Source organism: Esox lucius, chromosome 13 (genome assembly GCF_011004845.1).
Source record: "Esox lucius isolate fEsoLuc1 chromosome 13, fEsoLuc1.pri, whole genome shotgun sequence".
Taxonomy (NCBI): Eukaryota; Metazoa; Chordata; class Actinopteri; order Esociformes; family Esocidae; genus Esox; species Esox lucius.
In genome coordinates, this window is record NC_047581.1 from 21,285,572 (window position 1) to 21,346,519 (window position 60,948).

At 43.9% G+C, this 60,948-nt stretch overlaps 3 protein-coding genes across 4 annotated transcripts; all 3 read left to right on the top strand.

Moving 5' to 3' along the window:
* The first annotated feature begins 7,920 nt into the window (after positions 1–7,920).
* rgmb (repulsive guidance molecule BMP co-receptor b) lies at positions 7,921–20,146 on the top strand. The gene is made up of 4 exons (XM_010865761.5): positions 7,921–8,040; positions 9,373–9,665; positions 14,817–15,340; positions 17,050–20,146. Exons 2-4 carry the CDS (start codon positions 9,548–9,550, stop codon positions 17,800–17,802), a joined length of 1,395 nt encoding a protein of 464 aa, XP_010864063.3. The 5' UTR covers positions 7,921–8,040; positions 9,373–9,547; the 3' UTR covers positions 17,803–20,146.
* Positions 20,147–26,056: 5,910 nt separating this feature from the next.
* Positions 26,057–38,299, top strand: erap2 (endoplasmic reticulum aminopeptidase 2). Its single transcript, XM_010865758.3, has 20 exons — positions 26,057–26,135; positions 26,971–27,519; positions 27,633–27,802; positions 27,922–28,060; positions 28,145–28,279; positions 28,819–28,939; positions 29,490–29,644; positions 32,656–32,769; positions 32,899–33,030; positions 33,179–33,310; positions 33,401–33,469; positions 33,636–33,805; positions 33,905–33,984; positions 35,053–35,236; positions 35,340–35,496; positions 35,629–35,813; positions 36,366–36,527; positions 36,608–36,748; positions 36,921–37,002; positions 37,961–38,299. The coding sequence occupies exons 2-20, from the start codon at positions 27,187–27,189 to the stop codon at positions 38,105–38,107; spliced, it is 2,808 nt and encodes a 935-aa protein (XP_010864060.3). The 5' UTR covers positions 26,057–26,135; positions 26,971–27,186; the 3' UTR covers positions 38,108–38,299.
* An 859-nt stretch (positions 38,300–39,158) lies between these two features.
* On the top strand, positions 39,159–57,234 carry lnpep (leucyl/cystinyl aminopeptidase). 2 transcript variants are annotated; one of them, XM_010865760.4, is made up of 22 exons: positions 39,159–39,264; positions 44,520–44,614; positions 45,174–45,376; positions 45,480–45,591; positions 45,767–46,024; positions 46,267–46,457; positions 48,861–48,999; positions 49,566–49,700; positions 49,843–49,963; positions 50,130–50,281; positions 50,408–50,521; positions 50,596–50,733; positions 50,874–51,005; positions 51,403–51,563; positions 51,653–51,741; positions 51,924–52,107; positions 52,378–52,534; positions 52,656–52,840; positions 53,533–53,694; positions 53,876–54,016; positions 54,134–54,215; positions 54,592–57,234. In XM_010865760.4, exons 2-22 carry the CDS (start codon positions 44,543–44,545, stop codon positions 54,721–54,723), a joined length of 3,060 nt encoding a protein of 1,019 aa, XP_010864062.2. In that variant the 5' UTR covers positions 39,159–39,264; positions 44,520–44,542; the 3' UTR covers positions 54,724–57,234. The 2 variants fall into 2 exon arrangements, with proteins under 2 accessions (XP_010864062.2, XP_010864061.2); XM_010865759.5 differs by lacking the exon at positions 39,159–39,264 and adding an exon at positions 39,437–39,799.
* Positions 57,235–60,948: the final 3,714 nt, after the last annotated feature.

The following is a 60,948-nucleotide window of genomic DNA, read 5'->3' on the forward strand; positions in this document are numbered from 1 at the left end:
ATTCACCTTGGAGCCCTGATAACCTACAATGGAATGGATCCTACTGCATTCAGCCTTTTAATCAGCACCTCATTCTGCCTGTCTGTCTTATTCTGTCTGTCTGTCTCTCTGTACGCTTGGAAACGCTTGGAAACGCTTGGAAACATTTTAAGTCTAACTATAGCATCTGACTGTGTGTGTGTCTGTGTGTGTACCTGTCTGGGCATCTGTGTTTGTGTGTCTGTGTGTGTGTGTGTGTGTACATGTTTGTATGTGTGTGTGTGTCTCCATGGTTCAGTACAGAACACACATACACACACACCCACAGACAATAATGTGCATTTCACATTGTTTCATCAACAGCAGTTCTGAGGATGTATTTTAAACTACACTAATGAGACAAATCTGCTACTCAGCAAAAAAAAAGAGAGAGACACCATGAAAGGGAGAATCATGGAGAGACATTTGGAGGGAGTGAGATTTTGTGCCAAACATGTTTCTTCTGCAGGATTTGCATTCCAGACGTTAACCATGTATCTGTGATGCTGTGAAGGAGTGGTACAGAGGGTGTAGTATAATCCTCTGGGCTAGTCTCTATAACAAAGCTGTTTGGGTCTCAGTAGGACTTCAACACCAACAATGCCTCTCTGCCTGTCTCACTTGTCAGGAGATAAAAGGCATCTAGTACACCTGCGGTTTGCTAAAGCTCACTGCCCTAGTGTGGAACACACAAACACACACACACACTCACAGTCACACACACATTCACAAACTCACACACACACACACACAGACAGACAGACAGACAGACACACACACACACACACACGCACACACTCTATGGCAGGTGAAAAGCGACTTTAATAAGCAATAGCTTATTAAAGTCGCTTTTCACCTGCCATACACACTCACTCACACAGACAGACACGCACACACACACACACACACTCACAAAGACAGACATAACCACTGGAGCTATGCTGTGTGCGTGCATATGTACACTATTCATCATCTTATCAAAAATGTTCATGAATGTCCCTGGCAATCTCTGGAATCTTCTAACTGCTTCTTTTCTTTTCTTCTCTACTTTTCTCAGTATGTCCATGTGTCACCTAGTCTATCTATTTACTAGTTATGTCTGAGAAAGATCCAGTCTATCTACAGTACTAGTCTATCTATCTGCTAATAGAACCAGAACTATCTACAAGTTATTCCTGAGGTAGAACCAGTATACCTATCTACTGGTTATGTGTTAGGTAGAACCAGTCTATCAATCTATTAGTTATGTCTGAGGTAGATACAGTCTATCTATCTATAAATTATTTCCGAGGTAGACCCAGTCTATTTACTAGTTAGGTCTGAGAAAACCCCTGTGTGTCTATTTGTTTTCTATTAGTTATGCTTTGTTAAACACATTCATCATAGCATCACAGATATCAATAATGAGCCATAATGAGATGTAATTACCCTGATTGTGAAACATGTATCATCCACATTAGATATGTAATTATCTAGAGCCAATGTGGATAACAATGTTTAGTGTTAGTGATTTTGGAAATAGAAACTGTCTAAGAGTCTATCTTAGTGATCGCAAACTTTAGTGCTGTTGGATCAAGAATGACACTGTGGACACACACAGACACTAACACACACACACACACACACACACACACACACACATACACACACACACACACACACACACTGGGGGTAATGAAACGCTTCACAGCTCTTTTGGCTTTTGCTCTTCAAATGAAAGCTGCACGACGCTGGGTATAAAACACAACTATTAGATCTATAATGACTCTCCTGCCTTCTCCCTATGGAGCTACACACACACACACACACACACACACGGACCCCCCTGTTCAGCCTATGCATTATGCATTGCAGCCATCTGCCACTCAGCACTCCATACCACAGGGGAGCGAGAAGAGAGGGGCTCCTTTCATCTGGTTTTAACAGCTGGAAAAAGTAGGGAAGGGTTGGCATGATCCTGTTTAGAACTATCTTTCTACCCGTACCCACCTCCGAACCCTCTCTACCTGTCCCGTCCCTCTGTCTCTGTCCACCCCACACGTTCTCCTTCCTAAGCCCTCTCTCATAACAGCAACCCCCCCCTCCTGTTCACTCTCACTCCCCTGTCAACACCATATTCCCATACTCTCTTCTCTCCCCCTTTCCTCCCCCTCTTCCTCTGTATATCTGTCAAGAGTCTGGCTGAAGGAATGCGAGGCCTTCACCTGTGTTTGTGCCTCATTAACAAACACACACAGAAATATGGCTCGACGACAGATTCATACACACACACGTACCTCCACTCCAGCCCCCCCCCACCTCTCGTACCTACCTCCCTCTCTGTCACTCTCTCACTCTGCAGTCATTTTCTCTTTCAGTCAAATTCAAGGAGGCTTTATTAGCATGGAAAACATTCATTTACACTGCCAGAGCAAGAGGGAAATAATAAAAAATGTTCAAAATGATAACAGCATTTATACAGTATGTGGTATTATTATATTATGCCTAGTGTTGTAGCAATGTGCCAATATTTTAAGTGTTATTAATTTTGGTTATATTTGCATGTTACATCCTGACAACAGATACATCGAAACGCTATTGATTTTTTAATTTTTATTTATTGTGTTATTGTGTCTACAATTTTATTTTCTGAAAACCTATATGTTTGGTGGGATATTTAATATTTTTAAAACTTTCAAAAACGTACCATTAATGTTCTTGCAATATCCTATGAAACGTGTCTAGAACATTAATATTTGACTGTATTCTCTGATGAAAATCTATATTCTGAGAACCTGTTAACCACGCTCTGGGTAAGATTTGTTGACACTAAATGAACGTTTATCTAACTCTAACACCCAAAATGCTATTATGGTTATGGGGAACATTACAGGAACTTGCAAACAGACAGACAGCAGTCTGAAATAGGTAATGAGAACACAACGAGAGAAAATACTTGAGAGACAGAGAGAGAGAGAGGGGAACACAGTGTTTACACTCCCCACTAAATGAAGTGGAAACAGAGCTGCACTTCCCAACCTCCTGCCAAATATATGACCACATTAGAGAAAGGTAATTCCCTTAGATCATACAGACCCACAAAGAATTTGAAGATATCAGATCAAACATTAACAAATTCCTGTATCTGTTGAGAGAAATACCACAATGAGGAACACATTGATTAGTGACCTATTGAAATAAGAAGGCAACCAGTGGAACACAAACCCTATTGCCACAAGATGTTGAAAAGACATCTTTCTATTTGAAGATACAATAAAATTACAATGTTTTAAATGATTTTGCTCTGTGAGAACATTGTGAACCTAACAGTATTCATCGATTCATTTATTTTCCCTTGTCATGCTTATTCATAACCATTTGCAAACATTTCATACACTTAGCTCAGGTAAATAGGTTATGTTAAAACACACAAAATGCCCTGTGATTTAATGATCACACCTTTCTACTTTTTCCAAGCCCTAAAGCTATTCTTCTGTTGGCATGATTACGGACATATGTTTGTTGGAACGTGATGGATTTTTTTTCCAAAAACACAGAAAACTGCAATGCAATGTTCCCATAAAACGCATTTAGACATTAATATTGTATGTTCTGTGAACAAGGCAACCATGTTGTGCGCCTGTTTTGCGGGACGTTGGAATATTCTCTCTGGACATTGGGCACATCCTGATACCTTGTCTCAGTCAGAGACCTATATGTAATCTTAAGGGAATCTCCTCTGCATTTTTATGAAGTTTTCTTGTCTGTCTGTCTGTCTATCTGTCTGAAAGTACCTGTTTGTCTGGCTGGCAGTCTCACTGTCCTATCTCTCCGTCCACTTCTCTTTTTGTCAGTCTGTCTCTGTTTGTCAGTCTGTCTGTCTCTCTGTCTTTCTGTCAGTCTGTCTGTGTTCTACTCTCCAGAGGGATCATGAATCAGCCAGGAGAGGGAAGCCAGAGACCAGCCCGTACAAAGCCTGGAGCATCACAATATCCCTGATCAGGGAGTGAGGGGGAGGAGAGAGGGGAGGTGATTGTGTGTGTGTGTGTGTAGGGGACACATACTGGCAGGTACTTGTAGAACTGGCACCAAGTCGAAGCAGAACTTAAATCAGCTGTGGAGGGATATAATCTCTGTAAAAATCCATCCCATCCACCTCTGGCACCTGTGTAAAAAGGAGCCTCCAAATTTCTCAGTGTGTGCGCATGTGTGTGTGTGTATGTATGTGTGTCTATATGTTCTGTATATTGGTGTGTGTGCGATTGCAATTTTCAGCCTTCAACCAACATCTTCAAGGGACAACCAAGAGCTGACCTCAACACATCTTTACATTGTAATATGAATACTGTGCTCACCTCTCTCACTCACTAAACATGCCCTCCTCCATCTATAATTCAATATACTTGAGCAACAGCATCAAAAACATGCAAATCACTGAGTAACAATTCACCCCGTCAAGAGGTGGAAACCTTCCACATTAACATTTCATTTCTGATGTCTTGGCAGTATGGTCTTTGCAACCTACAGCGTCAACATGTCCAGAACATTCCAGAACCTGAACAAATTCCTGCGATGTGCATATCCACCCTCCTGTACAGCTCAGAAGCATGCAGTGTACAGAAGGCACATCGAAATCCCAAAACAAGGCTCAGATCCTGGCATGGGAAGTCCGCAATCTACAGCCAAACAGAAACTATTAGCATCAAGGGGCTCCCTGCCCTCTAGTCCCTGGTAGATTCTTTATCACTGGACAGACCCTTTAAACACAAATGGGCAACACTTTATTTGGGAAGCCCCAAAAGTCTATCCTTTCATTCATGAAGGACAGTTGATTGCGGACTAAGTTATTGTGCCAGGTGTGAGGTTCTGCTCTGTTCATTTTTTTTGTTTTTGAATGTAGCCGTGTTATGTTTTGTTTTTGCTTGTGTTCTTTGCCATAGCCTGTCCTTATTGTTTGCACCTGTGTCTTGTTTGTCCTTGTTAGCTCCCTGTTTAGTTTGCCCTCTTCTGTTAGCCCCTGGTCAGTCGTTGTGTTTGCTGCTTGGTTTCCCTGCCACCAGGCTGTGTTTTTGTCCGCCTGCCTGTTTCTTGTAGTTTTCTTGTCTTTTCCTTGCCTCCGTTCTGTTATTAGAAGCCTATTCTTTACTCTTCGTGTCTGCGCTTGGGTCCGGCAAAATGTAAATTCTGACACCAGGTTTTGTACAAGTGTAGCAGAGTTACACATTTAAGGGAGTTGTTTGTCAGCTGTGACCAAATGTTTTCATTTTGTTTGACATCATTTTTTCAACTGGGTTTTACTTTTTAATTGAGAGTTGTGTTTACTCTTTTGCAAAAATGTGCTTAGCATTGACATTGTGTGTGAAAGCAGTGAGAAATGACCAACTGTTTTCCAAACAAAGATCACTGCAGTGCTCATGATCAAACTTGGCCCCAGTTTCATTGCTAAGTGTCTTAGCAATCTTAACCCTAACTTTAAGAAGTTACAACAGATAGTCAACGGATAGTCATACTATCTACAAACTATTAACTAAATATCCATGGAGCAGCTATTGGAAATCATGGACTCAGATTATTGGAAATAATGGAAATCTATTGGAAATGGAAATCATGACTTATCTAATCCTGATAGGTGTGTGTAGGATGTCCCTGGAACACAGAAGGGGTCGTGGTCCCCTGGATATGAACCAAGTCCTGTTGCTGTTGATCTTTGTGGTTTCAGGCTGGGAATCTATAAAAGCCCTTTGTGATGACTGCTGCTATGTAAAGGGCTTTATAAAACACATTTGATTTAATTTATTGCATTTACTTAGGATATCTAATAGTGTTGTCAATGGAGAGGGCAGCTAGTTGTCAGGTCCTTCATGGCCTGCTGGAGAAGGGACAGAATTCAGCTGGGGGTGTTCTGGCACGGCAGCCTGCCATGCCAGTGAATCCAGCGCCCTCTCTCCCTCACTTCATCACAGACACCAGTTTTGGTTGACACCCGTTCACACCTGTTCACACCTGTTCTTCCTGCACTTGTGTCCTGCCATGTTTTCAATGTTACAGGTGTACAAAAATAAAGGACACAAGCAAGACCCTCCAGATGCTGTCCAGCCTTTAAACCTGGAGACTGAAAGTAAACGTGCATGTGTGTATTTTTAAGTGTGTCTGATCCTGGTTTTACATGTTGGGAACAGAAGTCCCTGTCAAAGACAACAAAAACTGCCAAATAGGACCCAACAAGGAATTTCATAGCTGGTTCCCACTAGGTAGGAGTTATAGGGTTTGGTTTAGCGTTAGAGGATAGTGTAAATGTGGAATATTTTGCGGGTCTTTACAAGGATAGAAATCAAACATGTGTATGTGAGTATGTGCAGCAAGACAGAGCCACATCTGGCCTTACAAACACACACAGTCACAAAGTCCAAAAATTAACTGCTTGATCTTCTTCTGCCTTGTTACATTCCTAAGCTGTTTTACTTGTGTGTGTTTGAGCATGAGTATGTATATAGGTGGGTGTGTGTGTGTATGTGGTATGGATGAGGAGAGAGGAGTTATTGTTTACAAGTGTTTGTATGTTTCTTCGTATTTCAGCTGCTCTTTCAGCTGTAAATGGATAAAGTGGCTTCTGAGACTGGAAGTGTGGGTGATTAGAACAATGTGGGATGGACAGGGGGAGAGAGGGAGAAAATGACAAAGTGTTGTGGAACTGAATCTGTGTTTGGACCAGAGATTAGAAAATCTAGATGTATGACTGGGCAAGGCACTACTATGCACTGTAATTACATTGAACAAAATTATAAACGCAACCCTTTTGTTTTTGGCCCCATTTATCATGAGCTGAACTGAGAGTGGGAAGGTGGGTGTGATCATGAGGTATAGTGTGTGTCAGGGATATCCAGTTAAACAGACCATTATAGCGTTGAGTTTCTAACCTATCCAACACAGACAGATTTATCAATGATGCTCATCAGAAACACACACCTGCTATAATCTTCATTTGACCACCCCTGCCTGTGTGTGTGTGTGTGTGTGTGTGTATGGGTGTGTGTGTGTGTGTGTGTGTGTGTGATGCAGATATGTGTAGGGTTTGGTTGGGTTCTTTGCTGTATAGCACAATAGAGACCGCTATCGGTTCCCAGGGGAGTCCCAAGGCCAGGACCGCTGAGACTGTGTTTTATTCTGTCCCACTCAGCCAGGTGAGTGAAATTCTAACTGTCTGAACATCTTATCATCCATGCACCAGAAGACAAAGGAAGCCATCCATGAGGCTGTGTTTACCCAGGAAGGGCCTGACTAATGGTCGATTCACTGTGCCTCTGTGACCCTGCTCTGGGAAGACATATGGGTCACACTGGAGCAGCACCAGCTTCATACACAGGTGTTCCCCTGCTTTTGAAAACCGACGAAACACACATCTACTCACACACACACACACACACACACACACACACACACACACACACACGTATGCAGGTGTTCCCTGGTTGAGAGAGGTGTGAGCCATATAGTGACAGATGGCTGTTTGAAGGAATGGAGGGAGGGAGGTGTGGAGAGAAGTGGGAGTGAGGAAAGGAATTGAAGGTGTGGAGGTGAAGACAGGGTGGATGTTTGGATACAGGCTGTCTTTGTGCTTTGGTGTGTGTGCATGCGTGTGTGTGTGTGCATGCGTGTGTGTGTGAGTGTTTGTGTTTCAGCCTCCATAGCTCTCCATTTTCAGCAGTGGAAGTAAATTATTAAATTAATTATTATGAAAACATGAATTTTTCTTGATGAAAGCTGCTCAGTTGTGTTTGCACGTGTCTGTGTGAGTGTGTGTGTGTGTGTGATTTGATTTGACAGCTCCATCTGCAACATTCCAAGCAAGCTGTAGAAAAGCTTACAGTACATTCCTAACTCTGTTACATCTTCACCTCTTTTCTAAACGACCCCTCTGAAATAGGCCGATCAAGTCTATTAACCACAGTCGTTATGCTGTGTAGATCCAGCTCCATGTGCGTCGATCCCAGATGAAGACGTGTCACAGCAGCAGAGCAGAGCAGCGCTAACAGGAAACAGCAGGTATAATCTAATATCAGTGTCTTGTTAAACAAAATAATTTTCTATGACCACAACTGACAAGTTTAGAATTGTGTGCGTGTGTCAGTGTTTGGTGTCACTGGTGTGTGAAATACTTGGGTGTGTCATTGTGCATGTATGATGTGTGTATGTATTGTATGTGTGTGTGTGTGCGTGTGTGGAGGGTGTATGCACGCACATGAGTCATAGCTGTAGTTTTTACACAAACGTCCTATAATGCACAGTCCACACTGTACAGAACGCACAGAGCAGTTCTGTTCCATACTGTAGTGAGTAAACACACACACGCACGCACACACACCCACACCCTGACACACACACGCACGTACACACATACACAGCGTGAGCGGACTGATCAGCAGTGATGTTAATGTGAACAGATATTCCCAATGGTGTCTAAGTGTTCCCAACACCTGGTAGATTCTGGCTGGACTATGGGAGAGAATTAACACACACACACACACACAGACACACTTATTACTCACAAACGAGCCCATACAGCCCACTCTCTCCCTCTAGAAGCAGACAAACATCCACAGTGTTCACACACAGAAGAGAAAGAGAGAGGGAAAGAGGGAGGAGGGGAGCAGAGAAACCTGAGACTGCCTCACAGGAAACAGACCATGAGGCAGAGTGAAGGATCGTAAATTATAAGTGTTCGTTTGAGCACATTTCGCTCCAGTAGAGTGTCATCATAATAATGACCATTAAGGCTTGTAAAACGGAAACCGACACTTGGTCTATCGCCTAGCTCTTTGTCTGGCTTCTTGAAACGTTTTTCTGGATTAACAACAGATAGATGAAGTATTGATATGAGATGATCCACAGTCAATTACATAAAATGGCTTATTGAAACAATCCATTCTCGTTTTCAAAATAACAGTGTTCCACTGTTCCCCCGCTCCCTCTCTCCTGCGCTCTTTTTCTCCTGGTAAGCCTGACTGGGCGGGGCGGGTCCAACTTTCTTGGAGGCGGGTTTTCCGCCAACAGGGTTTGGTTGATTCGCTATCGATCTGAGGAAGAGAGGAGAGGGGGAGGATTGTGAGATGAGGCTGAGGGGGGGGGGGGGGGGGGGGGCGATAGAGAGAGAGAGAGAGAGAGAGAGAGAGAGGGGGGAGCCGAGATTGATCGCTACACATCAAGACCGAACTCAGCCTGGACGGAATAGGGAACAGCGTTGGGTCTGACGAATGAGTGAAAGTGCTTCTGTTGCTTGAAGGACTGATATTTTTCTATCGCTATTTTGTTTTTCATTTCCTCCCTCTCCCTTTCTTTTCTTTCCACTACCCTGACGGCTCGCATTCCGTGGAGCAGCTGCGCTTAATGCCCCTGCGCAGCCTAGGAGGAGTGGAAGAAAAGAGCGAGTAAGGAAAAGAGAGGGAGGGAGGAGAACAGAGGCCTGACTTCTCGGAAACCCCGCCGCCGCCCCTCACCCATATCCCCCGTGGCTGTCTGTCCCCTCTCCCCTCCTGGCCCTGCATGGACGGGGATGGGGAGAGACGGATGTTGTGACCGCGGGGCTGAGCGCCTCGTATCCCCGCCGAGGGTGCCCCGCCTGCGACCGCTGCTACTGCTGCTCTTCGCTCTTTGCTACGGGGCTCACAGAGGTAGATAACTTCGGATGAAAAACTTCAACTTGAGGGCTGACTGTAAATGTGACGTAACAGCGTGGAGAATTAGGCTATAACCTGTTAATAATTACAAAACTAGATATTTGGATTGGAATTAGCGTTCCATGTGGTTAACGATTGTGTAGGCTATTGAATAGGCCCGTGTAGCCTTGGAGTGTTTTTGGAACTGGACCTCCCGTGTCCCGTCCTCTTCATGTGATAGTACCTCTTTCTCCCGCGGATCGCAGTAGGGCAGCAGTTAGAAGAGATCTTGTTTCCATCTATCACACTGTCTCTCTCTCTCTGTCATGTATTCCGACTTTTTCTCGTAGTGGCTCTCCCGTGGATTGCAATGGCAGAGACAGAAAAGGAAGGGTTGCTCTGCTGGTGTTTTATTGTTAGGTCCTCAACAGCAAGTCTAACAAAGGCTTGTCGACATGTTTAAAAATTATGTAGGATTATAATAATGGGAATATATATTATAATTGCATATCAATATTTTACGAATGCTTTTCATTTTAGGCTACTGGGAATACACACAACAGTAAAATTCAAATGGAGACCCTGTAAATTCTTACATTTCATTTGCTTGTATCAGTAATGCTTACATAGAACAGGATAAACATATAGGCAACACTGGAATAGATACAACAGAATATAATCATACAGACATTCTAGGATTGATCGCATACAATAAACTAGAATGTCAGATAAACTAGAATGTCAGAAGAAGTGGCTTGGGGCAGTTGTAGACTGAGCTTCTTGAAGTCATTTTAGAGAAGACTGTGTTTGCCCTTGTGACCTGAAAATAGTTGGCTGTAGTGCCCACACAGAGAGCCCTGTTCTGGGCTGGCAATGTGACTTTCCACCACCACTCTTTGGATATCCCCCAGCCATAACCTAGACTTGAGGCTTTGCTGTGCTGCCTACGATCAATGACTCTCTGTGTGTTTGTACTTGTTTTACAATAAATCCCCACAAGGATAGTAAAACCTTAAAGTGTATATATGTGTGTGTGTGTCCAGCAGTCACCCTTATGGTTACGCGTTCTTAGAATGACATGGTCCCAAGAAGCTGTGCATGACAATGTCTGTATACAGTTCTCTAGAAGGGCCACAAGAATGCCTTTTAAAAGCCTGCTGATGCTACCTGCCAGTACCAATTTATTACACTATCTATTACACTTTTCAAATTGTTTATGACAACATACATTTTACAGTATAATTATGTGGAATTTCCACTTTTTATTAATTAGCGTGATCTCTCATTGCTGCTATCTCTGCATCCCGGTTGCACATGCTACCTTACTCCTTCAGTTTGCCTTGACTGCACACCTAGAATGCCATTAAGAATGGCCATTTGTACCCGCACAACTTTTATCCCATTTGTAAAATACACTATACATATTACTTGTACATTCTCTGCCCTCCTCTATTTGCCTTAATTGCACATGTAGCATTGCCATTTGGACCGCATTTTTCTTCATTGCACATCTACACATTCCACTTGTAATATACCTATACTTAATACTTGTGCATTTTCTGCTCTCTTCTATTTGCACTTCTGGTTAGATTCTAACTGTATATTGTTGTACTGTACTTGTACTTGTTCAATGACAATACAGTCTAATCTAATCTATCAAGGTCAGATGTTACAGTGGTTTAGAAGAAACAGTGACTTAGTGTGTGTGTGTTTTGGTGTTCATGGTGTGGTGTGTGTAACTAGCTGGTCTAGGTTGGCTTACCTGGTAACAGAAAGAAGGTGAAATCAAAATAATATATATCGAAATGTGTTAGGCTATTGTGTTGCTATTGCAGTGCATGTAGCTGGTCCATGGATTGTAGCTTTCTGCTCTATGGATTGTATCTGATTGGTCTTTTTGCTGTATCTATGTGGTGTACTTAGCTGTTCTATTTGTTGTAGCTATCTGTAGATAGCTGGTTTATCTGATGTAGCGACCTTTAGAGAGCTGGTCTGATGGTGCAAATAGGTCATCTATGAGTTGTAGCTAATCGTTGTGGTGTAGCTGGGTGGTCTACAGTATACGTTGATGCAACTAGCTGGTCAGGGTGTTTCTGGCTGGTTTGTGTGGTGTAGCTAGTTGGTATATGAGGTGTATGTATCTGTTGATAGCTGGTCTATCTGATGTAGCTAGCTGAACTATCTGATGTAACTAGCTGGTCTATGTAAGGTGGCTAGCTGAACTATGTGGTGAAGCAATCTGGATTATGTGGTGTAGCTTGCTGAACTAACTGATGTAACTAGGTGTAGCTAGCTGGTCTATGAGATGTGGCTAGCTGAACTCTGGTGTAACTAGCTGGACTATGTGGTGTAGCTAAACAGCGGTATACTGATGGTGCACATCACAACCAGAAGCACCAGACCAGCCAGGGAGTCATCAGCTATCACTACAGATATTGAATTGCAGCACAATTACCGCCAGCCACCCCCACCATTTACCGTTATTCAGATCTTTGTGTGTTCATATGTTCATATGTGTGTATGTGGTTGTGTGACTGTGATGGGACTGAAAGGGAAATGAGACCAGGGCGGCTGTAGATTGTCCCACTCTACTTGCAGCCACAGTTATCAATATGATCAGACTAGAGTCACTGCACAGACCTTTGGGAACAGAAATCATTGGAAATACTCACATCCCAAAATATTGGAACAGTTAATAAAGACAACAAAAAAGACAGCATAATGCAAATACTAAGACGTGTTGTGTAGTTTAGGCTTTTATACCATTATAAACTCAGACAAAAATATTTTTAGATAAAAAACAAGTCTCAAAAACAGGCGTCAAAAGTGTTAGTACTGTTTTTTCTATGTGGAGTCCAGTTTGAAAGTTCTATAATGCAAACACTGAATGGTAGAAAACACATTTGTTTGTGTGGGAAGCCTGAGAGGGAGAACGATTTGCATTGTGTGTGTGTTTGCCTGGCTATGTGTTTGTTGAGGATTAGTGTCAGTATTTAACACACTGGAGGGAGATTCTAACCAAGTGTGTGAATGGGGTGTGTTATATTGTGTACCCGTCCTCCCGTGCTCAGCACAATATTGCCCCCATCTGGTAAGACCAGGTACACTCAAACACATGCACTTTTGTTATTCTATCCTTGTCGCAACCAGACAAATTATTTCATGTTCTACCTCAACCATAACCCTTACCATAACCTTATGTCTCAACCTCAATTGGTCGTTTTACCCTTAAATTAACCCCTAAGCTGGAAATAGACATTTTCCTTTTGGGGACCGGCTGTAATAACTAGTGAGGAACGACTTGTCAGGTTTTACTTTCTTTGTTGGGACTTCTAGTCTGGAAAAAAACCAGAATCACACACACACATATCACACACAAAGCCGTCCCACCTCACAGCCCTGAAAGAGAGTGAGTGTTCAGAAAACATTCCTCATCTCCTGTCTTGGCCATTCATCCTATGGTTCAGTACATTCAGAAAAAGAGAACTGTGGATGTGTGCTTTACCTCTGGGACACCAGTGGAAGTAGCTAAGCCCATTGTAGCATTAGTTATATATGTGTGTTTGAGTGTGTAGTCTGCATTAAAGAGCCTGCGGTCTAATCTAATAGGAGCTCTGTGTAAGGCCTTGCCTCTCTATTGTTCCTCTTCTCTCAGCGGGCCTCTCCGCTCCAGGCCTGGTGAAACAATACTGCTTTACTACATTGACCAGAACACTGCACTACGTGAAATAAAAACATTATTACACAGCACGGGTCAGAGGATAGTAACCACCTTCAGGATCTTTTCTCAAGCTGCAAACAACAAACAGTTCAAATCAGCAGGAAGCTGTCCTAAAACTTTGACCAAAACGTAGGCCCTCATTTTCTATGCACTACCTGCCAATTCTACAAATGGATTTGACACAGACATCCAATGTGATTACTGACCCACTGCAGTCTGCAACACCCAATGCTTTTGGACTTCTGTTATTGTCACGTCTCTGAGCTCCTGACGAGGCCCTCTGGACGTGGTCCCCTTCAAGTCAGTGGCTCACTTTGAGGCCATAAACATAGGGTCCAGAAAAGGAGCTGCTTAATCAGGCAGCATAGATGATTATCTAACAGTGGTCGCATCTGGATGTGTGATCTGGTATTCTCAGTCTTATCTCTGGGTCTGTGGGAAAGTCTGCAAGTCTCTATCTCGGTTTCACAGCTCCGCCCTTTGTACTACTTAAGAAAAGTCATAAAGCGGTGTTACTACACACACACACACACACACACACACAGGAAAGCCTGTTCTTCCTCTGCTTTATTGACTAATCAGAACAGACCAGTGTTGTGTGTGAATTATTTGGTCCATTGAGATCAAAGCCTCCTTCACACCCATAACCCACCTGACCTGTGGGTGGATGTTTTGTGTGTTGGTGTATATTTTGTGTGTGTGTGTCTGACATGTCAATGCCAACTCTGTGACTATGGGTTTCTTTTAGCTCTGGACAGCTACACATTTAATATTCTACACCACATGTTGTTTGCCCTGGCCTGGTACATTCTGGACTTGAGTAAGAAAGTTAACAATATTTGCTTCAGGGTTGCTTACACCATATAAATGGGCAGAGGGAGCCTATGGGAGAGTAAAAGTTCCAAAAGAAAATGTCAGTGGTAACACATGCAATAAATACACCTTTTAAATGTATGAAATAGGACAAATAAAAACACCCATTGAATTACTATAATATATAATATTATCTATCACATTTCATGTTTTAATTTAGCAGTGCATGTATCCAGAGCAATTTACAGGATCAATGAATAACCAGTGAAGTTTAGGTTAATATAAGCCTGTTAATAGATATGGTATTGCTACCTTACCAGTGCTACTAGTACTGTAGTTGGTACACCCCTCTTCTGCCATGTGTCTATCATGGTTTATCACCCCCATAATCACATAATTCAACATGGGCCTTGATAGATTCTCAATGTTTAATCTGTCCATGATAATCAGTCCACTAGAAATTAGTATATTTGTTCTTCCTGGTTATTGCAACTGTACTTTGTACTGACTGCCAGTGTCTGTCTTTGTGGCGATTGTTGTAGTTGTACTTCATACTGATTATTTCTGTGTTTCTCTCCAGGTTATTGTAACTGTACTTTATACTGACTGTTACTGTGTGTTTGTTTTTCCAGGTAATTGCCAGGTGGCCACCCCTCAGTGTCGTATCCAGAAGTGCACCACAGACTTTGTGTCCCTGACCTCTCACCTGACCCCAGCCCTGGATGTGTTTGATGTGGAGTTCTGTAAGGCTCTGAGGGCCTACAGTGCCTGTACCCAGAGAACGGCCAAGTCCTGCCGGGGAAACCTGGTCTTTCACTCTGCTGTCTTGGGCATCTCGGATCTCATGAGCCAGAGAAACTGCTCACGCGATGGTCCGACCTCATCCACTCACCCCGAGATACAACCAGAGCCCTGCAACTACCACAGCCGAACCCAGCACGCACACACACACCATCACACACACACTCACGCCCACGCACGGCCCGGGTACCTGTTCTGCGGGCTGTTTGGGGACCCCCACCTGCGGACGTTTAAAGACAGTTTCCAGACCTGCAAGGTGGAAGGGGCGTGGCCGCTCATTGATAATGACTTCTTGTCCGTGCAGGTGACCAACGTTCATGTAGTAACAGGGTCCAGCGCCACAGCAACCAATAAGGTGAGGTGATCATTCATTTCTATTACTGTTTATTGAAATGAAGGCCAGTGAACTTCAAAATGAATTCCTCCATTCTTTGAGGTACTAGGTTTAAAAATCCTGAACATATCTATTTAAAAAGTTAGGGTGCTAGTACACAAAGTAGAGAATAATACACTAATAGATACTGGTAGATGGATTCTGCAGAAATCCAAAACACGTTTTTTGTTTATTAGGAGGAGGATGTTCTTTCTGTTTATTAGTTCATTAATAAGGACAGGCACTAGTTAATAGCCTGGAGGGACTCTGTAAGATCTCTGCTAAATGAATGTTCTGACCCGGCTCTCCACTGAAACAGTGCTGTTGGAAGTACAGTGGCAGTACACTGTAAAGTCTAGGACGGGAGAAAAGAGGTGGGGAGTGACTGTTTTACATTAAGAGTTTTTCAGCTTCAGTCTATCTGTGTCTGAGAGGAAGACAACTTATCATTGAGACTGTGTGGTTACTATTACTGGGTTGTGATTGTCCCTAGCTATCTTAGCTTAGCGTATCTTAGCTATCTTAACTGTAGGTCACTCTGAAGGAAAATGACTGAAATGGAAAAAAAAGCTCAAGTGTAAGGAGAGATCATCAGTTTAGTCTTGTGACTAACACTTGTGACTAACACTTGTGACTAACACTTGTGACTAACGTGTTGGTATCCTAACTTAGTTAATGACTGCGTATATAGCATGCGCCCTACTGGCCTGGACTGAGCAGCAGTGAAAGGAACCACTGTGTGTCACACTTTCACAGACGTATGGCTTCAAGCAGGTTACTGTCGAGAGCAAGGGGCGCCATACCATAAACAACACAACACGCACACTTACATATAGCGCGCACACACGCACACACACACACACAGCTGCAAGTGTTTTTAGAACTCACTATGTCAGTTCTGGGCCTCACAAAGGCATCTCTGTGGCGGCTAAGCAGCCATGTTGCCTCCCCCGACCCTGTATCAAGGGTGGGCCTCACTATTAGTCATAATTATTAGCACACACACACACACACTCACATACACACCTTTGGCTCTGACACTGCGCCTCTAGCTTCAAAATGGCTTCTCAGGCCTCATCCCTCATGGCTGACAACTGGACAAAGAAGTCATTCATGCTATCGCTAATGCTAACCCTATGACTGTGTTTCTATGGCCACAGCCTTGTAGATAGAAGGACCTGGCGAGGGCTTACACCAGGCCACTGGGTCTGCCAGCCGTTAGCCTGGCTGTGTTTGCTTAGCTGCCTGCTAATCACGCCTTGTTAACAAGTCATTTGGTCATGGCTAAAATGGATTCTGTCGAGTATTCATGGTGCGTGAGTGTACGTGTATGTGTGTGTGTGTGTGATTTCAGCTTATTTTCAGGGCACATGGGTGTATGTTGGTATATTGTAAATCTTCAGCTCCCTCCCTGGCTCAGTGAAATGTTACATTATGAGGAATGAAATTAGGGGCACAGTGCATTCAGATGGGGTTAATTACATGCATAATAACCACTTCAAATAAAAGAATACAGTCAAAGCCATTTATCATTTATATTGTGCTACAATATGTTATGTTAGGATTACCACATCCACCTTCAGGACTTAGGATTTATTTTCCACATAAATTCCAACCGGTCTTGGAATTGAAATGGCTGAATTGAAATGGCACCTAAATGGCTGGTCACTGACGTTGTCGTCTGCCCCCAGATCACCATCATATTCAAGCCGTTTGAAGACTGTACAGAGCAGCGTGTTTACCAGGCTGTGACGGACGACCTACCCGCAGCCTTCGTGGACGGTACTGTGAGCAGCGGAGACCCCAGCCACAACGTTAACGGGAATAACGGCGACTCCACCGGGAAAGTACGGGCCCTGTGGATCTCGGAGCGTAGCCCCGGCCGCCACGTTGAGCTGCACGCCGGCTACATCGGCGTGACGGTCATCGTACGGCAGCTGGGCCGCTATCTGACCCTGGCGGTGCGCATCCCAGAGGAGATGGCCCACGCCTACGACGCTACGCAGGATCTGCAGCTCTGCCTGAACGGATGTCCCACCTCGGAACGCATCGACCAGGGGGGTCACCTGTCTCTCCCTCCGCAACCCCCCGCGCTCGGCCTGCAGCTCCGGCAGCTGCGCGGCCAGGGCCAGCCCTCACACGCACATTCCCACACGGCCCCCTACAGCGCCCCCCAGGGGTTCAGTGTGGACGGCGCACGGGCACGCTGCAAGGAGCAGCTAGAGGTGCAGGATATATATTTCCACTCCTGCGTGTTTGACCTCCTGACCACTGGGGACGCTAACTTCACGGCAGCTGCGTTCAGCGCCCTGAAGGACATGGAGAGTCTCCACCCACACCGTGAGCGCTGGAGGATCTTCCCTCCGAGCTCCGCCCACACCTCCCGACCTACCACATGGCTCCTATTGCTCGTGCTCGCTGCGCTTGGCTTGGCCCTGGTGTAGTGTGTTTATGTGTCTTTGTGTGTGTTGGTGTAGAGTCCCTAGCTGAGCTGTAGGATGTTCACTTTCAGCGCAGATCTAAGGTTATTTTAGTGTTTTCCCTCAAACGGTTCTGATCGAGGAGGGGAACCTAAGCCTAGAACTGTTTCTAACCAGACCCCAGCCCCCCCCCCCCCCCAGTTGACTGATCACACTTTGGCATGTTGCTGCCCCATATAAGTCCACAGTTGGAATCTGAAGAGATTTCATGATGCTCCTGAATTCTTCCCAATCATTCTGTGTTGGACCTAAGAGGCTTCCTGGAGATTATTACCTGTGTGTATGTAAGGTTTACATGTATATCAAGAAACATCCTAACAGGAACACTCCAACTGTGTGTATATTGTAGAAACACACTCCAGACTGTAAATAGTGTGTGCGACGTATCCAGGAATGCTGGATGCCTTTGAGTTCTGGTTTGTATTGTTGGGTAATTTCATTGTGACTATGGTGATTTTGTTTGTAATACCTCATAGACAGAGGAAGTTGTTTTTACAGAAGCACTTTATTTTGATTTTTTGCTAAATCCATACCAGTGTTCCCCCTCTCCCTCTGTCCCGCGGCCCCGTTCAGAGTGTGAAGGACATTATCAATGATCCTCCATTATCAATGATCCTCCATTATCAATGGTCCTCCATTATCAATGACCCACCATTATCAATGACCCACCATTATCAACGACCCTGCGCTCCCCCATCCTCCATTCGTCAGCCAAGCTGTGGATTGCATCTGCAGTTTTCTTCAGTCTCAAATGACACCTGATTCGCTTGGCAGTGTGCTCCTTTTCACCAGAGGGACTTGGACATTGTTAAGTACTTCACTATATGAGGGAGAGGGAGCCATTTGATTCAGTTGTCCAGACTATGGATGGAATATCTGTTTTAAAGCCAAAATCCAAAGGCAGTTATTTTAGCCTCTGTTCTATATTAACTTAATGTGAGCTGTTTTCTCTTGAATGTATTCTGTATGGTACCATAGTAGCTGTTTAGAACAGTTTCAAACACTCCATTATCGTTCAATGTTTGATTATCATTTACAGTATATTTGCAAATACGGTGTGTGCGTGCGCGCGTGTGTGTATGTGTGTATGCGTCTTTGAAGGTGTTTTACCTGAATTGTTGTCTGAGGACTAAAAAGTCAGTCACCCTCAGTAGCTCTTTGTAAGAACATATTCACTGTTCACTGCTCATTCATGCTGGTATAATGACTTTGACATGCTCTGACTGAGTTTATTTTACTTGCACAACTTCCAGCTGGCGGTAACAGTTCAGTCCATTTACCAAACAGCTTTGACTATCAGCTTTTCTATGTTGTGAGCTTTCTATGTTTCTGTGCGTGTTCAGTTTGCTTTCTGTTGCAACCAAAGACAACCACATTCAGTAATTAACCATAGAAGCTCTCTATGTACAAACATGAGGAACACACCCTCTCCACCCCCAAACTGTAACCCCTCTAACTGTAACCTCTGACCCTTCCTCCCTACCCACCCTTTACCCTGCCCCTTCATCCTTATCCAACAGTAACCCCTGCCCCTTAACCCTGCCCCTTCCTCCCTATCCTACAGTAACCCCTGCCCCTTAACCCTGCCCCTTCCTCCCTACCCAACAGTAACCTCTGACCCTAAACCTTCCTGCCTACCCCACTGTAACTCTTAGTAAACTTGCTACTGTAGATGGACTCTATTTAGCTCCTACTGCCAGAGCTAACGGCTGTTCTCCCATGGGAAATATGGACGAGACTGTAGTAAATGTATTAGCAGGGCTGCTCATTCCTAGTCCTTGAGGGAGGCAGCGTAGGCAGCCTTTAGATCCATCACAAAACTACCACACTGCATTCAGCTAACCAAGGTCTTCATGATGGGTTAGTTTAACCAGTCAAGGTATAGTTGGGCTGTAACATAAACCTGCACAAACTGTGATCCAGCAGGACTGGTGTTTACTGCCTGCTACGGACGGAACACCAGGACTCCCACAGATGTCACACACTCACAGATAAATCTACAAAGCAGTGTCTGATGGGAAGTATGCTCAGTTTGTCTCTGGCATTGTGAACTGTTAACTTGTGTGTGAGTATCCGTTTGGTGAAGAGTGACTGCTTTATGTTGAAATACTTAACTTATTTATAAAGGTAGTGTCTGGTAGAGGAAGGTGCGCTCCATATTCTTGCTGTTTCAGATGTGATTGTACTGCTACCTAGTGGCGCTCTGTCAGTGTTTTACTCATGGAGGCACTAAAGAAAACTAGGAAAAATTTGAAATGTGTGCAAGTGTTTTATTTAAAAAAAAAACAATAAATGATAAACAAATCCAGTTTACTTCAGATTTGTCTTTTATTTCCAATTTGCAGAGCAAATCATTGTCGAAAATGTGTGTCAGAATAATTCACATTGTCTTTGGTCATAGTGTTTCTAACTGACAGAGAATTAGGTCAGAATGGAAGCCAGTTGTCTCTGTGTTTGTATACATCTGTTTGAGGTGATTAGACACTGCCACCTCAACATTTACAGAGACACCTGTGTACTCAAACGATCTTACATTTGTGAGAAAACATTTCTAAATTGTAAACACACACATCCTCTACAAACCCAAGACAATACTGGACATACATTTTTTTGGTCAGCATTTTGGTTGAGATTAGAAGACCTCAACTATGAACCATGATCTCTACCCTATCAGGTTAGTAAATTAAACACAGTCTCTCCTCTGTCAAAGTAATATAGAGTACATCCTTTATGAACCATGGTGTACCTAACAAGGTAGTATAGAAGACATCCTTTATGAACCATGATCTCTCTATCAAGTTAGTATAGAAGACATCCTTTATGAAGCATGGTGTCTCTATCAAGTTAGTATAGAAGATATCCTTTATGAACCAAGGTGTCTCCAACAAGGTAGTATAGAAGACATCCTTTATGAACCATGGTGTCTCCAACAAGGTAGTATAGAAGACATCCTTTATGAACCAAGGTGTCTCCAACAAGGTAGTATAGAAGACATCCTTTATGAACCATGGTGTCTCCAACAAGTTAGTATATACTATACATCCTTTATGAACCATGGTGTCTCCAACAAGTTAGTATAGAAGACATTCTTTATAAACCATGGTGTCTCTAACAAGGTAGTATAAAGACATCCTTTATGAACCATGGTGTCTCCAACAAGGTAGTATAGAAGACATCCTTTATGAACCATGGTGTCTCTAACAAGGTAGTATAGAAGACATCCTTTATGAACCATGGTGTCTCTAACAAGGTAGTATAGAAGACATCCTTTATGAACCATGGTGTCTCCAACAAGGTAGTATAGAATACATCCTTTATGAACCATGGTGTCTCTAACAAGGTAGTATAGAAGACATCCTTTATGAACCATGGTGTCTCCAACAAGGTAGTATAGAATATATCCTTTATGAACCATGGTGTCTCCAACAAGTTAGTATAGAAGACATTCTTTATAAACCATGGTGTCTCTAACAAGGTAGTATAAAGACATCCTTTATGAACCATGGTGTCTCCAACAAGGTAGTATAGAAGACATTCTTTATGAACCATGGTCTCTCTAACAAGGTAGTTTAGAAGACATCCTCTTTCTTCTACTTCTGACCCTCTGAAAAAGATCAATTCAGTACCACTATTAGAGTCAGAGATTAATGCTACAGATTGGCTGTGTGAGAAACGATAGCAGTGTATGTCAGGACTCAAGATTAGGGTTCAGTGTTTGGGGTCATGGTTAGTGGTCAGAGTTCAGTGTTAGGGTGAGGGTAAGGTTGAGGATTTGTGGTCTTACCATTTCATAATGGCACATGCTGTTATCAGAGCATTAAATATGCTGATCTTCAGGAGGAGGAGCCTCAAAGCTTGGATGGTCACTTGATCAGTCCACCAGCCAATGGCTGCAGACAGAGAGAAACGCAACTGTAAAAGGTTTATTTTGTTACACACCTCAATAGCGGCAATGTTCTTGAGAATTCCTAACCTTACCATTAAACACTTGTTTGTGATGATTATAGTAACTTTCTCCAAGATTTTCATCTGTAAAATAAAAAAGTTGTTTAATGCTGTCCCACTTTTTCAACAGAACTACAGTACAGTCTTTTAAGTTATTTAAATAAAATGCACAGGCAAACACACACACAAACAGCCAGCCTTACCTGTGAAGGTAGCATAATATGTCCTGATGACTCTTGGGTGGTGGCGATGACGGACAAAGCAGCTGTATGAAGCCCATGTGCTGGTAGCCACGGTTACAATTGCCACAGCGCTGCCGCCAGTGTCATGTTCCTCCCCGGCCACAGTGTAGGGAGCACTGACAGAACCTACTCCATTACCATGTCAGAGAGCAGAGGTCACATTGTAAAGGACAGGAATAATAGGCAGAATCGAATCAAGATCGTCTGTCTATAGTGCGTTTACCTACCCTCCTCAGATGACATCCAGTTGACCTCCAGGTGACCCCTCCCCAGATCAGTGATGACACACACAAGTATTGTCCAGCCCACCCTCTCCCCTGCCAGGTGCAATGGAGGAGCGAGGGAGGCCAAAACATCACCATTTATTTGTGCTGAGGTGGGGCGAAAAGAATGCACAGACAGAACACAATCAATCTGGGGCAGAACATCAGAAATAGGGAGAATTCTAACTGCCTCTTCTAGCCTCACGCTCAACCAGACAGTCAGTCATGTGTTTTACACAATATATTTCCAGACTAAAAATAAACACCCAAAATTAACTTAAATCATGAAAGGGTAAGTTTGTCGTCAGTTCTTTGGTTAGTTTGATAGTTTGATTCCATTCAATTAAACTATCATTGCAGTATTTATGCAGTATCTGTCTCTCCTGTTGTCAGATTAACTCACAGACTGGTCTTGAGTACAGCAGATGTATATTTATATTTGAGAACGGGATGCATATTGTAAAAAGATAAAGTTAACATAGCATGAATCTAAGCTGAAGTTGGTATGTTTGTTTTAGCTCACCGGTCCACAGGTAGAGAATAGTAAGGCAGAGAGGAATCTTGTGTCTTTCCCTCATGTTGCTGTCTCTCGGCAGTACTTGTTGTGTGAACATTCTCTACGGCAGTGTTATATTTGTCTGGAAGTGTGTGAGAGAGTGCCTGAGCTGTGAAAGGTTTTTGAGTCAGAGAGTCTGTTTTTGGTTGTCACTAGTAATCCACAGCGCGCTCACATGCGTTGTGGAGGGTTATGTGCCCCTTAATCATGTGACTGAACACCTGCTACAGAATCTCCCTACAGACTGAGAGAGAGAAAGAGAGAAAGAAGAGGTAGAGAGAGAGAGAGACAGAGAGCAATGGAGAGAAACAGGAAGAGGGAGAAAATGTGAGTGTAGGAGAGAAACAGGGAGAAAGAGGAAGTGAGAGTGAAGGAGAGAAAGAGAGGGACTGCAAGAGAAAGAATGGAGGAAGATATTAAGAATTGTGACTACTGTTCTGCTGATTCTACTGTACCAACAGAGAGTCTGGTTGTGTCCTGTACTGTGGAGTAGATCACTTGTTTAGCACCAGTAGTAAACTGGTAACCACAGAGGACACCTGTAGCTCAGGCTGTTACATCTGAGGTGAGAAGCTGATCATATCATTCAGAGTACACCTGCACATGTATGCGCATGCAAAAGCGCACGCAAGTGCACTGGGGTTCTGAAACCCAAATTCCAAAATTGAGCTCAGTGGATGAGACACAATAAAAATGTGTATTCTTTTAGTGTGTGTATGTGTGACTGTACAGGGCAGATAGAGCGTTGGACACATATGTTGGTATTCAGTATGAAAGTGTGTTGTTATGGTGGTAATATGGATTAAGTGCTTGGTTTCTACTGTTGACCCACAGACAGTTTAAATAAGGACACAGCTATATAGAGCGCCTTGACAAAGTACTCAGACCCCTTCACTTTATCTGCATTTTGGTGTGTTACAGACATAATGTATAATTGATTAAATATATATATTTACCACCAATCTAAACACAACACCCCATAATAACAAAATGTCAGCACGTACTTGCCAATTTTATGAAAATGAAAAACTCTAATATTTAATGCATGTACTATAAATATTCAAACCTCTCGCCTTCAAATAGAACTCATATCATGTGTCCTTTGGTCATCTTGAGTCTCTAGAAAGTGATTGGGGTCAACCTGTGGCTAATTTTTATTGATTGGAAATGCTTTAGAAAGCTACAGGTCTCACACTTCCCAATGTATGTCAGAGCAAAAACCAAGCCATGAAGTCCAAGGAACTCTCCATGGACCTCTGAGATTTGTGTCGAGTCAAAGATCTGGGCAAGGTTCCATCAATGTCGGCTCCATCAATGTGTAATGGAAAATGTTTGTAACTACCAACCATCTCCCCAGAGTTGGCAGTCCGGCCAGTCTAGTAACTGAAAACCCAATTCTAACCTCTACGGCGCTGGGGGATCCAGCCATTAGGACACTCATCTCTGTGGCACTCCATCCATCAGGCCTTTATGGTAGAGTAACTACAGAAATACAGACGCCACTCCTGAGTAAAAGCATATGACATACCGCTTGACAGACTCTGAGAGCATGACGAAAAATACTATACAGTCTGGTAAGACCATAAAACAAACTATTTGACCTGAATGCCAAGTGCTACATCTGGTAAAAACAAGGTACCGCTCATCACCTGGCTAATGCCAGCCCCACAGTTAGTCATGGTGGCGGGAGCATCATGCTATAGGGAAGCTTTTTAGCGGCAGGGACTGGGAGACGGGTCAGGATAGAGGGAAGAATGAACACACAGAGAGGTTCACACTGGAGTTGCCTCGGGACAGGTCTGTCAATGTCCTTGAGTGGCCTAGCCAAAGCCTGGAATGAACATCTATGGGAAACCTGAAGATCACAGCTCACCAATGCTGCCCATTCAATCTGACAGAGAAAACAGCAGGAGCAAGGCAGGCAAGCAAAAACGCAGACTGAAGTCAGGCAAAAAACGCAGACTGATAGCAGGCAAAAAACGCAGACTGAGAGCAGGAAAAAAACGCAGACTGATAGCAGGCAAAAAACACAGACTGATGGCAGGTAAAAAAATGCAGACTGATAGCAGGCAAAAAACGCAGACTGATAGCAGGCAAAAAACACAGACTGATGGCAGGCAAAAAAAATGCAGACTGATGGCAGGCAAAAAACACAGACTGATGGCAGGCAAAAAACGCAGACTGAAGTCAGGCAAAAAACGCAGACTGATAGCAGGCAAAAAACACAGACTGATGGCAGGTAAAAAAATGCAGACTGATAGCAGGCAAAAAACGCAGACTGATAGCAGGCAAAAAACGCAGACTGAGAGCAGGAAAAAAATGCAGACTGATAGCAGGCAAAAAATACAGACTGATGGCAGGTAAAAAAATGCAGACTGATAGCAGGCAAAAAACGCAGACTGATAGCAGGCAAAAAACACAGACTGGTGGCAGGCAAAAAAAATGCAGACTGATGGCAGGCAAAAAACGCAGACTGATAGCAGGCAAAAAACACAGACTGGTGGCAGGCAAAAAAAAATGCAGACTGATGGCAGGCAAAAAACACAGACTGATGGCAGGCAAAAAACACAGACTGATGGCAGGCAAACCCCACAGACTGATGGCAGGCAAAACTACAGACACAAAAAGACTCAAAGGGCTGACAGAATTGAGTAAACTGAATAGGGTGTTAATGAGGATTAAACAACAAACGTGAAATCAGTAAGAACCAAAAGGAAAGGCTACGTTTTTGAACAAAGGAGAAAACGAAACACAACAGACTACAGTCAGGGACAACAGCAAAAACAAAACAAATCCTTACAGGTGCTGTCAAAGTACTATATAAAGGGTCTGGATACCCATGTAAATTTCACCAATAAATTGGCACACATTTCAAAAAGCGTATTTTTGGTTTGTCATTATAAGGGGGGTGTCTAAATTGATGTAAAAACAAAATCAATGATATATTAAATATAATACGACAAAATGTTGAGAAATTACAGGGGTTTGAATACTCTCCAAAAGGCACTATTTACAGTCCCAACATCAGCTTGGCACTGATACATTTTCAGTCCCAATATAAACCTGGAACATCAGGGTTGGAACGATAAAAAAGGAAAACATTACAAAAAGCAAGGTCACACACACACACACACACTCACACACACACACACACACACACACACACACACACACACACACACACAGCAGCTGTACTCGCGAGGACATGAAGAGGGGCGGGAGCATGAAACAGAAAATGAAAGCTGTCAGTGGAGACAAAGGGCGGGGGAAGGATAATGCAGCTCCAATGAGGTAAAATAATATATACATGGAATTCTATACTGTCACCCAACTCAGGGGGCAGCTGTGGAGCTAGGGCAACATGACTGCTCTATGGTAATGGTGCAGAACTTAATGAAATCAAAAAAGGGATTTAAGCGATTGTTGACTGTGTGCGTCTCTATGTGTCTACCCGTTTGAACTGAGCAACAGTGTCAGATTACAAGGATATCCTTGTCTGTCTTTAGTCTGCTCGAATAGCCAGGGTTCTCCAAGCTGTTCTCTTCTACTGAGCATGCTGGTTGGTGACATGTAACACACTGGGCGGGCTGGTTGGTGACATGTAACACACTGGGCGGGCTGGTTGGTGACATGTAACACACTGGGCGGGCTGGTTGGTGACATGTAACACACTGGGCGGGCTGGTTGGTGACATGTAACACACTGGGCGGGCTGGTTGGTGACATGTAACACACTGGGCATGCTGGTTGGTGACATGTAACACACTGAGCGGGCTGGTTGGTGACATGTAACACACTGGGCATGCTGGTTGGTGACATGTAACACACTGAGCGGGCTGGTTGGTGACATGTAACACACTGAGCGGGCTGGTTGGTGACATGTAACACACTGGGCGGGCTGGTTGGTGACATGTAACACACTGGGCGGGCTGGTTGGGCTGTAAACACGTACAGCATCGCAAACAGTAGAATCAACAGCAATTTGTCAAAGAAACTGGAATTTAATTTGTTCAGCTTCAGACAGAATGAATAAAACAAACTTATGTTTCATCCCTGTGTGTGTAAGAATGTATATTAATAATTGTTGTTAAAAATGTAAATACAATTATTCTCCTGTCTTCCTGCAGGTTGAAGAAAGACCTGCTGGACGTTTGCAGATAACTTACACCAGCCCGTTACCCTAGTTAGGCTACACTCCTTCTGGATTGTAACAATCAACAGCCATCCTCCCTGATGTTTCTCTACATTCCAAAAACCAACTGATTACTGCTGTCAAAAGGGTTCTTTATTACACTAACCTATATAGGAAATCCTTATCCTTACAGTGCAACATTCCCAACATTATGGTCTGGGTCAGATTGGTGGTTCTGGGCTTGTTGTCTCTGGCTATCCCCCTACAGGCGTCTGAGCCCCCCAACCCCACCGCGGGGCCGCCTCCCCTGGATACGGGTAGCCTCTCATTTCCTTGGAGCCGCCTCCGTCTTCCTGGTTACATTGTTCCGCTCCACTACCACCTTGTGCTCCACCCTAACCTCACCACGCTCAGCTACACCGGCACCGTCCGTATAGAGCTCCGGGTTGAGAACAATACCAACTGGGTCGTGCTGCACAGCAACAGGCTCCGCATCACTTGGGCGACAGTGCTGGACCAGAACCTGGCTCCCCTGTCGGACCGGGTAGGCTTCCCTCTAAACGCTCAACTGTCCTCCTCAGACTCTTAACAGCGTCGGTACTCCTGCCTCGCGGGTCCGTATGATGACTGTGTGTCTTCTGGTCTGTGTGTACCCAGGCGCTCCCAGTGCTTCACCATCCTACCCATGAGCAGGCAGCCGTCTTTTCTCCCAAAATACTCAGCTGTGGGCAGAAGTACTTTCTGTTTCTGGAGTTCGAGGCGGAGCTAGAAGAAGGCTTCTACGGCTTCTACAAGAGCAGCTACAGAACAAGTAGCGGAGAGACACGGTGCTGAGTGTTCACATGTGATGTGTTCAGTTGAAGGGCAATATGGAACTGCCTTTTCCTCTCCATCGGGGAGAAAGGCTGCCCATCCCCCCTTCATCGTTTGCCTTCTACCTGTACAGGATCCTGGCCTCCACTCATTTTGAGCCGACAAGTGCTCGGACGGCGTTCCCCTGTTTCGATGAGCCGAGCTTCAAGGCTAACTACACCATCAGTATCAGGAGAAGCCCAGCACACACTGCCCTGTCTAACATGCCTGTGGTGAGTGCACACACGCCATGGTGGAGATGTGTGACCACGTGGTGGCAGGTGGGTCACAGTGTATCTTGTGGGTTTCCCCTCTAGGAGAAGACCGTGGTCTTGGATGACGTCCTAGTGGAGGATCGTTTCACTGCGAGCGTGAGGATGAGCTCATACCTGGTGGCCTTTATTGTGTGTGACTTCAGTTCTGTCAGCGAAACGACGGCCTCTGGCGTCAAGGTAGGTACTGGTGTCGAGCGCCAACGTCGGTCAACTACTCGCTGATATCAACGCTCTTTACAACGCCCTCAGGATGAGGATGTCACTGGAATTCAAAGAGATTGTATTTACAGTATGACAGTGAAAGGATACAGTCTACCCTCTCAACATAACGGTGGTAACACCAGTCAGTCGATTCTTCTAAGCTGCCACCCCTGCGGTCATCAAGGTCACCATCGAGAGAGATAGCTTAACTCTCCCTACTTTATATTGTTTTCCCATCAAATCATATAAAAAGCAGCTGCCCTTGTTTAGGCGAAGTCCCTTTGACTTGATGTGAAGGATTTTCTTAACATTCTGCGTTAGGGGTCGATTTTAGGTCTTCTCACTTCCCCCATGAGTTTTAAGCACTACAGAATTGAAGGTGTTTGTTTCTGTAGAGGCACCTCTGCCAGCCAGCTCCCTCATCCAACCTCTTGCCAGGGTCCTTGACCCTACAAACAAGTGTGAGTGTATACATACAGTATGTATAATTTCATATCACTGTAATAATCTTTCAGGTGTCTGTCTATGCTGCTCCTGACAAATTGCAGCAGACCCATTATGCCCTGAAGGCTGCAGTCAAACTACTGGAGTTCTACGAGGAATACTTTAATATCAACTACCCACTGCCTAAACAAGGTAACCACAGGGATGACCAGGACCACTGACATAGTTCAGTTCAGCCAAGTCAAGTCCAAGTCCAATTCACTGACACCTGTGTGTTTCTTGACCAGGCAAAGGATAGCTAACTTGAAAACTGGGTATGGCTTAAGTGGGTAATAAGGAATAGATTCACCAGTACGATGTATGTACATGGCTGCCTTCCTGTCTATCTGTGCCCCCCTCTGCTGATGTGGGCTCTGTGTGTCTGGTGCCTGGAAACCACAACTGAACCCAACTACTCTGAACATTCACTGTCACTTATATTATAGGTGACCTCAGTGTTCATGATGACCATCTTGAAATTACCAAGCTCCTTGAAAAACACACTGTTTTAAAAATTTGTTGTAACCATGCCTAAATGTGATTCAGCCTACCTCAGACATATCGTAATCCAAATGATGATCCCAATCAAAACGTAGCCTAGGAGTCCTGGACAGAACCCTACATTACTAACCAGGGCCCAGTCAATTGCTGAAGTATGGTAATCATTCTGAACTAGATGCCTGCCTCTCTCCGTCCCCTCCAGACCTGGTGGCCATCCCAGACTTCCAGTCTGGAGCGATGGAGAACTGGGGTCTGATCACCTTCAGAGAGACCAGCCTGCTTTATGACCCGGCCACCTCCACAGGCTCTGATAGGCTCTGGGTTACCAAAGTAATTGCCCATGAGCTCGCCCACCAGGTGAGATCTGACAGAACAAAGTTCATTGTATTCAATAAGATATAGCAGGGGCCAGGCAGGCACGTGCACAGATAAGGCTCAACCAGTGCACACGTCACTCACTCCAACACATCATCCGACCATGTGAGCCAACAGCTCCGCCCACTTATTCTGATTCTGCCCGTGCCCTTCGGAAAGGTCTGTGCATGGTACTGATATCAAGTTAAGCGTTGTCATAGACCTCTGGATTCCTCACAAAGTTGAGCTGCACCGGAATGCAAATGTAACTTCTCATAGCAAATGGATCTGTTGACATTGTCCTGTCCCAATGTCCCACTCCTACCCCCCGTGTAAAACGATTGTCCACAACCTTGTCCTTTATTTCCACAGAGTAGAGAATATACTTGGTGATGTGCTTCGGGGTCCCTGCTATTGTGAAAATAGCAATGCCGACTGTTTTGAGTACAAGCTAGGACCCAGTATCTCTATTCCTGTGTTGTTTAGAAATAGAAGAAACCGTGAGCATGCAACCCATAAAGTAAACTTGTCTAGTCTGTTAACTGTAACACATCACCCTACTAGTCCAGGAACCCTTAAAAAATCTATTAAGCTGGCTTTACTTAATATCAGATCTCTCGACAACAAATCATTCTTGGTAAATGACATTATAATATCCTACAACCTAGATTTTATGTTTCTCACTGAAACGTGGCTAACAGAAGATTGTAGTGCTGCAATTCTTAATGAGACAGCAGCCGAAAAATGTGGCTATATGAATATGTGTCGAAATGATAGGAAAGGAGGAGGAGTGGCTGCCCTATTCAAAGATACATTTCAGTGCAAAGAAAATACACTTGGTAATTTTGTTTATTTTGAATACCTCTGTTTTACATTGAAGGGCACATTTTATTGATGATTTTGCTGAATACTCTGTGTTATATCAGTTGATTATAACTTGTTTATTATTACAGGGGATTTTAACATCCATATAGATAATAGTACAGGCAATATTGCCAAATAACTTTTTGCACAAGTTGACACTATCTCTTCAACAATAAGTGCTGAGTCAGTTGATGTACTCCTGGATAATTTTAATGCCAAAATATTGAATGTCATGGATCGTGTTGCACCGGAAAAGGTAAAGAAAACTATGAGCAAACAGAAAACACCATGGAGAACCACCATGATGGTAAGAGCCCTGAAAAGAGAATGTAGGAAAGCGGAACGTAAGTGGAGGAAAACTAAACTTCAAATTCACTATGACATCTATAAACAAAGCCTTGGTAGCTTCAACAATGAGTTACGCAGGGCCAGACAGCAACATTTATCAGGAATGATCAACAAGAATATCAACAATACCTGCACTCTATTTGTCACGGTCGACAAGCATACAAACACAATAAAGCAGACAGCATCAGAACTCATGTCCACTGTGAAATGTAAAGAATTTGCGTGAAAAAACGATAAGTATTAGACGGAACATATACACAGTCTAACAAGGACTTTGTACTGTCACCACGACCACCAAGACATAACTTGGTTATTATGTCACATTTTAATACAATCCCTAGAAGAAACAGTTCGACATCTTAAAGCTTCCACTTGCTGTCTCGACAAACTCCCATCAGACTTAAAAAAATAATAATGTAGCTCTATAACAATGGACCTACAGAAAATAGTTAATAGCTCTCTGATAAAATAACAGTTCTGGTTCTATTAGATCTCTGTGCAGCATTTGACACTGTAGATCATATAACACTTATAGATAGGCTGGAAAATTGGGTAGGACTCTCTGAGACAGTCCTTGATTGGTTCAGATCTTATCTAGATGGCCGGACTTACTTTGTCACCATTGGTAATCGTGAATCTGATAGGGTTGCTATGACATGCGGAGTTCCACAGGGATCAGTTTTCGGACCGCTTCTGTTCAATCTCTATATGCTACTTCTGGGTTCTACAAATTCTACAAAACAACAACATTAACTACCACAGCTATGCCGATGATACTCACATATATATGGCTCTCGAACCGTATGACAACAGCTCAATAGACTCTCAGTGTCACTGTATAGAGCACATAAGTACCTGGATGAACCAAAATTGTGAGATTACTGTGTTTGGCAACAAAAATAAAAGAACAAGTATTAGAAAAGAGCTGAATTCTCTGTCCCTTACAACCAGGGATCAAGTGCGTAATCTTGGTGTTCTGATAGACTGAGATCTCATGTTCACCAGTCATATCAAAGTGGTCACCAAAACAGCATTCTATCATCTAAAAAATATAGCCAGAATCAAAGGCTTGGTGTCCCAAAAAGAAAAGAGAAGCTCATCCATGCTTTTATCTCTAGTAGGTTTGACTACTGTAATGGCCTCTTAACTGGGCTCCCGAAAAAAAACAGCTGCAGCTCATTCAGAATGCTGCTGCTAGAATGTTAACCAGAGAGAACCAAGAGAACAGAGCACATCACTCCGGTTCTTAAATCTTAGCATTGGCTTCAAGTCAGTTACAGAATAGATTTCAAAATGGTGCTTTTAGTTTATAAATCTCTGAATGGTTTAGGACCCGAATACGTTTGAAGAATATAAACCGAGCAACTTAGATCCATGAACACAGGTCAGCTAGTAGAGCCCAGAGTCCAAACTAAACATGGAGAAGCTGCATTTAGCACTTGTGCTGTAAACAACTGGAATAAACTACCAGAAGATCTTAGTCGTGCCCCAAACGTATACATTTTTTGATCCAGTTTAAACACTTCTCTTTTTACGTGCCTATGACTGAGCACCTAACCCCAACCACACTTAGCCTTATAGCTTCCTATGTTTTTATCCCATTTTTAATCTGTATATGTTTTCTTATGGTATTTTTGTTTTATTATGATGTTTTTATTTGTTTTGATGTTTTCATTTGAGTATTTGTTTTTATGTTATTGTACTTTCATATATTTTTCTTTGTGAAAGCACATTCGATGTATGAATTGTGTTATATAAATACATTTGCTTGCTTGCGTGCTTCTCTTCTATCTGTCTGTCAGTGGTTTGGGAACCTGGTGACCATGGAGTGGTGGAATGACATCTGGTTGAATGAGGGTTTTGCCAACTACATGGAATACATCTCAGTAGAGGCCACATACCCCGAACTCCAAGTGGTATGATGCTGTTACTAATGTGTTATAGACACCCATATTCAATGTTCAAAGTATGACTGTTGACATGGTCTAGACATTTCCCTGATGGATATTCCTGTTTAAAACGAGCAATTTCTTTTTATCTCTCAGGAGGACTACCTTCTGAACACCTGCTTCGCTGCAATTAGTCAAGACTCTCTAAACTCCTCCCGCCCCATCTCCAGTGCGGCTGAAAGCCCTACACAGATTAAAGAGATGTTTGACACAATGTCCTACAATAAGGTTATATACTTTAGCTTTTATCAATCCTGTATTTACCTCAAGAGAGGATGTAAGGACACGGTACTGGATCAGGGCCCTGGTAGAAGAAGAAAGGACACAGTTGGGTCAGAGCCCCGGTCTTGATGTGTTGTGTTGTTGTGTCCTCCAGGGAGCATGTGTCCTGCACATGCTCAGACAGTATATGACTGACAAAGTGTTCCAGAGTGGAATTGTGCGTTACCTTCGGAGGTACATTTACGGTAATGCACGCAACCAAGACCTGTGGGACAGCTTGGCCAACGTGCGTACAAACATCAAACTAGACGCAATTTATTGAACCCATTAGCTTGCTGTGGTGTGTAAATTAAAGCTGCTGTGTTGTTTTTCTCAGACCTGTTCAGAAGATGACTTCACCTCAGATGAACACTGCTACAACCGCAGACAGGCAGCTAAGAACAAAGTAAACACACCTTCTACTGTACATCTTCACATAAAAAAAATGACCAACTGTCTGAGCAATATATGTTCTATATTCATGTGCTTTTTAAACAGTGTGTGATGTTTACCTGTGGGTGTGGTTTTGATGTGTGTGTGTGTGTGTGTGTTTGTCTGTGTGTGTATGTCAGTATGTTGGAGAGCACCTGGACCTGACGACCATGATGAACACCTGGATCCTGCAGAAGGGTGTCCCCTTGGTAACGGTTGCTAGGCAGGGGTCTCGTCTGTTGCTTAAACAGGAGAGGTTCCTGAGGACTACACATCCCTCAGATCCAGCTTGGCCCGGTCTGCAGCAGGGGTACACAAACAACCACACACCCACACACACACACACAGATGATACACACAACACACAGTTATATATGTGCAACTGATCCTCCCCCTTTCTGTGTGTTAGGTACCTGTGGCACATCCCTCTGACATACAGGACTGACAGCTCACCTAGCATCCATAGACACCTACTGACCACCCCGACAGGTAAGACACCTACTGACCACCCTGACAGGTAAGACACCTACTGACCACCCCGACAGGTGAGACACCTACTGACCTCCCCGACTGGTAAGACACCTACTGACCACCCTGACAGGTAAGACACCTACTGACCAACCCGACAGGTAAGACACCTACTGACCACCCCGAAACATAAGACACCCAGACACCAACTGACCACATTGACAAGGAAGACACCTACTGACCACACTGACACGTAAGACACCCAGACACCAACTGACCACATTGACAAGGAAGACACCAACTGACCACATTGAAAAGGAAGACACCTACCGACCACACTGACAGGTAAGACACCCAGACACCAACTGACCACATTGACAAGGAAGACACCAACTGACCACATTGACAAGGAAGACACCTACTGACCACACTGACAGGTAAGACACCCAGACACCAACTGACCACATTGACAAGGAAGACACCTACTGACCACATTGACAAGGAAGACACCTACTGACCACACTGACAGGTAAGACACCCAGACACCAACTGACCACATTGACAAGGAAGACACCTACTGACCACACTGACAGGTAAGACACCCAGACACCAACTGACCACATTGACAAGGAAGACACCAACTGACCACATTGACAAGGAAGACACCTACTGACCACACTGACAGGTAAGACACCCAGACACCAACTGACCACATTGACAAGGAAGACACCAACTGACCACATTGACAAGGAAGACAACTACTGACCACACTGACAGGTAAGACACCCAGACACCAACTGACCACATTGACAAGGAAGACACCTACTGACCACATTGACAAGGAAGACACCTACTGACCACACTGACAGGTAAGACACCCAGACACCAACTGACCACATTGACAAGGAAGACACCAACTGACCACATTGACAAGGAAGACAACTACTGACCACACTGACAGGTAAGACACCCAGACACCAACTGACCACATTGACAAGGAAGACACCAACTGAGCAAACCGACAGGTAAGACACCTACTGAGCACACTGTCTCTCTAATTGATTAGAGCTGCATCTCTCCCCTCCTCAGACAGTGTGGAGGTCGGGGAGGAGGTGGGCTGGGTGAAGGTGAATGTGGACATGGCTGGTTATTATCTGGTCCACTATGATGGTTCAGGATGGGATGTGCTGACTCAACTTCTGAAGGACAACCACACAGCCCTCAGCTACATGGACAGAACACACCTTATTCACAATGCTTTCCAACTTACCACGTAAGAAACCTACAGCACCGCTGTGTGTGTGTGTGTGTGTGTGTGCTTGTGTGTGTAAATATATGAATAGACAACACTGAATATTTTGTTTTGGACAAAAAAGGGCAGGTCGGCTGTCAATCAATAAAGCCTTGGACCTTATTGGTTACCTACAATCAGAGAGTCACACCGTGCCGCTCCTTGAGGGGTTGGCCCATCTGGAAGCCTTCTACAGGATGGTGGAAAGGATTGACATACCTGACATCACACAAAACCTCAGGGTAGGGTACATTCACAAACATGAGCACAAACACAGACAACATCATTCAATTCTTACAGTGGTTTAATTCCATGTTTGACATTGGCTATGTGAGCATGTGTTATGCTGTACTCACCATGTGTGTTTTCTGCAGACATACATCCTGGGGTATTTCCGCAGTGTGATTGATGGTCAGACCTGGAGCGACAAGGGCTCTGTGTCTGAGAGGAGGCTGCGGTCAGAGCTCCTCTCACTGGCCTGCCATCTAGAGCATCGCCCCTGTATGGAGCAGGCCAAGCACCGCTTTACTCGCTGGCTAGATTCAAACAGCACACTCAGGTCTGTCTGTCTCCCTATCTGCAGCTTAAAAGAGTGGCTACATTCCTTCAGCAGTAGTCTTAATAGAAGAACTTAACATTACGACCGTAACCCTGGTCCTCTGATAATATGAGTGACGTATTTCACCATGGAGGATGACCCAAGCTTATTGTGTCAGAGGCTCCTGTTACAATTGAATTTTCATCCTCTGATAAATCATGTTGGTATTCCACTGTGGCAACCATGGGTCACCTGGCCATTCAGCCTGTACACCATGCACCTAGGGTGAAAATGAAAAGTATTAGCAGATTCAATTCACAAACACAGGTTAATATCAAAACAAAAGATGGCTAACATAGGAACATGTCCAGTTATTTGGCTGCTAACAGTCATATCAACATCTAAACAACTCAGCTAGTAATATTTGGTTAAAAGTTTAATGTAATTCAACTGAGCCAATACTTCTACAGCTTCACCGCTGCCCGCGATTGCCTTTTAATTTACTTTCAGACATATGTGTAAATTGCTGCACGTATGTAAATGTAAAATACATGAGATCTGCTGCTCCAACAGGCTGCCGGCAGACGTGACAGAGACAGTGTATTCAATAGGGGCCCAGGAGGACCGAGGATGGGAGGCTTTACTCAACACATACACCCGTTCCCTCTCAGAGACACACAAAGACAAAATTCTCTCTGCCCTGGCCAGTAGCCAAGACACAAACAAACTACACAGGTACAGTATTCCATACTCTGGCAATTCAATTCAATGTCTCTCATGACATTAAGTGTGTGTGTGTTTGCATGTATACCCAGGTTGTTGGAGCTGGGTTTAGAGGGGCACGTGATCCGTACCCAGGACTTGGACTCCGTCATTGTCATGGTAGCCAGGAACCCCAGGGGACATCACCTGGCGTGGAGCTACGTCCAGAAACACTGGAGCACCCTGGTGGAGAAGTATGTGGTAAAGGGGGAAGGGGAGAGGGAAAGAGGGAGACTCAGGTATGACAGAGGGAATAGAAGACAGATGAACCGATAGACTATCCCTAGTGTAAGTAGAAGTAGTAGGTGGGCTATCCCAAAAAACCTGTTGCTATCCTCTGGAGTTTCCCTTCTTTCTTCCCTGCAGGTTCCAACTGGGATCGTTCTCTATTAGGAACATAATCATCGGCACCACAGCCCAGTTCTCCTCCACAGAGGAACTTAGTGAGGTGAGATTACAAATAGATTAGTGGCACCTTGAATTCAATCACTACACTTAGACCCAAGATGTGTAAAATGTCAGTGGTATTGTATGAGTGAAAGAGGGAGTCGGTCCCATAGACCATGGCCATTCTTACCAGGTGTGTCCCCCTAAACCCATGGCCATTCTTACCAGGTGTGTGTCCCATAACCCATGGCCATTCTTACCAGGTGTGTCCCCCTAAACCCATGGCCATTCTTACCAGGTGTGTGTCCCATAACCCATGGCCATTCTTACCAGGTGTGTGTCCCATAACCCATGGCCATTCTTACCAGGTGTGTGTCCCATAACCCATGGCCATTCTTACCAGGTGTGTGTCCCATAACCCATGGCCATTCTTACCAGGTGTGTGTCCCATAACCCATGGCAATTCTTACCAGGTGTGTGTCCCATAACCCATGGCCATTCTTACCAGGTGTGTGTCCCATAACCCATGGCCATTCTTACCAGGTGTGTCCCCCTAAACCCATGGCCATTCTTACCAGGTGTGTCCCCCTAAACCCATGGCCATTCTTACCAGGTGTGTGTCCCATAACCCATGGCCATTCTTACCAGGTGTGTGTCCCATAACCCATGGCCATTCTTACCAGGTGTGTGTCCCATAACCCATGGCCATTCTTACCAGGTGTGTGTCCCATAACCCATGGCCATTCTTACCAGGTGTGTCCCCCTAAACCCATGGCCATTCTTACCAGGTGTGTGTCCCATAACCCATGGCCATTCTTACCAGGTGTGTCCCCCTAAACCCATGGCCATTCTTACCAGGTGTGTCCCCCTAAACCCATGGCCATTCTTACCAGGTGTGTGTCCCATAACCCATGGCCATTCTTACCAGGTGTGTGTCCCATAACCCATGGCCATTCTTACCAGGTGTGTGTCCCATAACCCATGGCCATTCTTACCAGGTGTGTGTGTGTTTTCCCCAGGTGCGTGTTTTTTTTGAGTCAATCCGTAAGCAGGGGTCTCAGCTGAGGGTGATGCAGGTTGCCATGGACAACATACAGAAAAACATCCTCTGGCTGCAAAGAAACCTGGGAACTCTGAGGAGCTGGCTGGACCAAGGGATAGTTTGAAAAAAAGAGTGTGGGGACACACAGGAAGGAGTGTGGGAGATAGGGAAGGAGAGACAATTCTAGAAATGATTCAGTCAGGTTTGGTCAGGTTTTTTTAGGTTACATCAGGGACTGTTTTTGAAATGTTTTTGTTGAATTTTTGTAGAAAGGTTTTTGTTGAATTTGATAATGTTTGAAAATAAAGGGTTCTAAAGTGTTATTCACCGAGCATTAACTAGGCCAGTATCATGTGAAACCACACAGAAAAAAAGCTGATTTAATGAAAACAGTGAAAGGTTGTTCTAAAAATCCACAAACATCTCATTCACTGGATGTGGAACAGAATGAAGCTTGTCACATGAATGACCTAAAACTCATTACATCCTGACAGCCACTAGAGGGGGCCGACAGCATAGAATTGATTATAGAACAGATTTCGCTGAATTGCTAGGAGAGTTTGTGAGATTAGGAGAATCTTAATCCAAAAGATAGACCTTTCTCACCAATCTTGTTCGACAAACTGTATGAATTGGGATGGAGGGAGATGCAATGAAAACCTTAATATCCTCCCCGCTCTAGAAATAGTCAGAAGAAATGATAAGTATAGCTTTCTTCACATGCTGCTGAAACAGCCACATCCTGAAGTTGCACAAAAACAAAAACACAAGCATGCAATTTAGAGGAAACAGAGTTTTAAATTGCAAAAAACATACACTATCCATTTTAAGTATCAAGGACACATTATCTACTGTGCCATAACAAATCAGTTCTCATAATGAACTTTTTGCTATTGCACATTTTCAGACAGATGTTTATGAAGTACTTTGACACACTGACACAGTTTTTTCAGGCTTCCATCTCTACAATAAGTAGCTAGCTGTCTGCGGTAAAGGATTTTTGGTTACAAACAGGGAAGTATAAGTAGCTGTTATAACTCAGTCACATGGTGGTTGGGGCCATGGGGACCTCGTCCTACAGCATGTGACTCCTGACCTCCTGAATAGTGTTTGTTTTAATGAGAGCGAGAGAGACAAGACAGAGAGTATCAATGTTACAATTACCCAAACTTGCAGGACCGTGTGTAAATATCTAGGGAGCTCTCTTCAATGTATGACTGACTGGATTCCTCTCCTCAAATATATATCAATCACATTTTTGTTTGTGCGTTTCGAGTATGTGTAAGTACTTTTTTTGTGAAATATGTAACCTAATTTATCCGTGTAGGCATATCGTTCACAACATTATTTTGCACCGCCCTGTCACAGCAGCGACCAATTGAAGGCGGGTAAGTACATGACAGAAACCTGTCAACAACAGCCTAGAAAGGAAGGAGACGCACGGAAGTCAGTTACACACATCTTTTCGGGAAGTTCTGTTATTAATGTGATTGGCGATCAGTTGGCAGGCTATTCTTGGGACGATTGATCATATTCGATAAATTAGTGGCTCGATCGATTCGGACGTTGTAGCTGGCGTTAACTATTGTCAGAAGTTAACTATCGGCCAAGCTAGCACATCTAGGCTAGCTAGCCTGTATCAACCTTTACCTGATTTGACTGGAGCTACTTTACTGGACTGATAACTAGCATCAGATAACTAGTCAGTGCAGTCGTGATTTCCTCGACATTCTGCGGCCGGGGTACTACTGTTCGAAGTGAAGACGGCCAGGCTCTTCTTTTAACCACATTGCCATGGAGGACCCCTTTGACAGTGGTAAATCGTTGTTATTCTAGCTTCGGTGTGGTAACCGTAGCTAGCTACTCCTACTGAATGACTTTCGAGCTAGCTTGCTGAGTTAGATTTGCCTTAGTTAGCTAGAAACGTTTCAAGCATAGTCAAAAACATCAGCTACGCCTAGCCTTCTTAGGGGTCGCCTTAATAGGCAGGGTTAGATGAGTCCGGGCTCTTTTGCTAGTTAGCACTAGCTTTAGTTCTGTGTCCTCAGCATGTGTAGTGTGACATTCACTTGTTGGCAGCTCAGACATTCCCCAGTCTGCCTGAGTGTATTTAGCTAGTCCATTAGCTTTAAAGCCTGGTTTTGTATGTTACCCATTTGAAGAACAGGTAATTGAAATGTTAGTAAGGAATAATAAGGCTTACGATTATGACAACCCAGTTCATCTTCAGTTGGAGCTGGACTCCACGAGTGTAGCCTATGTATTTGGCAGCATTCCTATTTTCTTTGCTGGGCCAATCTGAGTGTCAGTGTTACAGACTGTGACTGGTGCCTGCTTTAGCTCAGTCGTTTAATTATGTGTTCTCGAGGCACATTGAACTGTTGGTGAGTGAAGATGCACACTGCTCTGGGGTAAATCGTTAAGAATTCAATCAGTTTTTAACTTAACCCGTTTTTTTTATTTGAATGAAACCCATGCATATTAATTTGCTCATTGTAGAAGTACTCAGAATGTTGCATTCTGGACCTGAGTGCTGTAACATTTAAGATGTAAAACTGCTTAGAGTTGACATTTTGCACTCCAATACTTTCAGACATCTACAGGTGTGTGACAAGTTAAAGGAAAAACCTTTGTAATGATTGGTTTATGCACTGCATCTCTACTGTAATATCCCTCTCTGTGTATTTCTTGATGGACTGTTCTTTCTGAAACACTCTGATCACATCCTGCATTGACATTCTCAGGGGAAGAGGTGCTCTTCTGTTTATCCTTACATGTTGCTGTAATGCCTGAGCATCACAGTCATCGTACATGCAATTTTGAGGGGTCTTTGTGACTGAAGCTCCTGCCATCTGTGCCCCAATAATGAAACCTCTTTTAAAGTCAGAAATTGTCCTCTTGTAATCTTTTTCCATAATCAAGGTCAGCTGGGCCTGCTCAGCATTTTCATTCATGCCATGGGATGTTTATTGTATCAGGCAGTACACATGACTGGAAGCATCTACTTTAATTTTACTCATCCACTTATTTATTCTGTTTTTTTATTTGTCAACCTTCTGTCTCCCTCACTGGGAAGGATTACCATTTGAAATTATAATTTAAAGACTTAACAAATCGGTCTAGTCAAAATATTGGTCTAGGCTTTCCTTTCATAGTTTAGCGGTGTCTCCATGTGGTTGGTTTTATAGTCTCTTTGTTTGTACTGTGCTGTTGCCATGTGTCTTTTGTCTGTGTTATTTTTGTCTGTTTAATCCCTATACCCATTCCTAGAAGAGACCTTTAACCTCCTGCCAGGCCCTTATTGTAAATTAGAATGTTTTATACTAGGCAAGTAAATACATTCAGGTTGGATGTAATGCTACAACTGATGAAAGCCCCAAAGAAGTCTTTTCATTTACATTTTCCGTCCCTTTCTAATAAATATTAATAAACTCTCAATTTTCTATAATTATAATCATTTAACATCTGAAGGTCTGATTTCCCCTTTACCAAGACGAACAGTTATCGGTCTACTCATATGCTGTTGACCAAAAATACCATCCCGACCTAAATTCCACTTTTATATGCTACATCCTGCAATTATTAAATATAATTGTAATTTACAGGATTTTTAGGTAACATAAATAATATTTAAGACAAACAACACTGTGTGTAAGCATTTAAAAAAAACTATTTAGCCTCAATTTTGTAATTGACAGTAATGAAGTTATGGATTTCTAACTGGAATGGTGGGAAGTAAAAAATAGGTCAGATTTGCGGCGATTGTGTTACAATGGGGGGAAAAAATGCTTTCAGAAAGTGATTGAAATCAAATGGATTTATCCTCTGTCCAACATTCACGTGGGATGCACTCAATTAGGCCTCCTTTATGTTAGGCAGTTTTATCCTACACTCTGTGATATGCGACTTAATTTCCTGTTGGCTCAGTGAGCTGTTTGCCTGGTCAGGCCTGTTCATTTGACCCAGCTCTTATCCTCTGTCTGGGGAGTGTGCTCTGTCTGATAAGGACAAGCAGGTTCTGACTGGGGGTTCAGTAACACCCTATGCCCTGCTGTATCTCTGTGCTGTCAGTTATATGGCTGTACTTCCTCATGAACACAAATAAGGGATTCTGTGTGTGCAGGTTAAACCCACACAATACAGTCCATAATAATCGTTGGTTATACTGCTACTCCATAGACACTGCTATTCTAGTAATTTCAGCCTTAATTCACTCTTTAAGACATTCCCAGTGCGTTATTTAATTGTCCTTATTTGGTTCAGAATGCAAGGTACAAGGGCTTCTGGAAAAGTCTTAACAGAATGATGAGTCTAGTCCTGCACACTGTGACATCAGTTGTTTGGCACGGACATTGTCAGGTTATTCAGTGTTCAGTTTACAGAGAGTGAAGTTGTTTTCACTAAAGCATAGCGCCTAATATACCTTGGCTATACCCTGTAGGTCTAGCCAAGTTCTAGCCCTGGTTTCTAAGTACGTGCCTGTGTGTCTTTAACTACATTCTGTAGGCTATTATGGTAAACATTTTTGTATGTTACCCTGCTTAGACTGCTGCCCCCGCGACCCGGCCCCGGATAAGCGGTGGATGATGCCATGCCATGATGCCATTTTTGTATGTTTGGGTCTGTTGGTTTAAACAGGAAGACTGTGGTGTGTTACTGCTGATGCTTTGAAATTAAACCCTTTTTAAACATATCTGTAACATGTCTGTAACAAATTTGATTTCAAAATCATGATGCATCCACAAAGGTAACTATCGTAAGTGTGATGTTATTTGGCACAGTGTCCAATCTGGCCCTCAGTCCATCATTGCCATCCCATCATCCCCAGCTTACAATTGGCCCATTTATCTCTTCTCTCCCACTGACAAATTCCCAGGTCAATATTATGAATGAGAATCTGTTCAGTCAACTTGGTAAAATATAAAGTCCCCTCCAGAGTTATTGGCATTGTGGATAAATATGAACAGAAACGTCCTTCTAAGATTCTCTGGAGGTAATACGCATGTTATGTCCTTTTGTCTTCTGTCACCAATGGCAAATAACTCAGAAATGAAGAGACATGGTTGTTGAGCTTCATTAATCAGACACTGTGTACAAAAACTAGCTAAAATCTTAAATATTCAACTTTCCACTATTAAGACAAAAATGAAGTAGTTACAACCATTGGAACCTTGGTAAACCTGCATGGTAGGTTTACCAATAATAAAAAAAAAAAAGGTTTTATAACTGTTACCTCTTCACTCAATCAAGGCAGTTAAAAGCCACCAACATTCAGTCAGCTCAAGAAGTATTGGGTCCCTTCATGAAATGGAAAAAAGTAATAAATAACACAAACACTGAGTTGTAGTTTGGGCTCAAACAGGAAGGAGGAGCCATGTACTTGTATTTCAACACAGTCATTTCTCAAAGGCAACACATTTATAGAGTAATATGATATATTTCTGAAAAGCCTCCTTTGTTGTTGTTAACAGCACTAAGCATCATCCTTTTGTGGAATCTTTCCAAGAGCTTGTCCCTCACTGTGTGTGGGAGCCATGTACAAATGCATTCTCTTCTTGGCAAATTTCTAACTGTTGCAGACTTTGAAACGTTTAGATTTTTGACCTGACCTGTGTAGGTCAACAACCGTCTGTCTCTGTTCTGACAGCTCTTTGGTTTAACCCATGCTGATGGATGACAAATGGATTTTACATGCGTGCAACCTCATATTTCTTCCCCTGGGAAACCAGAATTGGTGAAAAGCATCAATACAGTAACTGGCAACTGAGACCTAGATAGGATAGAGTTTCATAATACTTTTGAAACCTATCTTTTGCAGAAATATTGTCTTACTCTATAAAATGTTTTGTGTTGAAATTTAAGTATTTGGCTCCAACTTCTGTTGGAACCTAAAAAATGACTAATTGTTTCAGACTTCACTTGTGCTCCGTTTCCTGAAGGGTGCCAGTGTTTCTTCAGTTGACTGTACATGCTCCGTCTCACACAATGAAATACTGAGTAGAATTTCCAAGGTGCATGTTTTACACTGGTTATGATACCAGCTAGCTCTTCACTTAGCCAAGACATTCACTAGTCACGAATGGACACTAGACGTGTGCGTTTGGGCCTAAACCCGCCCATGTTACTGCAAGACGCATCACATGGGGCTCAGTCCCTCTGCTTGGCACTAATACAGGACAGCCCTTTTCCAAAGGGCGCAGTGGGATGTTGTCTGCACTTACTGTTGTTGTTATTGAGTTAGGAGGAGTTGAGTCTGGCTCTGTCTTAGAGGATTCATTTGATTAAGTTCTCACTTGAATACATAGTCAAACTGAAACGTGTCTTGTGTACAGTAATTCATTGGTTTCCTGGGACTTAATGACATAATTTGTATCTTGCTGGGTCAGGGGTTTTGATCTCACGAGCTTTCGGTTCCTGGTACGATCTGCCAACCTGTCTATGGCAACACAGGAGAGAAGCAATGAAAAGGGAGATGGTGTTAATAAACAATGCCGTGTGTGCATATATTCACTTTTTTTGTTTCTTTGTGCACACAGAGCGAGCGTCCCTGCCCAGGAACATGATAGAGAACAGCATGTTTGAGGAGGAACCTGACGTGGTGGACCTGGCCAAAGACTCCACAGCCTTCCCGGTAAATCTACAGTGTACAATAATGAGAGGCGTATTTGGTGGCATGTGCAGAACACGAGTCATCTGGGTGGTCTTGGTTATGTGCACCAGGTCCCATGAGTATCTGAGCTTCTGTTTTGGTACCAGCTCTCGGTTCATTAACATTACGGACTGGATGTCCATATGTCCCGGAGGACACTGCCGTCATCAGTGATATACATAGAGGCTCTGCTCTGAGGCTCTGCTCTGAGGCTCTGCTCTGAGGCTCTGCTCTGAGGCTCTGCTCTGAGGCTCTGCTCTGAGGCTCTGCTCTGAGGCTCTGCTCTGAGGCTCTGCTCTGAGGCTCTGCTCTGAGGCTCTGCTCTGAGGCTCTGCTCTGAGGCTCTGCTCTGAGGCTCTGCTCTGAGGCTCTGCTCTGAGGCTCTGCTCTGAGGCTCTGCTCTGAGGCTGTTTGATGTATGAAATGTCGTTTCACCCACTGACGTTCACCGACCCCCTCGTCAGGTCCGCCCACTCTCCTAACAGTTTTCCTGGTTTTTAATCTCTGTCTTTCCCTCTGTCTTTCCACCTCCCTCCCCCAGGGATTCCCGGCGTTGGACCCAGATGAGGTGGTGTACGAGCCCCGTAGCTCCCGTCTGCTGGTGCGTGGTCTGGGAGAGAACGACTTGGACGATGAGGAGGAGGACTATGAGTCGTCAGCCCGCCTACTGGGCATGTCCTTCATGAACAGAAGCTCTGCACGCAGTCCTAGCTCCTCCCCTTATACCAGACAGGCCCCACCTAGGTCTGCTAAAGTGCCGTGAAATGCTCCAGTACACTTTTTAGTAAAAAGAAAACAAAGATAAATATTGTGTTTGTAGTTTAATAAATATGTTTTTTTCCTACAGGTCTTGTTCCTGCCCCTCGACTCGTAAGCTGGTGGTGGGCGTGTTCATCTTGGTACTGGTGTCTTCCATGGCTATGGCTCTCTACTTTCTGCCTGGCTGTACCTTCACTAAGGTGTGTGCGTGCGTGTGATTAAGGTTAGGATAGGGTTAGAGTAAGTCTTACGTTTAGGGTTAAGGGCTAGAATGTAGGGTAAATAGTTTTTATAAAGGTGTTTCCCGTCTTCACTTCCAATGAGTTAGTACGTGTGTATCTTTATGTTCACTGTTGATTCTCTCTCCCTTCTCAGGCTGGCTGTCATAAGGACAACTCCTCAACACCTATTGAGCCTGTCTATCCTAACAGCACCACTGGGGAGCCGTTCCCCTGGAATGAGCCCCGCCTTCCAGCCAGTGTTCGGCCTGTGAACTACAACCTCTCCCTAACTCCCAACTTGACTTCGAAGACCTTCACCGGACGCACTGTAATCAACATGATGATACAGCATGACACCAAACGCGTGGTACTGCACAGCTCTGACCTCAATATCACCAAGGCAACCTTTCAGGTATCAATGACCAGCTCTAGCCTTCAGAAAATATGAAGACATGTATTTATAGGTTAGGACCTCTAATCGTTAATACATGTTAGTGCTAGTTTTGTAACTTATTTGCGTTGTTGGTAAAGCATACTTAGTCTTCCCTGAGGAGATGGAAGATTTAGTTAAATCGTGTTTTCCTTGCTTAACATTTTTAGTTTTCCTGGATAGATTATGTTTGAACTTTTGACTGTTTTAACTGTAACCTAAAGGTTGGAAAGGACAAGAGTGTAGAAGTGAAGGTGTTGGAGTACAAGCCATGGCAGCTGATAGCTGTGAGCTTCCCAGAGGATCTGAAGGCAGGCCAGGTGTGTGTGTTAACACTGGAATACAAGGCCAACCTATCAAACACCTACGACGGATTCTACAACAGCTCCTACAACGATGTGACTGGAGCTAAGAGGTATTTGGAACCATTTAAAAAAAACTATGAACCATTGACAAACGTGGCTCTAAAATAACTAATTCCGCATGAATGCATTGAGACACTTTTGTATTTTTTGTGAACTTGCCATGTAATAAGCTACAAGCCCAGGGGTGAGACTTCAACCGAACAAAACTTTAGGTGACGACCTTGACCCCGGTTCTTTGATAGTATGAGCTATTTTACCTTGGACACACTCCTAGCATGTTTGTCAGAAGCTTTTATGGCATTACGCCAGGCGTTCCTGTCTAGACGAGAAGGCGCGTGCCGCTGGGCAGGGAAGTGTCTCCTACCCTATAAAAGGCATTCCAAAGGAGCGACACCTCTTCCTCGCTAATGCAAGGATGACGGTCTGGGGAAAGACCTCACTCTTACTATCAGAGGATCAGGCTTACGCTCATAATCTAAAGTTCTCTTTCAAGTGTCTGTATGGGTGTTTCATGTGCCTGACTGCTGGGAGAGAGGCTGTGGGCTTCGTCAGACAGAACTGCAGCCCCCTCTAACGGCGTCATGGGAGAACAACCCTGCTGTATTAGTTTTGTGCAAAGTAATGTCTGACTGCGTCATTAGGGGGAGCCAGACTCCAATGGGAAAATCGTCCTGAATGCCGTCTCTTCTCCTCGCGTCCTGAGACCACCTGAGTGTTCGCGGTGCACCTGGCTAAACTGGGTGGAATGGAATGGTGCTTGGGGGGTGGGGGGGGGGGGGGCTGTTCCAGCGTACCTAGCACCGGGGTAAGCCCTGTTTGGTATGTGGCTAACATCCAGGAGGTGTTGAGAGCCCTCGAGACTGTGGTGACAGACTTGTAGACTCTTTCTGTCTCTGATGACTGGAACCGTTCATGCTCCGATGGAAGGCTTGATCCCGTCGGGAACCTCTGGGTTGGGTGCTGACGGGAAGTCCCCAGGGGTTCCACGGAAGGCACGTGGGCGTGGCCAGTCCCCTCTGTCAACGCAGTCCAGAACCGACCCACCGTGAACGTTCTTGGAGGAGTATGGTGCTCCAGGTGTGGGTGGACTCGTCCAGGCATTCTGGGAAGACAGACATGAACCGCCCGACTGCCAAAGGCTAAACAGGCATTCTCTTTCCCGCATAATCAGGGGTTTTCCTGGAACAAAATTAGGCAAAGGTGGTACCCCGAACCCCAGACTCTACCGAACGCCCCTCTGATATACTTTATATAGTATTGGCTACACACTCGAAGAATACATCTGTTACAGTATAGTGTTAAATCTGCCCCGTTGTCTATGTCCGCTTGAGAAGCTAATGCACACTACAATGTCCTCCCTAATGGCAACCAAAATACAAGCAATATATTTATTATTAACATATTAATGTTGCAAATAAAAAAAATGAAATTATATCAGCTTCATAATTAATCACAGTCAATATTATTGTTCCTCTCTTGACTTATTTCTGCTGAATTAGGCTCTACTGCTTGCGCTGATCCAGCGTATTCATGTTCTTATATTGTTAGTGACTTAAATATGTAAATTGTAGATTTTTTTTACAATGTATTTTGCATATATATTGTTTTTGGTCACTGTAAATACTTTAATCTTGTCATTTATTCACCAGTCATTTTCTTTTCTCACAAACTCTTTAAAAACAATCTGTAATTATGGGCCGCTAGAAGTCATCTATGTTATGCTGTTTGGATGTATCTTAGGGGTTATCAAGTTCTATTGAAATATTTTGACCTGCTTGGGTGTAAAAGACATTTCTGCAATGTCAGGACCTGTGCGGTCCTGTATGCAAGGTTGCCTGATTTTATTGACAGTAAATAGATACATCTCCAAAGGACCCCCAAGCCCATTAAAAATAGCCCAATTATAGGAAAACTCCCCATCTGGCAACGTTTCCTCTTACCTTCACGTTCGCTGCAGTGTTTCGCTGGTATTTTATGTATGAGCGCAAAATCATGTTTTACCCTCCTGACAAACTGAGACTGTGTGAGATTTGGGGAAGGCAGTCGCCTTTGAGTTTTGAATGCAGGAGAAACCCTGATAATGGATGTAGTGGTCTACTGTACTGGGTCAAGGGATCTCCAGTGTCTCGTCAGTGTGATCGCACACATCCTGCAAATCCACACCTAGGTAAATATGGTAAAGGATAGGGCACGCTACTAAACATGGGAAATCATTTTCCGATGGGGGAATATACCAAGGGAATAGGCTCTCCATTCATGGCTGAACAAATGTAATGTGAGCTTCTGGCAAATACGCTAGGGGTGTGAGTGCCAAAACAATACTTGAAGAAAAACAACTGGGAAGGATCTTTCTGAAGTCTTCCAATAGGAACTTTGTTTTGCATATAGTTTTTCTTTTTTATTCCACTCCAGTGTTTTCTGTGAATGACAGAATCCTTCTGTCCATCCCTCAGGGTCCTAGCTGCCACCCAGTTTGAGCCCCAGGCCGCCAGGAAAGCCTTCCCTTGTTTTGATGAGCCAGCCTTTAAAGCCACCTTCCTGGTCAGGATCACCAGAGAACCTGAATACATCACTCTGTCCAACATGCCCAAGGTTTGTGTGTGTGTGTGTGTGTGTGTGTGTGTGTGTGTAGTATATGTGTTGGCAGCAAGTGGTTATTGGAGACACTAGACACAAATAAACCCAGTCAGTCCAGTGGCCTGCCAATACTAGTCCAAAAGGATAATTGTTGTGAGAGAAAATAACCAGGTCTGAATGCTAACTGCCCCATTTAAACAGGTTCTCTGTCTAGAAAACAGCTCATTTATTCAAGCCGGTTTGTTGAGTCTGAAAGATGCATTTAATAACATGGTACCGAGTAGTCTTGTTGTGTGCATTTTAACAAAAAGAAATGTTGACAAAAAAAACAAAGCACTCACTCATTACCTTCTATCATGTCTGTCTCATCTGCCAGGGACATTACCATATTCTATCGAAAATGTTTCCCTCATTTTTGATGGAGTAAGGTTTTGTTTGTAAATCTGTTCATTAATCTGTTTAGTCATTTTCATAATTTTTCTCATTAGGTGGGCCAAAATGTTTTTGGGTGACCCATCTTAGTTTCTATGGCAGAATAACCCCTTCTGGTGTTTAAAGTGTTGCTTTACTGTGTTTCCAAGGCTAAGACGACTACATTACCCAGCGGCCTGCTGGAGGATGAGTTTGAGCAGACAAGTGTTAATATGAGCACTTACCTGGTGGCCTTCATCGTAGCCAACTTCACCAGCGTCAGTAGAAATGTCTCCAATACCCTGGTGTGTACCGACCCTGCCTGCGTCTCCTGGCACTATTTCTACTGGCAACACGCTGGAATGCAGCACTGTAACTTTGCCCTTCACAGTGACTTTGGGATCTTTTCTATTTGTTATATTTCTATTGCGTGCCTGTGTGCGGTAGGTGTCAGTGTACTCTGTGGCAGAGAAGAAGGAACACACACACTATGCTCTGGACGCCGCCTCCAAACTGCTGCAGTTCTACAACACCATCTTTGATGTTGACTACCCTCTGAGGAAACTGGGTGAGACGCAGTCGACTCAACCGAACAGCCGGCCAATTTATTGGAGAGTGTGTGGTGAAGTGACTCATTTTTAGGATATGAAGACGGAACGTACGCCTTCATTTACGCCACCTTTTACTGTCACTAACACTCCCATCTTTCTTTCTCTTTCTTCCTCCACCTCCAGACCTGGTGGCTATCCCAGACTTCCTGGCAGGAGCGATGGAGAACTGGGGTCTGATCACCTTCAGAGAGACCACCCTGCTGGTGGGTAACCAGTCATCCCCTCTGGACAAACAGCTCGTGGCTAACGTGGTAGCCCATGAGCTGGCCCACCAGGTACGTGTGGAGAGGATGACACCGGGATGACATGGCAGTCACCGGGATGACATGGCAGTCACCGGGATGACATGGCAACGTTCCTTTACAGTTACTATAACAGTCCTGTTCTAATGCTCTGCTCAGTGGTTTGGGAATCTGGTGACCATGCGTTGGTGGAATGACCTGTGGCTGAGCGAGGGCTTCGCCACCTACTGGCAGTACACGTCCCTAACCACAGTGTTCCCCCAGCTGTACCCAGTGAGTAGTACCACCCTACGCATACGTACGAGCTATGGAAGGACATAAGAATGACCTGTCATCTCTGTCTCCAGGGTGATGAGTTCCTGGAGGTGCGGTTTAAGGCGATGGCCAAGGATTCTCTGAACTCCACCCACTCAGTGTCAGTCTCATCCCAGATGACCAGTCCTGAAGACGTGTTGGAGATGTTTGACTCGGTCACCTATGAAAAGGTACTGGCTTCTTCTTTTTCTCCAATGAAATGCATAGCTACATTGAATGACATAGTCCAATAGTCTCATCCGTAACGTGTGTCTGTGTGTCTGTGTGTCTGTGTGTCTGTGTGTGTGTCTGTGTTTCTCTGTGTATCCAGGGTGCGTCCCTACTGCTGATGTTGAACTCCACTCTACCAGACGGCCAGTTCCGGAAGGGATTGATTGAGTACCTGAACAAATACAGGGGCTCTAACTCTGTTACTGATGACTTGTGGAACAGCCTCACACAGGTGTGTGTGTGTGTGTGTGTGTGTGTGTGTGTGTGTGTGTGTGTGTGTGTGTGTGTGTGTGTGTGTGTGTGTGTGTGCTTCCATGCGTGTTCGCTATATCCAAGACATCCTGTCACTCACCTGTCCGTTCCTTTTTCCGTGAGGAACTACTTTTATTGGTTCTTTACACAGGTGTTGACAGTGTGTTGACAGTGTGTTGACAGTGTGTTGACAGTGTGTTGTGTGTGGGTCAGACAGGACACCACCCTCCATCAGTGGCTTGTCTGTTGTATTAGTATTACTGCTTTGATGCTAATGACACTCCCTCCCTTCTGACCCAGTGTGATGAGTTGTAATAGCACTTGTGTTGGTTTCATTCTCTATGGTTTTTGATGGTTATCGTTTGTGGATGTGCCAGGCCCAAGTGCTTCCCCAGCAGGAGAGCGTGTCAGACATGATGAGAACATGGACGCTGCAGAAAGGCTTCCCATTGGTCACTGTCAGCTGCAAGGATGGCCAGGTGAACCTCACACAGGAACCTTTCCTACTATCCAGAGAAAACACCACACACACCTCCAGGTGAGACAGACCGACCCAACCTACCGGACCGACAGACCTGACCCGGCTGACATTCAGACACCAACCAGCCTTTTCTGTGTCTTCCCCAGCCTGTGGCACATCCCAGTGTCGTATGTTAACGACAGCTGTAGCCAGGCCCCTTCCTGCAGGCAGCTGTTCGTTCTCCGGAATAAGACGGGTAAAACGCTGAGCTTGTTAGCCTTCATGACAGCTGTAGCCTTTATGTGTGGTCTCGTGATATGTCGGTAAACATACGTTTTATTAATAGTTGCTTGCTCGTTTCATGCTCTGCAGGTTCTAGGTGAAAACCTAGTGTTATTACCATACGTCTCAGTGCATTGTACTTTGTTTCTCTCTTAGCCACTCTGAAGGTGTCAGACAGTGTGAAGTGGCTGAAGCTGAACTACATGAACACAGGCTTCTATATAGTTCACTATGGAGTGGAGGGCTGGGCAGCTCTCATAAACACTCTGAAGACTGACATTAGCTCCTTCACAGCCCACGACCGCGCTTCTCTCATCCACAACATGTTCGCCCTGTCCAGGTTTGTCTCTGGCTCTCTTCAGGCCTACCTGTCTATCTCTTTTGTGTGTCTGTCTGTGGTAATGCTACCCAACTATCAGGAAACAGTCACAGAGGTCTGTCCCAGAGATGGGCGGGGTTAAGGTTTTTGTTGGTAAGAAAATGTTCTCGGTCAACCAACCTGGAGATGAGCCTGAGTTATTCAGATAAGGTTTAATAAATGGAGACTGACAAGTTTAACGGAAACAGACAGATCTTTAATCTGTTGTCTCCTTGTCTCCCCTGGCTCCAGGCTGGGTCGGGTGTCCTTCCCGCAGGTTCTCAGTCTGTTGGGATATCTCACCAAGGAGACCGAGACTGCCCCTCTGAAAGAGGCCCTGTCACAACTTTCGTCTGTCTACCGCCTACTGGACAAAAGACCTGACCCATATTTGGTGTCACGAATGAAGGTTTGGACACGTCACACGCACACAGATACTAGTCCAACACATCGGTCTCCACAACTGACCTTGGTCTCCACAACTGACCCGTCTGGTTAAGACTGTCTGTTTCTGTGTGTGTGTGTTTCAGGGATACATCTTGAATCTTTTTGGCCCTCTGATAAACAGTCTGGACTGGGGAGAGGAGCAGAGTGTATCCAGACAGGAGCTGAGGTCGGCCCTGTTTGAGATGGCCTGCGGTCTGGGACAAGAGAACTGTACGGACCAGGCCAAGGTCCTGTATGATCAGAGGACCAACTCAACTCAACCCAAAATGTAGGTGCACTGGGACTCCCTTTATAATGGCCGCCATGGTCTTCAGAAACGAGTAAAGCAAGGGATGTATTTCATACCACAGGGATCGATATGGATGTATTTCATACCACAGGGATCGATAGGGATGTATTTCATACCACAGGGATCGATAGGGATGTATTTCATACCACAGGGATCGATAGGGATGTATTTCATACCACAGGGATCGATAGGGATGTATTTCATACCACAGGGATCGATAGGGATGTATTTCATACCACAGGGATCGATAGGGATGTATTTCATACCACAGGGATCGATAGGGATGTATTTCATACCACAGGGATCGATAGGGATGTATTTCTTACCACAGGGATCGATAGGGATGTATTTCTTACCACAGGGATCGATAGGGATGTATTTCTTACCACAGGGATCGATAGGGATGTATTTCATACCACAGGGATCGATAGGGATGTATTTCATACCACAGGGATCGATAGGGATGTATTTCTTACCACAGGGATCGATAGGGATGTATTTCATACCACAGGGATCGATAGGGATGTATTTCATACCACAGGGATTGATAGGGATGTATTTCATACCACAGGGATCGATAGGGATGTATTTCATACCACAGGGATCGATAGGGATGTATTTCATACCACAGGGATCGATAGGGATGTAGTGAAGTGTTTTATCTCTTCCAGAATCCCTGGTGATCTGGAGCGAGTGGTGTTCTCTGTGGCGGCCCAGTCTGACTCCGGTTGGCTGTCTCTCCTGGAGGCTTACGGACACACTACATATGACTCTGAGAAGAGGAAGATACTGCAGGCTCTGGCCTCCACCCAGGACACACGACGAATCGTATGGTACGAGACTGGTTGTCTGTGTCTCCATATTATTTCATCTGTACAGGAACATCTTGACTTTCCAACTGAAAATCTTCACAAGCCATACTAAAGCAGTAATCAAGTAGTATAAAGTTGTGAGCAAGCAGTACTTAAGCTGTGATGTGTTAGTCTCTGCGTCACTCTAAACATCTTCCTTCAGGATTCTGAACGCAGGACTGCAGGGATCGATTATCCAGACCCAGGAGCTGCCGTTGCTCATCGGCACCGTGAGCGATGGCTTTGCTGGCCACTTGTTTGTCTGGAATTTTGTCAAAGAGAACTGGGACAGTATCATTGAGAAGTAAGCATGACCTTTATAAGATATATATTTTTTGTTTCCGTCATTATATGTGGGCCTGTTTCGATTGGATAATGTGGAGATGTGGCCTGCTTTGATTGGCTGTATCTGTTTGCATAGGTTTCCATTGGGGTCTTATCCCATCCAGAGCATAATCAAGTCCACCACCTCCCAGTTCTCTACGCAGATGCACCTGGAGGAGGTGAGCTATACAGTAGTGACTGTTCATAATGTGTCTGTGTAAAACATGGGTTGTGTCCCTGTCTACCAGTCATGTCAGGTGCGTGTGTGTGTTCCTCTTTTACAATCACTAATTATTAAAACAAGGAAAATCATCAGGACATTTGGCCTCTCTTCAGTCCTCAATTTTACAACAAGCTTTATTTTACTTGGGGTTAAGTTTAGGCATTAAGGGTTAGGTTATGGTTAGGCATAAAGGTTAGGTTATGGTTAGGCATAAATGTTAGGTTATTCCCGATTAGGTTTACAGGTTAGGTAAAGAAAATTACCTTCAGAGGTACAAAATTGCCGGTCCTCAAAAATAATAGAAAAATCTGTGTGTGTGTATGTGTGTACAGGTCCAGGGCTTCTTCTCGGGTCTTAAGGAGCGGGGGCATCCGATGCGCAGTGTCCAGGAGGCTTTGGAGACCATCAGACTGAACCAGGACTGGATGGACAGGAACCTTCCAGCACTCAGACAATCGCTCTAACATGGCCAACTGGCAAATGTCACCCCTGGCAACCTGCTATGGGGACGGTATTGGCATGGCAATGGCAGTGTTTGCACTATAGTAGGGCTGGTCTCAAATGACATCTTCTTCCCCATAGTTACCAAGTAGAGCACTGTGTAGGGGATGGGGATTGTTTGGGTCTTGTCCTATGAGTTGTATTAGCTCAGGTTGGCTTTTTTAGATCGGTCAGACTCCAACTTCTCTCCCTCTACTTCGCTTACAGCTTTCACCTTAACACCCTTACTTGACACACAGCAGCTCATCTTTTTCTTTCTTACTCCGCGCTCTTCACGTTACATGGAAGTGACCTGTCCCTTCCTCCAGCACTAGTGCATGTGTAGCACCCCCTAGAGGATTAAGGAAAACAACATGCTGTGTGTCATTAGTGTGGATCACCTGCCACACTCCAGGCTCTGACTAACTGAAGTCTCTCAGGCCCTGGCCTTGCCTCCAGCTCCGGTCCTGATGTCTGTTGACGGCCAGAGTTGGGCTACAGAACTGACATTCAATGTAAAGGTGTTAGGTGACGCGAGGCCCGCCTCATAGAGAAACGCCAGGATACAGAGCATGTACAAACTGTTACAAGGTAAACCGTTAAAGGGAAATTTAAATGTTTTGTTAATATTTAAATTGACTCTACCAAATCTCCACCAGTGTGGGTGTGTTAGTTAAGATGGTCGGATGGTATAAACATTTTTGGGTGACGCCCCAGCACTTCCTGTGGGCACGTCTTCTGCTGTTCTGACTTCCATTTTTACGTTTCGACAGTTGATATCAGATAACTCACTCCATTTTAGTTAAACATGAATGTGACTGGCTTGCTGTCGTGCTTTTAAACAGGTTGGAGTATAGTTAAGACCGCTTTTCTACCTTTCTTTTGCGTATAGGACAATCTGTTTTACTGGCAATGGTTTTAAAGATGTGATTATTGTGTAAATACGTCTCTGGTCTCTACCTGACTTTTTGCTTGTCATGTGTGTGCAATTTTGTTTCTTGTTTTTAACGTACGTTTATTGTTTTTAACATAAGTTTATTATTTTTAATGTCTAAAGTGTGATGCCAAATACCTAAGAGTCCTGTACAAAATGCTTTTAATGGGTTTGTTTATACTAAATAATTATTTATTCCGTTGAATGTGGGGTCACTCCAAGGCTCATATTTGTATGAGATACAGCCAACTGTGGATACATACTGGTATTTGGCCAATTTATCAATTGTCTGATTGGTTAGCCTGGCTCACTGTGGGTTAGGCCATGTCAGTACTGTGTGCACAGGTCTATGGTACTCCGCTCTCAATGGTAGCCCTGACTGTAGAACATAATTCAATCAGCATCCTAGCTGGCTCTAGGTAGATGTTTCCTGTTGGAACAAATCTAGGATCAGTCCCCCTGCACCGTAATGCCAATGCAAACCAAATATGGAACCGATCTTTTATCAGTCTGGGAATAACTTCATGCTACCTCCTCGTTCCTGCTGCAGTCCTGGCTGCTGCTGTTAACCACTGAATGTCCTGAAGATGCTCTTCTATTACACAACATGGCCAATGACTATCTAGCCCCTCTTTTCATGGAACTCCTGGTACTCCCATTCTGAAGGGGCATTTACTTCTCAGTGTCTCACTCCCAATGTTTTGATGAGATGTTGAAAACATTTAAACAGGTCATATTGGTGGTTACAATTGGATGATGAATCTTTTTCTTTGATGAGAATTGTGAATCATTGCTGATACGTCAGTGTCAGTCACTAGAAATCAGCCTGTACCTCAGGGCTCAAGGCGGTAATGTTAATAACTGTACACTGAATCTTTCACTGAAACTACTGCCATAGAGCCTATCTGAACCTGTCTTAAAGCTGTCATAACCAAATTATCATGAAAGCTGATACAATCTTACGCTTCTTTTACTCTTCCATAATGTGCTGGTTAGATTTTTGTCTAGCAATTTAATCAACATTGTGTCATTAGTGATTAGTATGTTTACTTAAGATGTTTGCTATGTCATTTATATGACTGTGTTATTAATAACCAATAAGGCAAGAGGAGGTTTGGTATATGTCCAGGGCTTTTCTTAGGCCCAACTCAATAGATCTTAGCCCTGGTATATTGGCAGTATCTCACAAGACCTCTGAGGTGCCTTATTGTTGTTATAGGCAGGCTACCTACTAAATTACAACTTACTTTTTTTCTCTCATACCCATGGTAAAATCTGGTTTACCACAGCTTTCAGCCAATCAGCTTTCAAGGCTCAAACCACCAAGTTAGTAATGCCTTATATCCGATGGTTTAAGTGTTACAGTGAAGTGTTTTCAGACCTGGGTTGAGGTGGCATGTTGCCATGCTATAGTCTCTCTCTCTACAAGAAGGTTCTATTCGACAGTGGATTCTTGTCAGAGGGTGATGCTCATTTTAAGTTGTGCTTTACACTGGGGTTGAATGATACTGGTATTTGTCAGGCTTTCCTTGCCTTAAAAATAAATAAAACATTTTCTGGACTTTTATTGTATTGTGTCTTTGTTCTAAGTCTCAGCAGTAAATGTTGAAAACGTAATCTTGGGGATTATTATGATGTAGCGCAGAGAAACATTCAATATAATATTGTATAGTTGTACAACTGGACCAGCAGAGGGGGATAATTCTCTTTTCCGAGTAATGCCTGCCTGCTCAGCCTTGCTTGTAATTGTGTAAATGGTCTGTTATCAAAACACGAGAATTTCTTGCTTTTTTCACCTATCCACTCCTTTCTTACATAGACGATGGGATTGTAAAAACCAAAATGTTGTGTACACTGAAATATATCCACAGAATTGTAAGAAGACTGACAAAATCTAAACTGAGAGAGAAAATACATATCTTCTTTGCTGACCTGAATGTTAGCCTAATCAGATTAATGTAGTATACAGGTGCATCTCAGAAAATTTGATATTTTTCCTAGTTATTCAAATCCGAAAGTGACACCTTCATATTCTCTAGATTCATTACACATAAAGTGAAACATTTCAAGCCTTTTTTGTCTGAATCTTGATTATTGATTATGGCGTGCAGCTCATTGAAATCAAAAATCCAGTACCTCAAAAATGTTGACCTGAGAAGCCAGTGGCAGCTACTGTAGCTTGTACACCACTTCTTAAACTAAATAAATAATTTAATAATGTAAATCAATTATTTCAATAGAACTATAATCTAACAACCATACAATCCACAAAGTTTCACATAATATTTCCAAATCAATCAATGGTGGTATACATAGTGCTTCTGTTATAATCTTTTGTTTTCTTATATAGTGTATCTCTGTACATTGTATCAGTATATCTAGTTATGGCCATCTACTCTAAGTGCCATCTATCTTCCTAATTGCCTCCTTGAACTGCAGACTGCACTTAAGTTGCTGCTAGCTGATTGTTGACAGATGAACTAGATTTCAGAGCAATTTATACTTGTTTTGGTAATCAGTAGTTGACTCCCAGAAGACCCTCTCTTCCTCTGCCCTCCATGTGGCCCATCACATGTGCCTCGGCCAGTTGCACAAGTGTCCTCAAACTGAGTGAGTGAACATCCAGGGTCTAATGCCCAAAAGGCAGAGAAGTTATTTTCAGCTTGCACAGTTTTACAGAAGGTTTTTATAATTACTTGACATTTTATTTGTTTATGCCTGAAAGATCAAATATGTCAACATTGAATGTCTAACTGTTGTTTAAGTTTATTTATACTAATTCGACTGTAGGTATTGTCATAAAACATTTCCTTCCACTATTTAAATTTGTAAAATAAATTGTATCATTTCACAAGTCTGCCTTGAAGATGTGTTGTCTCCCCTCACCAAGGGTTTTGTCAGCCACACCCAAACATGAAGGTAGGGTCCAGGGCTGTGGTCATTTACAGAAAACGTGTGTTGGAGTGGAGGTGTTTAGCGTTGGTACTAAAGTGTCCCCAGATCTCTCACCTGCATCTGTGAGGGTTATCAGTTTGGTCTGGCTGAGATTCAAACTGTTCGGGCATGGGGCGTTTCCGATGGGTGTTGAGAAAAGTTAAACTCGAATGGGATCTGTTAATCATAACAGTAACGCATAGGAAGTAGTACCAAAGTGCCATAATTAACAAAATAAATAACCTGTACATCAAGAAACAGCAATCAAACAGATCAGTAAGTGTAGCTGATGAACAGGTCTGAAAACGAATATTGCCATCTTTGTTGTGAAAACTGCTGCATCCAAAGCACCTTGGAGAGTCCCAAGAAATAAATGGAAAAACCAGAAACAGCAAATGAAGACAATGTTAACAAAAGACTAATGGCATTAGGTTTAACCCTGAAAAGACTGCTATTCTGGCTACCCTTTTCTCATATGTGTGTTTTAACATAGAAATGCATATGGTGTTGGTATTGGCACGGGGCTTCTAATCAGAGGGGTTTCTCTCTTCCCTCTCGCTCACATGTCAGTGAATCTTGTCTGTACAACATTGTTGTCATCTATTGTCCACCAGGTGTCCTTACAGTCTTCATCTTGCTGATTTTCCACTGGATTACAGCTCATATAACTGTGCGACTTCCATCTGACAGTTCATTTCTTTCCAGCTCTTTCTTCACACTCCTCATTTGACCACATGCTTTCTCAGTCCCCTCCTACTGCCATACATGCGATGCACTTGACGTTTACTTCACTAGATCCTGTTTGTCAACTAATCTCACTGCAACTCCCCTCCAGGTCTCTGATCTTTGCTCTGTTTCCTTCTCTTTCGCCCAACCCTACCCATTTAGTTTCTACATGCGATCTTCATCCTCTCCCCCTTTCTATCCTATCATCTGTCCCGTCTGCTAAATTACTCTTCCTTCTGTGTATTGATTTAACGTCTTCTACCCAACTCTCCACTCTCTCCACATCCTGATTCTCACTGTCCCTATTATTCTCACATAATCAGGATTTGGGAAGAGCAGAAACAGAGGAAAACTAAACTCCCTGCTGACATTTTACATCTACATTTTAGTCAGAGGCTATTGTCCAGGCCTTATTATGCAGTTGACTTCCAGTTATAGCATATATTTTAGGAAGGACAGGCTTTGTAAGGAATGCATTCTAATCATTGAATTAGTTGTCGGCTCAATGCAGTGAAGACAAGAATGCCATACAAATAATAAACATAATAAGCAGCAGAGGTGTTGGCAGTGGAACAATTTTAGGCACTCTGTAAAAAGGTGGGTGTTCTGAAAATGAACACTCTCCTCTCCTAGCCTCCAGGGGTGGCTGGTTCCCCCAAGGGTTTTGAATGGATGACTGTGAGACCTATCATCCGTTCATTAACTTCTCTTTCTCTCTAGATGACCTCCACTTTCTGTAATTCCAAATTCTTCCTCTTAACCTGGGAAATACTTAATTTTCCCTTTTCAACATCATGGCCAGTCAATGGCATCAATGCCTTCGTCATCCTGGAACTGCCTACACTCTCTGACCACATGAGGCTGGGCATTGTCCTCCACCAGGAGGAACCCAGGGCCCACTGCACCAATGTAATGTCTGACGATGGGTCTGAAGTTTTCAACCCGGTACCTAACTGTCCAAGGATATGCCTTCCCCGACCATCACTGACTCACCGCCAAACCAGTAATGCTGGATGATGTTGCAGGCAGCATAAAGTTCACCATGGCATCTCTAGACTCTTTCACATCTGTCACATGTGCTCAGTATGAACCTGCTCTGGTGAATGCCAATTGAGCTGCACAGAGCTGAGTTCATGCCATGGAGTCTGTTTCTGACAGTTTGGACACCAGTAGCCAGCTGGAGGTCATTTTGTAGGGCTCTGGCAGTGCTCTTCCTGTTCCTCCTCACACAAAGGAGCAGATACCGGTCATGCTGCTGGGTTGATTCCCTTCTACAACCCTGTCCAGTTTTCTGTGTGTAATGGCCCGTCTCCAGGTATCTCCTCTATGCTCTTGAGACTGTACTGGGAAACACAGCAAATGGCACATATTGATGTGACATCCTGGAGGGGCTGGACTGCCTGTGCAACCTGAATGGGCTGCTGGTACCGCCTCATGCTACCAGTAGTGACAATGACACTAGCAAAACGCAAAACTAGAGAAGAATCAGTCAGGAAAAATAAGGAGAAAGCAATTGTCTGTGGCCACCAACTGCAAAACCATTCCATTTGTGGGGTTTGTGATTCACAAACGCTTATGCTTCCTAACTGGACAGATTGATATCCCTAAAGTTCAA

Bases quoted from the DNA above. Each gene is read 5' to 3' on its own strand.
- rgmb (XM_010865761.5), top strand. From the start codon at position 9,548: ATGGGGAGAGACGGATGTTGTGACCGCGGGGCTGAGCGCCTCGTATCC. The intron at 9,666-14,816 runs GTAGATAACTTC...TTGTTTTTCCAG, and splicing joins TTGCTACGGGGCTCACAGAG to GTAATTGCCAGGTGGCCACC. The intron at 15,341-17,049 runs GTGAGGTGATCA...GTCTGCCCCCAG, and splicing joins GCGCCACAGCAACCAATAAG to ATCACCATCATATTCAAGCC.
- lnpep (XM_010865759.5), top strand. From the start codon at position 39,778: ATGGAGGACCCCTTTGACAGTG. The intron at 51,742-51,923 runs GTAAAACGCTGA...TTTCTCTCTTAG, and splicing joins CGTTCTCCGGAATAAGACGG to CCACTCTGAAGGTGTCAGAC. The intron at 53,695-53,875 runs GTACGAGACTGG...ATCTTCCTTCAG, and splicing joins GACACACGACGAATCGTATG to GATTCTGAACGCAGGACTGC.
- erap2 (XM_010865758.3), top strand. From the start codon at position 27,187: ATGGTCTGGGTCAGATTGGTGGTTCTGGGCTTGTTGTCTCTGGCTATC. The intron at 27,803-27,921 runs GTGCTGAGTGTT...CTACCTGTACAG, and splicing joins ACAAGTAGCGGAGAGACACG to GATCCTGGCCTCCACTCATT. The intron at 32,770-32,898 runs GTATGATGCTGT...TTTATCTCTCAG, and splicing joins CATACCCCGAACTCCAAGTG to GAGGACTACCTTCTGAACAC.